The 59461-nt window shown below is 40.1% G+C and overlaps 2 protein-coding genes across 4 annotated transcripts; one reads left to right on the forward strand and one right to left on the reverse strand.

Annotated features, from left to right (window-relative positions):
- Window positions 1-5680: 5680 nt before the first annotated feature.
- DMAC1 (distal membrane arm assembly complex 1) lies at window positions 5681-7321 on the reverse strand. 3 transcript variants are annotated; one of them, XR_004971312.1, is made up of 3 exons: window positions 6974-7320; window positions 6500-6588; window positions 6004-6140 (listed from the first exon to the last, which is right to left on the reverse strand). XR_004971312.1 is itself a non-coding variant. In XM_036331131.1 (2 exons), exons 1-2 carry the CDS (start codon window positions 7245-7247, stop codon window positions 6082-6084), a joined length of 333 nt encoding a protein of 110 aa, XP_036187024.1. In that variant the 5' UTR covers window positions 7248-7313; the 3' UTR covers window positions 5681-6081. The 3 variants fall into 3 exon arrangements, 2 of the variants coding, with proteins under 2 accessions (XP_036187024.1, XP_036187025.1); XM_036331131.1 differs by lacking the exon at window positions 6500-6588 and having other exon boundaries at window positions 5681-6140; window positions 6974-7313; XM_036331132.1 differs by lacking the exon at window positions 6500-6588 and having other exon boundaries at window positions 6112-6233; window positions 6974-7321.
- Window positions 7322-18017: 10696 nt separating this feature from the next.
- On the forward strand, window positions 18018-18584 carry LOC118666799 (zinc finger CCHC domain-containing protein 10-like). The gene has a single exon (XM_036329116.1). It carries the CDS (start codon window positions 18018-18020, stop codon window positions 18486-18488), a length of 471 nt encoding a protein of 156 aa, XP_036185009.1. The 3' UTR covers window positions 18489-18584.
- Window positions 18585-59461: the final 40877 nt, after the last annotated feature.

Below are 59461 nucleotides of genomic sequence, written 5' to 3' on the forward strand. Positions count from 1 at the left end.
ATGTTAGAGGTGACATGCGAACTAATTTTTTGGTTGATTTTTCTTTGTTAAATGGCATTTAAATATATAAAATAAATATCAAAAATATAAATCTTTGTTTTACTATGGTTGCAAATATCAAAAAATTTCTATATGTGACACGGCACCAGAGTTAAGTTAGGGTTTTTCAAAATGCTGACACGCCGAGCTCAAAAGGTTCACCATCACTGGTCTAGGACATACTTGGTATCATACATAGTTATTACCATATTATTGATCACATTTCCTATGCTGTACTTTACATCCCCATGACTATTTTCGTAACTATCAATTTGTACTTCTTAATCCCTTCACTTTTTCACCCATCTCCCCAACACCCCTTCCATCTGGCAGCCATCAGTTTGTTTTCTGTATCTATGAGTCTGTTTCTGTTTTGTTAATTTTGTTCTTTAGATCCTACATATAAGTGAAATTATGTGATATTTGTCTTTGTTTGACTTATTTCACTTAGCATAATACCCTCTAGGTTCATCCATGTTGTTGCAAATGGTAAGACTTCTTTTTTTTTTATATATATGACGGAATCATATTCTATTGTATATATGTACCACATCTTCTTTATCCAATCAGCTATTGATGGGCACCTAGGTTGCTTCCATATCTTGGCTATTGTAAATAATGCTGCAATAAACATAGGGATGCATATATCTTTTTAAATTAGTGTTTTGGATTTGTTCAGATAAATACTTAGAAGTGGAATTGGTGGGTCATAAGGTAGTTCTGTTTTTATTTTATTTTTAAAAACCTCCATACTGTTTTCCATAGTTGCTGCTCCAGTCTGCATTCCCACAAAAAGTGCATGAGGGTTCTCTTTTCTTTACATCCTAACTCTTGTTGTTTGTTGATTTATTATTGATAGCCATTCTGGCAGGAGTAAGATGATATCTCCTTGTAGTTTTAATTTGCATTTCTCTGCTGATTAGTGATATTGAGCATCTTTTCATGTCCACTGGTCACCATCTTTAATGCTCTTTTTGGAGAAGTGTCTACTCAGGTTCTCTGCCCATTTTTTAAATTATAATGTTTATTTTTTTATGTTAAGTTGTATGAGTTTGTTACATGTTTTGGATATTAACACTTTATTGGTTATCTAAAGAGTTAAAATAGCAAGGACTTGTTAACAGATCACAAGTAAAGAATGAGAGTAAAGAAAGTCATAGATAATATCATAGTTCCTAGCTTGGCTAGCTGATGAGATAAAAATGCTATGAAGAGATAGGAAATAGAGGCGAGGTAGGTTGACAAAAGATAAGTTCATCTGGGACAAGTTGAGACTCTGCTTTGTGAAGACAGACAAGTGGGGGCCCCTGCTGTGGCTGGGAAATGGGGTCTGAGTTTCAGGAGAACAATTAGGGGAAAGTCATGGAAGGGTATGAGCCTGTTCAGGGAGAAGTTCTTGTTCTGGATTAATGTGTAATTTGCTGTCAGAGTGATAAATGATATAACCTCAATTATTAAAAAAGAAAAAGGAAACCGAGAGATTAATGATACCTGTTAAATTAAGGGGTAACCGAGGAAAATGGTAAATAATTCAAGATTTCTAATTTTGATACCTGGACTCTTTGAGAAGGGATGCTAAAAAAAGTGACTATAGAAAACAAATTCCCAGTTCCCAATTAATACTTTTCTCCAAGCCACTACCGGTTTATCACTTGAGGCCTTGGGAAATGTTTACCTGCTCCAGGCCTGTTATCTCATCTGTAAAGGGTTGCTGAGAGGATTAAACAATCCTGCAAAGCACTCAGCATAATGCAGGGAACAATTCTGCTAGAAAACAGACAATAAAAACTACCAAAGAAAACCACCATTGAAAGAATAAGTAAAGACAATAGCTGTAAAGACAAACGCTATTCAGATGGACCCTTACTGCTATTCCCAGGATACCCACAATGGGCGTGTGTATTTGGTCTGGCATGCCACCTATTATTACTATGATTCTGCAAAATATTTCTTGTATTATTTTTCTATTGCTGTGTAACAAATTACTACCAACTTGGCAACTTAACACAAACGCATTATCTCACAGTTTCACAGCATGGCGAGATACTCTACTTAAGGTCTCACTGGGCTAAAACCAAGTAGTTCTTGGCTGGGCCTGTCGTTCTTGGTTCTCATAGGGCCCTCTTCCAAGCTCACGGATTGTTGGCAGAGTTCATGTCCTTGCAGTTGTAGAACTGAAGTTGTTGTTTTCCCTTTCAGCAATTGGCTGGTGATGACTCAGCAACTCCAAGCTGCCTACAGTTCCTAAACAGTGGCTCCAATAGGCAGTTCACAACGTAGATGTTGGCTTTCTCCTAGGGCTGGGAAGGACTTCTCAGGCATTGATTTCCCCTCCTACTTTTAATCTCTGACTTCTCAAGTAGGTTTCTGACCTCTAAACCAAGATTTAATAGGCTCAGGTGATTAGCCAATCTGGATAATCTCCCTATTTTAAGATCAACTGACCCGGGACATTAATTACATCTGCAAATTCCTTCACAGCGGCACCTAAAATGGTGTTTGATTGAATAACTGAAAGTGTGTGTACAGTAGGGGTCTGGGAACCTTGGGGGCCATTTTAAGAATCCTGTCTACCACATTCCTGAAGCACATGCAAGTTCAGACACATGTTAGTGGCATTACTGCATTTAACATTTGCCCTTTGGGCTATTTCTCTACACTCAATTAACATTTGAATAACAAGTTGCTGAATATTTCTAAGGCAGAGACATGCATTTGGAAGCCTGGCATATTTTCTTGGGTGCTCTTAGGATTCCTCTGAGTGATGTGACATTATAGGTCTTTCACCTTTGACTGTGTGCCCCTAACACTTTTATAATCATTGGGTCAAGGCAAGGATTTATCTGTCATTAAAATTTTCTTTTTCAACTCAAAATTGCTTACTGTTCCTGACTTAAAAATTTGTGAAGTGTCTGGTTGATCAATGTAGTCCTAGCAGTAAATCAGTTGAGGACAAGGCTGGTTTGCGGGGGTGCTTAAACATATGCTTGCCCTGAACATATATTTAATTTAGGAGCAATATGTTTTATGTTGTCAAAGCAACTGGCTTCATTCAAGAGGCCCCTAATTCAGACAATCAGGCTGAGAAACTAGTAATAAAAAGCAGTGAGGCCCTAGCTGGATTGACTCAGTGGATAGAGTATCAACCTGCTGACTGAAAGGTCTTGGGTTCGATTCCGGTCAAGGGCACATGCCTGGGTTGCGGGCTCGATCACCAGTGAGGTTACATGCAGGAGGCAGCTGATTAATGATTCTCTCTCATCACTGATGTTTCTATCTCTCTCTCCTCCCTTGCTCTCTGAAATCAATAAAAAAAATATATTTTTTTTAAAATAAAGCAGTGAGGGCAGAATTGACATATAAATTATGGCTGAAATGCTTAACCTCTAGGCCACCAGAAACGGCTGTCTTTGCAATTGGTCTCAGCCAGGTGAAATTCCAGAACTTTTTAAATTGATCTGTATTTGGAACACTCCAGTGCTGACAACACAGCTATCTATCTCAGCAATTGGTCTCTAGGGAAAGTGAGATCCCTCACTTCTCCCCCAACACACTGCAAGATCTAATGGTCAATCTATACCTGATTCCTTTAATATGTTCAGACATATTGCTAGTTGATCACAGGATTCCAGACTAGTCAATGAAATACACAAAAGAAACAAGAGATCACATAATGATTTTCTTGATCATCTTGAGATTCCTATATTTATACTATGTAAAGGTTGAGCTAATAGGCATCTTGGACATCATGAAAAATGTCAATGTTCACACGTATGTGCACATTTTGGTATGTGTTACAAGGAAAACTAAGTACATTTTAAATTACCCATTTTTGTACTTTTTCTTTTCTCTCCTTCTTTACTAAAGGTAATTACAAGTCTTTATAAACTCTCATTTCCATGCTGTTTAGAGATTTCTAAAGCCCATAAATCATAATTAAGCTGGTGTTCTTATATTACTAAGTGAATAATCCATTGATTCTTGAGCCCGTTTATCCTGCTCACCCCACTTCATCCCCAACAAAGTGGAAGATAATAGGGGCAGTAAGTGCACTTTCTGCATTGCAGGACTAAGGCAATATCTTTTTTCTCTAAAGACAAGTCATCCCTAAAACAAATATGATCATTGACTTGGCACTGGCAGAAAGCAAATTTTGCAATACACTTCAAAAGAAAAGCAATTTTTAACTACAAATTCTAACTTATTTGGGGGATGTGGGAGGGGTTATTTCCACATAACTGCCTATAGACATGACAGAACAATACTTTGTTCTCACGTAATTAAATGGCCCCAAGCTGAGAAGAACCAAATATAGTTTGGCAATATATATGGTGGGCAGGCAAGTTTATTTGGAAAAACCTCTCATTTCCTTACAGTATAAATTCTGAAAAAGATGTTAAAGTTACAGGGGTCGGCAAAAGTAAGCTTACAATTGTAATACAAATAAATAATAATTAAAAATACTAGTACAAGAAAAAACTGTTACACATACAACTGTAAACCTACTTTGGCCCCACCCTGTACATGTAAGTTTGAATTATTTTATTTATCCAGTAGACCAAGTAAGTAAGTTGGATCTGTATTTTTTGTTTAACCTAAGAAAGTGTTCAGACGCTAGCTGTCCATTAGAATGGCTTGCCTGTTAAAGCAGGAATGACTTTTCATTGATATTTTAGGGGATGAATCATCATGTATCATGGGCCCTCAAGAAGGTATCCTGCTTTGGGTCCTGTATGGTCCCTTCCAACTTGTGCATTCCACACAAATAATGCCTTGCTCTCTCTGTTGACATATCTTTCTCAATTGCATAGGTAAAATAGAGCACCACCCATACCATGAGCTCTGATATAGACAATGCAAGAATATTACTGTCACTTGTGAAGCTTAACAGACGTAGGCACATCTATATAATACTAGAAAAAGTAACAGCCCTCAATGTGTCATTTAAAATTTACACTGTGATTGGCAGCTGAAGAGTATCTTTCTGCTCTGAAAAATAGCTGCATATAACTTTATAGAGAAGCCATGGTATAACAGACTTCTCTTAGATATGAACTGCCTAATTTTAAGTCCTTATTTCATAAGCATCTCAATTTCATCACAGAAACATTTCCAGTGCTTGGGGGGTGGCAGGGGAAGACAAAACTTTTTATTTTATTTTATTTAAAAAGGTATTGAATTCCTCTCAAATACTTTGGCATTTGAATCTATTATTCTATCTTTATTTGTATGATCATCTAGTTGTTTCATTGGTAATTCTTGCTTGCCTCTTTGGAACCATCCAAGTCCTGAAAGACTAGACAAGAACAAATTTTAAGTCCATCACTGACTTGCTGAATGACCCTGGGCCAGTCACTAGGACTCTTTTTTAAAGTTCACTTACCACCAATGAAATAACCATCTCAGAGTAGCTGTGAAACTCTTATAAGGTGACAGATTTGATAATGTTTGGTAAATATGAGAAGTATACAGATACAATTTTATATAATTCTGCATAGTGCATGCCTATCCAAGGTTGGGTTAATAAATAGGTACTGACCCATTATGGTTGAAGTAAAAAGAACTTATTTTAGTTCATTTTCCCATTTGGCTTATCATTTCCTCTTTTTTAATTTATTGGTTTCAGAGAGAGAGAGGAAGGGAGAAAGAAATATCAATTTGTTGTTCCACTTGATTATGCATTCATTAGTAGATTCTTGTATATGCCCTGACTGAAGATTGAACCCGTAACCTTGACCTATTGGGATGAAGCTTTAATGGACTGAGTTACCCGGCCAGGGTTTTTTTATTTTATTTTTATTATACTCTTCTTCCCCAGGTAAGACAAAGAACCGGTTCTGTTCTCTGAGGTATTTATTGGTCCTTGTGGAGCCCTAGAAGGCCACAAACAGTCATGGCCAAAGATTGCCAACTAATGTTGGTCTTTTCAGTCTTGTAGTATCTGCAGAACTGAAGTATGCCAATGTCCATGTTGTCTGTCCAGAACATCCATCAGCTCAATGCTTGCTCTGTGTGTCATGGAGACAGGGACAGATGACAAATTCACGGGTGGAACTTCCCCTTGGGGTCTGACAGGATGATTACACCCCAACAAGCAATGCCTAGGAAAAAAACAACAACAGTACCTTATGTGGATGTTGTATTTTAGTTTACCAGATGCTTTCATATATGCCATCTTATTTAACACAACACTCCTAGAAGATATAGAAGAGTGAGGTTCAGAAAAGGGAAAAAAAAAGTTAAGGGAAAAAAATCCTTTTGTCTCCACAAGCTAGATATGAACTTAAAGGGAACTGATGTGGACAATCTAGTTACAAAGAGATACTAAAGCCTAAAATTCTATTCACATAATTGGTTTGCAGAGCTAAGAGACTCACTACATTTTACTGGACATCTTGACCATCACTTAGTACAGATAGATACAGATAAGGACTGTGGGCCACAGGAACCGGTGGCATACCTAGTATGTGGGCGTTGAACCCATGTCTACAATCTGACTTCCAAGCCCAAGTTCTAAGTTAAGTGCCTTTTCTCAGGCTTCTCCAGGACCTGGAGGGAAAAACAAAAACAAAAACAAAAAAGACATGGGGTTTGGTGCCAGATAAGCCCAGGATGAAAGGCTAGCTGCAGCACATCATGGGTGTCTGACTTTGAACAGGATTCTTACTTCTGTGTGTCTTAGTGAACAAACTATCTCTAATAGCTATTGATAGGATTAAGACTGAGGTTCATTAAGAATTCTCAAGAAATACTGATTTTTTTAAAAAGCAGAGTCCCAACAACTTCCTCTCACCATCCCTGCATCTTGTTTGGAATGGCTCCCACGATTTCCAGCCGGAGCGCCCCGCCCGCCCCGCCCCCAGCCGCATGGCTGCGCCCATTCCTCCCTCCCTGCCCCCCACCCCCCGCCCCAAGGGCCCTGCCCGGCTCTCACTGATGCCGATGACCATCTGGGTAACAGTTCCTGGACCCGGGGGGTATCCCAGCTTCATTGGCTTCCGTGCAACCCAGTACACGTAACAGCCCGCACCTATCAACCCCGACCCGGAGAGCACGCGACAGCTCCAGCAGTTCCTAAGTGCGGGCGGCTGCTCGGGGGAGGTCTGGGCTCCGGGTGCATCGAGGGGCGCACGGCTAGCGGGAGAGGCGGCCTGAGGAGCCGAGGCGATCTTATCAATCTCGAAAGGCTGGGACAGGGAAGTACCCATGTTCAGGAACTCGACCTCAGTGCCAGGAGCCTTAGGGAAATAAACTGAAGTAAAATGTGTAGCCGGAAAGCAAGGCACCAGGCTTCGGCTGCACCCTGAGGCCGCTGGGAAATGTAGTTCCGCTTGCGTGGGCAGGAACAGGATGGAGGGAGGCGGGGCTGATGGTCAGCTCTTGGGACGTGCCAGACGCCGTCCTCCCCACCCCCCACGCCCAAAAAACCCTTTTAAGAATACTGATACAGCGCACTCCCTAAAAGTCTCAATTCTCAGTCTCCTTAGAGAAGTCTGGGTTCCTCATTTTGCTGCCTAGCACGAAAGGGGAGTGAGACCTTGGGCACTTCACCTGTGTGGAGTCGTGTGACAATTGAGTTTTATATGTGCTTACCTTTATGCTAGACACTTTGCTAAGCGATTATCTATATTATGACATTAATCTTTGCAATGCAAAGTGGCATCAGTTTCCCAATATGTGTCAGAATGGGTTAAGTGAAACCAAAACTGGTTAATCATTTTCCAAACCAATGTCCATGAAAACAGTAAAATTTCTTAAATGCTACTTGTACATATTGTGAGGGGGCTACACAAATATAATCAAGGTATTAAAAATGGGTTTGCCCTAACCGGTTTGGCTCAGTGGATAGAGCGTGGGCCTACGGACTTAAGGGTCCTAGGTTCGATTCCCGTCAAGGGCTTGTACCTTGGTTGTGGACACATCCCCAATAAGGGGTGTGCAGGAGGCAGCTGATCTATGTTTCTCTCTCATTGATGTTTCTAACTCTCTATCCCTCTCCCTTCCTCTCTGTAAAAAATCAATAAAATATATATTTTTTAAATGGTGTTGAATTACCTGGATAAGTACTTTAAATTTCTCTTTAGCCTTTTTTCTTAACGTCATGATCTCCGTTTTTTTTTCAGTTTCTGGTTTGAGATCACTGGAGAAAATTCAATTCGAAATTGGGCTAACCTTTTTGAGAAGTTAATAAAGGAACTGTTTTCACAGGCTTTCCTTATTATCATCCCATAAGCATGGACTTTTGATTCTGATTGCTTCTTTGCAATTCAACTTCTATGTCATCCACTCCCATCTTATTCATCTTTCATTTCATTTTGGTAGAATCAGGTATATATTTCTTGGGCTGGGTTGTTCACAGAGGACTGGTAAGAAAGAAAGGCATTTAGAGTTCAGAGGTTGTTTCAGTTAGAGGAGATAGATGAAAATAGGATTAATTTAAAGTTTGAACCTTTCTCCTTTAAAGTGGCTTAAAAAATTAACATGATAAAAAATAAATTCACTATTCCACTTTCTAAAATATGTGGTCTTAAGAAGGCAAAAAAAAAAAAAAAGACAAAAATAAAGATAGGGATAATAGGAAAGAATAAAGTATTAGAAGAAAATAATTTAGTGAGAAATCTGGGTTGGCCTGATGCTTAATTTAAAGTTCCTTCCCATTTCGTTGCACACACTATGTAACAATGTGTTGTATAGTAGAAAGACAAAGGTTTGGTAAATTTGGGTTCTTTACCTGGCTCTATCACTATGAGCCAACCATATGACATAGAGAACAAACTTTATTCTCTCTGGCTGTAGTTACCTCATGTTTGAAATAAGGAGATTTGGAATAAATGATATATCTAACATTCTTTCCTAACTTGGAAATTCTATTATGTATTAAGAATCTCACTTCAGATAGTATTGTGCTAAGTGTCATACCAAATAAATTCAATAGTGTTTCACTTAGAGATTCATAATTTATGGCTGCTTCTTGTTATGCCTCTTAAAACATTCTACAGTGGATGTGATTTCTCCTTATTTATGTGAAATCATATCATCATTTTGCAGTGTTACCAAACATTTTTATTATACGCTTCTATGAATAAAAACGATTGAACGCACAATAGCATTTCTGTATGCCTATTTATTATAAATTACGTATTATATACTACTTTATTATATAGACTAAGATAAAATAATAGAAATTGAAATTCCAACATTTTATTATATCCCACTACCTGGAATTGTGCATTTCCATGGATGCCAAAGTTATTTGGCATGTGACTTTACTAATTTATATTTCATGTAAAAGACTATCTTTTTTTAGTGTGCTTATCACAATTAAGAATGCCTGGAAAGGACATATTTAATTCTCCAAACAAATATTATTATTATTTTAATTTTAAAATCTTTATTGTTGAAAATATTACATTTGTCCCCTTTTTCCCCCATTGGCTCCTTCTAGCCCACCCCCTCCCCCACCCCAGGCCTTCACTATCCTACTGAGTTATGCATATATCCATATAAGTTCTTCCAAACAAATATTATTAAAATAGCCCATAATATATTTCCCAAGTAACAGGCAAGATTTTATTTTAACCACTGTTTTTTTTTAAGTAATTCCAAAAGATGTGCTTGTTCTCTTATGATTGCTTCCAATTAATGATTTTAATTTTTGTTTTGTTATTGTGATAGCCCTCCAAAACTCAACAGTGGTTTCTATGGAACCCATATTTTAGAACTACACATAGTACATATTGAAATAGAGGTGTGTTGTTTGGAAAATTATTAGAAAATTTATGATATCTCTTGAGATAAATAAAATCATAGGGTTTGAGACCAGTGAAAACAAGCAAAACTATAATTGGAGGAAGAAATGTGTATTATGCTGAAGTAAAAAGGAGCCAAGGTTGAAAGCTAACTTTACATCATTATCTCTGTTGTATTTATTTATTTGACTGTTTATTATCTCTATAGTTCATTTTGGCAGTTATGACTCACAAGGCCTTATGACCAATTAATTTTTAAATTTTAAAAATACAAAAGGCATAAATAGGTATATACTAAAAATTGTCCCTTACACTCCTCTCTCCCTCCCCTTCCCTAACACAGTTAGTCTTAGTGTCTTATGTGTGTTTTTAGAGATGTCTGTGTATATATGTGTATTTCTCCCTCCAATAATTTTGGAGATCATTCCATATGAGTCATATTAACTAGCCTCATATTGATAGATATTAATGGACATTTAGGCAGTTTCCACTCTTTTACTATTACAAATAGTGCCACAGTAAATAGCCTGGGCATAACATCATATAATAAGCATATGATTATATCTTAGAATATATTTCTAAAAGGGTAGGGTATTTTTACCTTGATGTACATTACCAATTGCTTTTCATGGAAGTCATACCAATTTATACTCTCACCAACAATTATGAGACCTGTTTTCTCACCCTATTTCTACATAGAATCAATTATTGAATCTCAGCCAATCTTAAGGAAGGTGAAAGTTGTTTAATTTTTTTCTTATTATGAGTGAGCTTCTTTTTTTTTTTTTTTTTTATATATATTTTATTGATTTTTTACAGAGAGGAAGGGAGAGAGACAGAGAGCCAGAAACATCGATGAGAGAGAAACATCGACCAGCTGCCTCCCGCACATCTCCCACTGGGGATGTGCCCGCAACCCAGGCACATGCCCCCGACCGGAATCGAACCCGGGACCCTCCAGTCCGCAGGCCGACGCTCTATCCACTGAGCCAAACCGGTTTCGGCTATGAGTGAGCTTCTTAATGTATGTCTAAGAGCAATTCATTTTTCCTTTTCTGTGAACTTCCAATATTTTTTGCCTATTTTTTGTTAGATTATCTTTTTCCATTGACTTCTAAAAACTCTTTATACATTAGTGAGATTAAACTTATGCCTGTGATATAAGTTCATGTTTTTTTCCCTCCCAATTTGATATTTGCTTGTTGATTTTGATTGTACTTTTTACCATGCACACTTTAAAAACATGTAATTGTATTTGTCAATCTTTTCTTTTATAGCTTAAGGTCTTCTACTTCCTATGGTTTCCTCTGGTATTTGGATTTTTTTGTCCCCATATTTCAAAGTTTAATACATTAGCAATTTATCTTATTATTTGGTGTCATGAAATGAGCCAGATCTTCTTTTCCTTTTCTTTTCTCTGACTCATTTTCAGTTCTCTCAATGCTATTTATTAAATAATCTACCATTTCCCCACATATTTGCAATGCCACTTTTTCTAAAATGCCATATATAGATGTATGTCTATTACTGGGTTTCATATTCTGTTCCATGAATTGTCTGTTTATTCAAGTGATGTTATTACACTATTTTAATTACTGAAGTCTTGTAATGTGTTAATACTTGAACACTGCCTTCCCCCTTATTACTCTTCTGTTACAGACCTTTCTTGGCTATTTTTATGTGTTTATTTTTCCACATGAACTTTTGACTCAGCTTGATTATTCTGACAAAATGATGCTGACATTTTTATTAGACCTGGGTGAATATTGTGGTTTTATTTAGGGAGAATTGACATCTTTATGATGTTGAGTCATCCTATCTGAGGACATGGGATGCTTTGTCTTTTGTTCATATTTTAGTTTGTATTTTAAAGTATTTTTAAATAATGACCTCATATATTTTCTCTCAGACATTTTATCTTTTGTGTTGTTATTGGAAATAAGGAATTTTTACTTTTGTGTGTCTTCTGACTGCTTGTGTTTGAATGCAAAAGGTCTCTTTCCACATATCCTAATATTGAATGATCAGTGCCTGATGGTGAACCTTTGATATATGGTTGATAGTTTTCTTTTTGGCAATCCTAACTGATTTAGAGTATAACCTTTAGGACTATTTCATAAAAAGAAGTTGGAAACATTACTTTTTCTCCCTGCCCTCTACAAATACAATTGGAATTATCTGCTCTTTCAAACTTCTACAACTCAAAGTTTTCTCTTCCTACGCTGCTACAATGATAGTGTGCTTCCTGTATACATGGCTTCTTGGTGGGTTTTCTTATTTAACTCTACCTTCTTTTGTTCACGGAACAAAACTAAATCAATGGAACCTAGAGGTTTGGGTTTTGCAACTCAAGGTGTGGCCTTCAACTTTAAGAATTTTACATTGCTGACTCATTTGGATATCAGCAGCTACAATGCCCTTGCTCTGCTATCTCTAATAAACACTTGTATGATCACCACTGTCATAGTGACTATGGACGTGCATATGAGATGGAGCTTCATCAGCCTTGTTCCCCCCTGGTCATTATAATAAACAGAATACTCTTCTTTCTCTGTTTTGGATAGGTTGGGTGAGGGAGAAATAAAGGATTTGAAGTACTTATTTATTATAGCATAATCTAGCCTATTTTGATTGATACAGTTGGTTCACTACTGAGAGTGCTACTCTAGAGAGCATTTAGAAATACAAGGAGATATTTTGTTTGCCACTGAGAGTGTCCAGAGGCCAGGGATCTGGGATCCTCAATCTCTGATAATGCTTACAGCAGTCCTACGCAATAAAGATGGCTTTGCTGTAATGCCAACAGTTCCCTCATTGAAAACCTCAGTAAATGCTTGAAAGTACAACCAAATTGCCTTCCTGGAATAAGTGTCCATTATTAAAACTTTTCCCAAATTAAATATTTTGGGTACTCTTTTACTTTTTAAAAAGTAATTCACATAATTTTAATTTTTATATATGTATTATTATTTCCTAAATAAAATATCCATGAGTCAACTGTCAGAGTTACCACATTTTTACATCATTCTCATACTGTTTTTGGTGCTCAGTAAATATCTGTGTTTTTTATTAGATTGAAATATCTTCTTGGGCTCGTGTTTGATAAAGTACTTTCCATATTGTGGATGCACGTTAGTAGAATGTGGGTTCCCCTTTGGTTTTCTGTAGTTTGAACTGACAAAAGACTTGGAAAATAAGCAATTGAAAAAGACATTCCCTAAAGGTAGCCATCAAGTGTAATAAGACTCAAGTCAAATGGCCCAGCTGTCACAGTAAAATACAGCCTATTGACTTCCTTCTCACTAGGGAAAAGCACGGCTTGCCACTTACCACAGACAGCTTGGAGAGAAAGTATCACCCTAAGAACTGCAGGAAGGAGTGTCCCATGTAGCTGAAAGGCACAAAATAAATCTGGTTGCATGTGTCCCTCGTAGATAACCACATGTTTTCATAAGAGGTGAGGGTGGGCTATGTAATTACCTTACCTAAAGGGTCAGGAAATAAGTAGTACAATAGTTAAAATACTAACGGAGGTGAGCAGCAACATTTTAAAAAACCATTTAAAAAAGATTATTAAGTACCACCTAGGTACAAATTCCTAGTAGAGAGGAGTGGGGAGGGACAGCGGCTTACACAAAGATGAACAGGATGGAGCCTGCTTTCCAGGCTTTTGGAATCTTATCTGGAAGCTAAGCATATACATATATAAATCTAGTAGTTATAGATTGTGGCGAATGTTGTAACTGAGGTAGTAAGGAAATTTAGGGTGAATGTAGAAAAAAAAGATTGTTTCTAATTGGATGCAGGCAAATGAGTTAAATTCAAAAGGAAGAATAAGTTGAACCTTAAAGCCTAATATGTGGACTGCTGACTAATATGTAAATATCACTGACTCCATCATGGTAGGGCAGGATTAAGAGTGCCGTGTTTGGCAGTTAAAGAGTGCTGTTACATATGTTATTCATATGGCTGTCTTAATATTAACAGATGGTTTAGGTAATTAGAATCTGAAAAATAGTGTTAATGAATTTAAAAATTAGGGTATGCTAAAAATTATTAAAATAATTTCCCACAGCTTCCTCACTATGATTGTGTGTATACATATTTTGGGATGACCATGTCATGTAAAATGGCAGCTAGTAGACTCTATGTGTCCACATTGCTTCAGTCTACTGACCTTGCCTCCTTGCCGTATCCTATTCAACCAGAACCCAAAATACAAATGTCATTCAAAATGATATTTAAGTAAAGTCTATTCTCATAGGATCAACCAGTACTAATGTTAATGTTCATTGAATTCAACGAGTTGTGTATGGACTGTTAAGCTGCATATTTCCTTTGGTGTGAATACTGGTATTGATTAGTTGAGGAATAAATAGCTTGGCTTCTCTCAAGAAATAGCACTTCATAATGTCTAGAATCTTCTTAACTTAGATATGTCTAATGTATATACACAACTGAGTAAGGAAAGCTATTTAAGTATGTGTCAGTGAGCCCAGACCTTTAGAGCTGGGAGCGAAAAATGATTTAATTATTTCAGTTCTTCCCATAATACTTATCCACTGTAATAGGATGCCTCTCAACTCCTTTGCTCCGTGTTACTACCATGAGGAAGTAACTCATATTGATCACTCTTGTAATCATTTGTATAGCATGGGTGGGCATGTGGGAATGCTGCTCTTTGCTGTGGATCAGCAGAAGAGGAGATGAGCCCTAGATGTCCTGCAGTCCACTTCCTCTCAAAGATTGCTGACACTAGTCCACACGGCATCGTGCTGCCAAGTTAGACAGCTCTGGGCTGCCACTGATGTGAAGCATACCTGGCCCAAGGGAGAGAACTGCTCTTGGTGATAAAATGTACAGTTTTCTTGGAATTTTAATTTGTTCCAGAATTTCCTTCCAGAAAGCATATCCTGGTAGTGTGCTGTGGTTAGTATGAAGAGTAAAATGGCAGGAGAGAAAGAATATGAGGTGATAATATGAATTAAAATGTCTATAGTGTTTTCCAGATTATATATTATTTAATTTAATGCTCACAATTGTGCAGTGATAAAAGTATTATTATCAGCCTTATGTTACAGGTAAGGAAATTGAAGTCTGGAGGTATTAGGTAGTTTGGCCAAGGTAATTTGCTAATAGGTGGAAGAGATGAAAAAAAAAAATACTAATCCCTAATATTGAACCAGACACTCTGCCTATGCTCTGCATGAATTAGCGAATTCAGTCCTCACAACAGCCCATGTGGCAGAGGCTAGCACTAGCCCCCCTTGTTTTTTAATGTATGAGAAACTAGGTAGCAGAGATCACTTAGTTTCAGGGATAAAGACTAGCCTGGAAACCAGACTCCTGCACCCATTCTACACTGTGTAACTCTAGTCACATGGCATCTTTTGACTGCAGTTTGAGATTTCTATCCATGTACTTTGCTAAGTAAGATATGTCTATAAAGTGCTTTGCACATAAAAAATTCTGTAATCAAGAGCTATTAATTAACGTGTGATTAATGAAGGTATTTTTGCCTATTATCTTTATTATAAAGATTTCTTGTGATTTTACAACTATTGTTAGGATTAGTGAATGCTGAATTTCACTGAGCCTTTTCTTGTGTAAGGTTTTTTTCCAGGTTGTCGTTGGTAAGACTGAAATTCAGGGACAAAATGCGACTTTTTTAAATTGTTAAGGTGTCAGTAGGAAGTCAGGCCAGCAAGGCATAGTGATAGTTACTACCCTTTACTGGTCATGAGCAGCCTGTGTGCTCACAATATCATTTTTTAAATGCTTTGCAGTTTTCCAAGTGCTTTCAAATGCATTCTTTCATTTGTTCCTCACAACAACATTGTCAGGTGGCTATTATTATCCATGTTTTACAAATATGGAAACTGAGACCCCGCATGAGAGGGTAAGACCCGGTTCACACAACTAGGAAATGGAGGAGCCAAATTCCAGAGAAGACTCCCTGACCTGAATCACAATGCTTTTCTCACTACACATTGCTTCCTCCTAGCTTTGTAGGTTCTGAGGGAAATTCCCCCATGTACAGACATTGGAACCCTGATCTAACTAAACTTAAAGCCCCCGTCAAATGGAGAGACCTGCTTACAGGAGCCTGGAAGGGACCTGATGTACTTTTAACCTGGGGGAGAGGACATGCTTGTATATTTCCACAGGACGCAGACTCACTGTGTGGATTCCAGACCGCTAGTCCGACCTTATGTCTCACCGCCCTCCATCTCTGCCTCACCCTAGCCCAACTGACCAGTGCCCATCTGCAACAGATGTGCAGCTCTGAGCTGGAACAACCTGTCCATTGGGAGGCTCACATGTGCCTCCTTTTTATCTGTCCATATGTCCCACCTTTGCCCCACATCTCCTTTCCTTTTTCTTTTTCTTTTTTTTAATCTGACTACTTGTTTGCTGGTTCTTTGGCCTTTCTCCTTCTCTCCTGAACACAGCCTTTTCTAGAATCTCCCTACCCTACTATTCCAGGAAGGGCACCTCGCTTTTCTGCCGTGACTAGGGCGTGTCTGGTATATGCCCCATACGTGGAGTTGTCTTGTGCCAAGAGTCTGACATCCTGGGCTGAGAAAGCCCTGTCCCGGGACTACATGATGACAGGCCGTTCCTCCTTTGTCCTGTATTGGCCCTTCTTGCCCTTGTGTCAAGAGGACCCTCTTCTCACAGTCCATTTGCCCACAGCTGTTGCCTGGGCTTTCTGTTTACGCTGAGGTTGAGGCCTCGTGGTGGCCGGTGCCATGGATCTGTCTCTCGCCCAATGGTGTGAGCTGGCCCTTCCTGGAGAAGAAACCTGTCTTCCCCAAGATATGTGACCAGAGCCGGGGCCCCGCCAGCAGGCGAGGGGATCCCAAGGCAGTTGCTGGGCGTGGAGGCCACAGGGGCATAGGCTACCAAGGAGACAGACTGAACCTCACATCACCCTGCTTGGCCTCGGAGGATGGCTGGTTAGCCAGAATCGGGTCAGATTCCTCAGGGAAGGAACAACCTAAGACAGGCACAGTCACAAAGGGGCCATCAGGAGACAACTTGGGGGTCAACAGAGGTGGGGCACAGACCCTCACGCCCCCCAACATTGCAGAGGCCTGAACCCTCACCCCTTCTGAGGGAGGTCTCCTGCCCCAATGACTGCTTCGCTTCCCACGCCCAGCTCAGATCAGGACCCAGGTAAAGACAGAAACTGGCTGACAGCAGCTGCCGTCTCACTGCAACAGGACTTGTTTCCCATTTCTACCTTGGACCACAGGGAAAGGGGCAGCTGAAGGAAAGGGCTGTGTCAGGATGCTGCCTTCTTCCCTTTCTTCTCCCTCTTTTTTCTAAACACTTCCATGCCTTGTAGTTCTTTTGCTTTCTCTTCTTTTTCTCTCTACTACCCTCCATCTCATCCTCCTCCTCCCCGGTACCATCCATATCGGCCGACCCAGAGGGCACAGCTGACTTCTACCTGGACACCGGCACCACCATCAAGCACGGCCCTGATGGACCCTTTGATCCACCCGTTCAACTCGCTGACACTTCGGGAAACCCGTCACCAATGACACCGCCTGCTAACCAGATCAACTAACCAGATCTGCTAACCAGATCAACAAGGACAACCAAACCCCTGACTTGAGGACAGCTGAAATCCCTTGACTGAAGAGGCCAGCAACCTTCTACAGGAACAAGGCTCCTTGTGCACTCCATCCACTATGTTTATTGCTATGCTCGCTATCATTACTTGTCAGTCTTCTTCCGAGTCTTAAACAACCCAATCCGAGAGGTGGCCGCTGATTTACATGCGCTATCATTTAAAAAAATAAAAAAGGGGGAATTTGCCAGAAGCCGGTCCATCCTTGCTGCTTGACACAGTCGCTACAGGGAAGAAACATCTGCACAGCATATGTTTCAAGAGACCTGGTGTATATGGCATACTGTTCTTAATATGTTTGCTCCCTTTCTTGGCGCTATGTGTTTTAACCAAGGTCACCTCTCCAAGAAAGGTTGTTTCCCAAGGTAGGGATTTTTCCCTGAAGTTAGGGAGGGAATAAAACCCCTTAACTAAGTGCCAGGCGGGTAGCTAATCACTTTAACTACGAACAATCAGCTTAAGCTACATAATCTTTACTCCCTGGAATCTCTATTCCTAACCTTTGGAATAGAAATTGATAGGATTAAAATCAACTGGTATAAGTAGAGATGTAATAAGAAAATAAAAAACAGAACTTGGAGTCAGCTAAGATGGCGACTCCCATGCATCGACTCATAGCCTGGAGACAAGCTGAAGCAAATAAGCAACATGTAAGATGTCAGAAATGCTTGGAATTTGGACATTGGACTTACGAATGCACAGGAAAAAGGAAATACCTACATAGGCCTTCAAGAACAGCAGAACTAAAGAAAGCTTTAAAAGAAAAAGAAAACAGATTATTATTACAACAAAGGTCTAAGAGTGTAACCAGCTCCAGTAGCAATAGCAGTGACAGTTCAGCCAGTGATTCTTCATCAGAGAGTGAAGAAACATCTACCTCATCCTCCTCTGAAGACAGTGATACTGATGAAAGCTCCTCCAGTTCATCATCTTCAGCCTCCTCCACGAGCTCTTCCTCATCCTCTGATTCAGACTCAGATTCCAGCTCTTCCAGTAGTAGCAGCACCAGCACGGATAGCAGCTCCGAAGATGAACCACCAAAAAAGAAGCAAAAGAAATAGAGTCACTTTACCTATATTGGACTGATGGACCATAAACTTTAATCTGATTCTCAAAAGGGAATTTAGAATATGTTAAAGCCAAATAGATTAACTGGCCCAAAACAAACAAACAAACAAAAAACAAACAAAAAAAACCAGAACTTGGCTGGAGATCCTGGCTAGGCTGCTGATCAACTGAACACTGTCTCCGTGTCATTCCTTCTTCGCCGACTCTGTCCACACCTTTGGGGGCCCCTGGGCCTGCTGGGATTTGACCCCAACAACTAAGATTTCTCATATTTCCCTTATATTCGTTATGAGCTATCATAATTTGAAAATGCAAACGTAATAAAGTATCACATGAACAAAAAAGGGAAATTTGATGGTCTTACCACTGAAATCTTAAAAAAAAAAAGTCATTTCAACAAATATTCATCCAACACATATTTATTTAGTCCCTACTTTGTCATTGACATTGTGTTAAATTATGTGAGGTATATAAAAAAGCAGGGATGGGAATGCTGGGAGAAGTTTTCAGCTCAAGTTAACACATAAATATATGTGTTATATATTTATATATAAATATACAAATATCAATGATGAGGGAGAATCATTAATCAGTTGCCTCACTGGGGAGAGAGCCTGCTACCCAAAGCATATGCCCTGACCTGTGGAACCATGACCTCCTGGTTCATAGATCAGTGCTCAACTACTGAGCCATATCGGCTGAGCAGGTCAACACATTTTTAGATGTAAAACAATTTATAGGAATCATGTCAAGATAACGATTTTCATGCATTAATTTATAGTTAAACTAAAATCAAAGATAAATTTGACATAGGTACAAACATGGTAGCTGTGTCTTATTTATCTTTATGTTGCACATAATACTTGGTTCAGTGTCTTTCCAGTTGAATGAATGAAGAAATGAATGAATAGAAGCATAGAGTTAGGGCCCCATCTCTTGGGAGCTTATGGACTAAATGAAAGATATGAAACCAAATGAAATAAAATACCAGCTGGATAGATGCCTATCGGGTATAGAGAAGAGAGGTATAATTTCTAGGTGAGATGATCAGGGAAAGCTTTGTGGAAGACACACTTATTGAAGGATGGATAAATAATAAGGATTTCACTTATCCTTTGAGCAACATATGGATAAAGTAGCGAAAATAAGAAGCAGGGGATTGAAATCTTCCAGCACCTTGTAGGTGGGCATAGCAGGCATTCAAAACACTTTTGTTGAATGAATGAACAAAAGTTTTAATATATTATCTTTTAAAAGTAAAATTCTGTTGCAATATCTTGGTGTTTCTCAGAATAAGTTAGATAAGAACTGTCAAAACACGGTGATCAAAGATCTTGCCATACTTAGTTCAGTCCTTGTTGAAATCACAGAAGTATCTTAGAGAGTGCTTTACTCTGTTAGAGATATTTAATAAGCCTATAGATTCAGAGAAGCATTTTGGGCGTATAATCAAAGAGTACAAAAAAATCTTTGAGAGTTTGCATCATTTCCTTGAGAGGGAGAAACACCAAGCCAAAAGTCTTCAGTTCTGTCCTCATTCCTGACTTATCCCATTTAATTTTAACATCTTTTGGCATCCTGGCCATAAAGCTAGGATATGAGAATGCCTGCTTGATTCTGACCTTCAGTGATACTCTGGTCTTCACATTGATCACTTACTTTTATTTCTTTTCATAGAAAACCACTTGCAGTGCCTCCTAGGTTACTCTCAGAGCTGGGAATTCTATACCAACAATAAACAGAAGCATTATTTACCATAAGGCATTTTCCCATTTGATGGCAATGACTCACAGTGCTTTCCTTTACTCAAGAGTAGAATAATAATGCTCCCACATGAAATTTAAGTTTTTTTTATGTTTCTAAATTTTACCCAGGGTAGTAATCATCAAAAGAATGAATAAGAGCATAAAGCATGAATTATGGAGGTGGAACTTCAGTTCGCTGTTATTACAACAACAAGTAATAAATGTACTCAATGGACTTTCCAGATGTACTTTTATCTGATTCCCTTTAGAAACATTTTGGAGAGTAGTAAAAAAAAAGTCAACAATGTTAATATACTAATGTAAATTATTTAATGTTTTTGGAGATCACATTTGATGCTTCATATGTATTTTCACTGAGAAGCCCCTTTTGAACTGGGTGCATGCATATGTTCAGTAAAGTTCAAATAATTGGAAATTTTGACTCCCAAAACCATGATGAACATTTTTTCACAAAATAACCTAAATTATTGAATCCTGACTCTTAAAAATGTGTGTGTGTGTGTGTGTGTGTGTATGTGTGTGTTGTTAAGGAGTTTGTTAACAGGAAACAGTAGCCCGAGGCCTCAGGCATTTTTTACTTATGTGTACAAGCAGGACCCAGAGAGAAGAGTTAGCCTTTCCTGCCCCTGGAGGCTCCATTCACTGTGGGTTTGCAGTTGTGAGGAGTACAGAGTCTTGCCTTTGACTTCTAGGCCCCTTTGGTGACTGACACCATACAGAAGTTACAGCTTCTTCCAGACTGCCCAAATTCTTTGGGTTTTAATGGCAACGGTGTGCAATAATGGTGGAGATCAAGCTCAGCAATGCTAGAGAACTTCTTGCAAAAGAGTCTCTGAGATTTCTAGGAAGTTGATCACATATGAATGAGGAAAATGACTGTTCATAAGCTTTATGACCATTTTTAAGTTGTTTAACAATAACTTGGGCTGAAAAACCCCAGGATAGGAGAAAATTGACTTTATCAAAAGTGACTTGGAGCACTTGAATATTAAAAGAGGTATGACCCAGCTGGATAGTAGGAAGTACATTTACTGAGAACAGATAGGGAGGAATTATCCAAGAGTTGCCTATTCTTGCTTTTTTATACATATGAGGAAGTGGAGCCGGTATTGATTGTGAGCTTTGCCCGAGGTCACACACACAGTGTGACTCTGAACTAGGGGGAAAAAACTAACTTTTTTACTTCTCAAGTATCTGCTCTTTCAACGCTCTTTCTACCAACTGTAGATTCCTTTCTTTACTCTAAAGAAATGAACTGAAAACTGGAAAAAATTGAACAAGCATAGTTAACGGGTATTTGAAGTTCAGCAAGATCAGTTGCAGGAGAGCACTTATGTGTGCTATAAATCAGTAAATTAACATATTAATTCAGAGTCATAAAAATTACATATTAGGATCCTGAAAGATATTGCAGATGTAAATTTAGAATCACAATCTTGGATAAGTCTTAATGAACAACAATTCTTTTTAAAAAGAAATTGGAAACAGATTGTTGAATCTCAGAGGGAAGGTGGGGGAGGGTGGATGGGTACAAAGAGATCAACCAAAGGACACAGACAATAGGGTGAAGACCTGGGGCAGGGGTGGCGGTGAGCTAATGGGGAAGGGAGGGGACATATGTAATACTTTTGACAATAAAGATTAAAAAATAAATAAGATTCTGGAAATTTGAGAAATCCGGTAACATACTCTAAAAACTGTCATGCTGTTCTCTCCCATCTATAAATGGACAGGGTTTAGTTAGATTAATCTTTTCAATTTTCAAATAAATATAATCCAACATTTTGGGGATAAGTAAATGTTGTAGGATTGATCAGACTAAGAAAGGTCCTAGTAGGCTGTTTTAAGAATGTAATTAAAAATTGAAAACATGCCCTGGAGCCTGGAGTCAAAACATTGGCTGTAAATAATTTAGTAAGAGTTTTCATATACTAGTATGTGTATATATATGAGAAAGAGAGGCGGGGGTGGTGGGGTGGGGGGGTTATGGATGAGTTATACATATTTTTTCTAAGGAAATACCTTAGGAAATAGGTATGACTCTGAATGAGCTTGGCAGGAGGATGAGTATTGCTAACGGTTGGAATATGTAAATAGATTTTAAAAGAGATAACATCTTATTTATATAAAATTCTAGGCCAAGTTTTAAATCTTCCAGGAAGATATTTTCTCTGATTTTCATAGGCTATATTTATTTGATCTTTCTCTAACTTCTGTTGCTCTTAGAATCAAGAGCATGCAGGCTATTCCATAATTAATTTTTACTTATATCAAATATGTGCAATGGCCAGGTTACATATTACAGGAGATACATATATGAAAAGGTAATTGGGTTTATCAGCTTCTTGAGGTCATCTGGAAAAGTCTTCATTGTTCTGAAAGTTCAGTTACAGTTTATGAGGGAGAGAAGGAATTTCCGTTAGAATTTAGGAATTCTAAATAGAGGGCCAGGAAGTAAGCCATGGCTAGACTACAGAGTTTCTGATGGTATAAGGTCAGAGATGAAGCTGGCACTATAGGGTGGGATCATATTATGGACAGCACACAGAATGGGAGAAAAAATGTGCAAACCTATATCTGATAAGGAACTTATATCTAAAATATACAAAGAATTCTTACCACTCAGTTATAAAAAGACAAATAATCCAGTTTAAAAAATGGTCAAAGGATCTGAACAGAATAGACTTTTATCCAGTGAAGATATACCAATCTCCATGAGGCACATGAAATGATGCTTAACATCATTAGTTGGTAGGGAAATATAAATACAAATGACAACGAAATACCATTTTATACCCATCAGAATGGCTAAAACATAAAAGTCAGATAGCAAATGTGAAGGATATGAAGTAATCAGAACCTCCTACACTTTTGGTAGGAATGTAAATTGATGTAGTCACTTAGAAAACGACCTGGTAATACTTCAAAAGTTAAACATAGTAATACCGTTTGACCTAGCAATTTCATTTCTAGGTATGTAGCCACCAAAATTAAGACTTATGTTCACATAATAACTTGTATATGAGTATCCATAGCAGCATTATTTATGATAGGTGAACAATAGAAACCCAAATATTAATCAACTGGTGAATAAGTAAACAAAATGTGGTATATCTCATACATGAATATTATTCGCTATAAAAAGGATTGAATACTAATACATACTGCAACATGGATGGACCTTGAAAACATTATATAAGTAACAAAACCTAGCTTCAAAAGGCTACATATTATATGACCCCATTTATATGAAATATTCACAATAGTCAAGTCTATAGAGACAGAAAGTAGATTAGTAGTTGCTTAGGGCTAGTGGTGGGAGGAAAAGTGTGCAGACTTTTGGAGGTGCAGGTTTTATTTTGGTCATAATGGTGGTGATGGAAATGGTGGTGGTGGTTGTACAACTCTGAATATACCAAGGAACATTGAATTTTACATTTTAAAAGAGTGGATTTTATGGTATGTGAATGAGATATTAATAGTGCTATTATCAAGAAAACCCTGAACTCTGTAAACATGAGTTTTAATTACCAATATGAATCAGTGGTGTATTTTTTCTTTAAAATCTTTTTCTACTTCCGTACACTGAAAATGCCTAAAAACAATGACCAGCCCAATAGTGAAGACTACCTGTAGGACGTAGGTTGTGATCTCTACCACTGACATTGAAAGGAACTTTTGTGCCCTGGCCTGCATTGCTAAATGGTTAGAGCACCTGCATGTGCACCAGAGGGTTGCAGGTTCAATCCCCTGCTCTGGTTGGGGTGCCTGCGGGAAGCAACCAATTGGTGTGTCTCCCTCACATGGGTGTTTCTCTCTCTCTCTTTCTCTCCCCCTCATTCCCTTCCACTCTCTAAAAAAATCAGTGGAGCCCCACCAGTGTGATTCAGTGATTGAGTGTCAGCCCATGAACCAAGAGATCAGGGGATCAATTCCTGGTCAGGGCACATGTCCAGGGTTTTAGGCTCAATCCCCAGTAGAGGCATGCAAGAGGCAACTGATCAATGATTCTCTCTCATCATTGATGTTTCTATCCCTCTATTTCTCCCCCCTCAAATCAATAAACATTTTAAAAATAAAAATAAAAACCAATTAATAAACAATGGAAAAAATATTCTCAGGTGAGGATTAACAAAAAAAAAGAGGAACTTTTTTTGTTTTTTGTTTTTGAGAAATGACTGTTTCTACTAGTACATATAGAGTAATTAAAAATAATGTACGAAGTGAGCCTGAAACATCCTCTAGTATGGAAAATCAAAGACTGTTGGATTATATCGATAGACTGAGGAGGCAATCTGAATAAGCTCTCACTGGTCAAAAATGAAATAATTTGATCATCAGTTAAGACAAAAACCACATTGTATTGGTGGGGAACAGTGGGAATCACTGCTGCCACCTTGAATATTTGTCATTCAAATCTACTCATTAGCAGGGGGGAAGGAGAGAATCAAGAGCTATGGGAGGATGAAGAAATGAGTTTATCTTTCTTGGAAAAGTTATGGAAGAATCACAATTAGTCTTAGAAACCATGGCACCCTTCTTCTCTATTGTAGGGATATTTGAGTCTTGGAAAAGATGCCATATTCCTAGGAAGAGCAGCTTATTCCCAGACTGTGTTTTCCCTGGAATATAGGCAAAGACATTTGGAGAAATATCAATGCAGCAAGCACTTTTATGCTGGGTTTTTCCAACACTCAGCCTCTTCGTGCCTCTCAACTATAGATCATTCCTGTAGCGCTGCCACCGCCAAATGAAACTGTGAGTGCTGGAGTGGTTGTGCTCAAGTTTGCCATGATAGCTGAAGGGATGGTTGGACAAGGCATGTTTCAACTTCATCCATAAATAGGAGCCAGATGGAGAGTTTACCATGCCAAGAAAACAACTAATATCTGAAGGACTCAACTTGGCTCTTTTAAATACTATAATCTGATTTATTTATTAAGCATCTATTTTATACTAGTAATTAAAGTTTTAAAGATAAATAAGACATGGACCTTTGTTTTAGGAGTATAAAGCCAAATAAGAGAAAGACATTTGTTTGGATAATAACTTTCAATAAATGTTATAATAGGATTTGAATAAATATTAGGGATATATAGATGAGGGAATAATTAAATTTGGGGATTAAGTTGAGATTAAGAGGTAGACAAAAATATAGAGGTGGTTGTCAAAACTAAAGTATTTGTAGTTTTATCCTACTGGCAACCAAATAAATTAGCCTGCTTCAGTTTCATGGATGCAAGCAGAAAACAAGACTTGAGATAAAGAACTTTATTATTGTGGCATTGCAAACAACATGACCTTCATTGGCATTGGTTCCCCTTTTCACCCCAGGCTCACAGGGGCCACACAGAATGGTCAAAGGAATGTCGTACATACAAAGGGTTTGGTTCACAGCCAAGGAACCCCAAGATTGGAAATCTACATCTTTTATAACAGGATGCAAATAGACTTACCCAACCTCTGTTCCAGCGGGATATGCTATCTGAATTATATTGGACAGTAAACAAACCTGCCTTCTGCCCCAGAAGGAGAAACTCTCTTTATCTTCCAAGGCTCTTGCTATGTAGATACTATTAAAAAGATAGTCTGGAACAAAAGCTGCAAGTGCCTGTTGTTTTTATACCATCTTGGCTTCTGATCAGTTTTTCAATGTGTACAGACACTTTGATTAATCTGATCAATCTGAGAAAAGCTACTTCTTTTTTTTTTTTAATATATTTTTTATTGATTAAGATATTACATATGTGTCCTTGTCCCCACGTTACCCTCTACCCCCCCCACCCCTACCCCCCCGCTCATGCCCTCACCCCCCCCGTTGTCCATGTCCATTGATTAGGCCTATATGCTTGCATATAAGTCCTTTGGTTGATCTTTCCCCCTTACCCCCACCCTCCCCTACCTTCCCTCCAAGTCCCGACAGTCCAATCAATGCCTCTCCGTCTCTGGATCAGTCCTTGTTCATCAGCTTATGTTGTTCATTATATTCCACAAATGAGTGAGATCATGTGGTATTTATCCACTCTCCAGTTCCATCCATGCTGTGGCAAATGGTAAGAGTTCCTTTTTCTTCTTCCTCTTCTTAAAGAATACCTTTCAGCATTTCATATAATGCTGGTTTGGTGGTGATGAACTCCTTTAGCTTTTTCTTATCCGTGAAGCTCTTTATCTGACCTTCTATTCTGAACGATAGCTTTGCTGGATAAAGTAATCTTGGTTGCAGGTTCTTGCTATTCATCACTTTGAATATTTCTTGCCACTCTCTTCTGGCCTGCATGGTTTCTGTTGAGAAATCAGCTGACAGTCGTATGGGTACTCCCTTGTAGGTAACTGACTGTCTTTCTCTTGCTGCTTTTAAGATTCTCTCTTTATCTTTTGCTCTTGGCATTTTAATTATGATGTGTCTTGGTGTGGTCCTCTTTGGATTCCTTTTGTTTGGGGTTCTCTGCGCTTCCTGGACTTGTAAGTCCATTTCTTTCACCAGGTAGGGGAAGTTTTCTGTCATTATTTCTTCAAAAAGGTTTTCAATATCTTGCCCTCTCTCTCCTTCTGGTACCCCTATAATTCTGATGTTGGTACGCTTGAAGTTGTCCCAGAGGTTCCTTACACTATCTTCATATTTTTGGAATCTCTTTTATTTTTTCTTTTTCGGTTGGGTATTTTTTGTTTCTTTGTATTTCAAATCTTTGACTTGATTCTTGGGATCCTCTTGTCTGCTGCTGGATCTCTGTAAATTATTCTTTATTTCAGTCAGTGTATGCTTAATTTCTAGTTGGTCCTTTTTCATGTCCTCCATGGTCTCACTATACTTATTGAGGGATTCATTAAATTTATCGGCGGTTTCCATAAAATTCTTGAAAAACCTTATAAACGTGGCCTTGAACTCTATATCCAATCGTTTGCTTTCCTCCATTTCTGCCATTTGTGACCTGTTTCTTTGTCTCCGCATTTTGGCAGCTTCCCTGTGTTGATAGAGTGGCCCTGCGCGCCAGGTGTCCTGTAGGGCCCAGTAGCTCAGCCTCCCCAGTTACCTGGGGTGGACACTCTTGGTGCACTCTTGGTGCCTTGGTTGTTATAGAATCACTGGGAGGAATTGACCTCCAGGCCAATTGGCTGTGAAAATCAGCTGTGTCTAAAGTGGGAGAACTTCTGTGCTGAAGACACCCTTCTGGGGCAAGACTTGCTTCAGTGGGGCTTTGGTGCTCACTGAGTCTGCTCCCTGAGTGTGTCCCTTATGGATCTGAGGAGTTGCAGTCTGGATGGTCCCCCTCTGACCACTGGGTACAGTGGCTCCTGGATCTACGGAGGTGCTAATTCAGCCTCTGCCTGAGGCCACACAGCAGGAGCCACGAAGAGGCTCAGCTGTGAAGCAATGCAAGCCGCTGCGGGGCCTTGGGCCTTCTCTTGGAAGTTCCGGGTCTGCCTGGCTGGGCTGCAGTTAGGTACATTCACATGCAAAAGCCTCTGCCGCAGCCTGGGTGGGGCGGGGTCTCAGGGAATCCAAGGGCGGATCAAGGAGCTATGGCTGATTCTCCACCCGGAGTCGCGGGTCTCAGTGACCCGCTAATTGCTGCAAGCACCTCTGAGGGAAAGCCGCCTTCAAGTTCGCCCGCTGCCGGACAGACCAGCTTCTCCCCATATGAGTCCTGGGTCCCCAGAGACTTCCCGGAACCGGAGTTCAGAGCAGTCGGGAGCTTGTGATTCAAAAAGACAGCCGCGTCCTCAGGTGCCACCCCCTTTCCTCGCGCGCGCGAGCCGCCGTACCTCTGCACTTCACCTCCGCAGCGCCTCTGGCTCTCAGAGTGCTTTTCTTTCCTTCTAGTTGTAGAATTTACACTCAGCCAGCCTTTCTGTTGTTCTGGATGATGTTTGCTCAGTCCTTTGCGGTAATTTTCAATTGTTGTGTGAGGCGACAATTTCCCGGTGTTTACCTATGCCGCCATCTTAGTTTCTCGAAAAGCTACTTCTTGACTAATGTTTTTCCTGCTCCCTAGAGTAGAGCCATAGCCTTAAAGGGAATATTGGGAAAAGAAAAGGCCAGGCTAGGCACCAACCTGCCAGGACACAGTGGAAGTGCATCATGGCTGTGAGGACATTTGGAGGACGCCGGCATGGAGGGGAGGACCACAGTGCAGGGTAGTGTCTGGCTTGTTGCTCTGGGGGCATCTGTGGAATATGGAGGGTGAGTTTGATGGTTATTTCACCTGAATTTTCCTAGGATTGCACATCGGCTTCATCTCCTTTTCGTTTGTTGGATTTTTTCAAATGATAAATGGCCAGATGTCAAGCTTTCTGTCACTTATCAGCCAATACCACCTCTCCTTCCTCAGTGAGATGGCAGGGTCTCTGCTGTTGTTTCACTGATGGGTATTTTGCAGCCATGGGTAAGGTTATGTGACAGTGCAGTGAGCCCAAGCTAATCGCTCCTTCCAGGGCTGAATGCAAGCTGCCTAGCAGATGTCATTCCCAAGCAGAAACGATGGGCTGTCTAGTAAAATCACCAGGTTCTGAACTCTCATCTTAAAGGACAACAACAAAAACCCCCAGCTATCTAAAATGGTTCTTTAGCTCTTTAGTATTTACTTTGGCATTGTTAAAGCTTCATAGTTATTGATGAAGCTTTCCTGCTTTCTTTACTCCAGTATGCCTTCCCTCAACCTTCCTTTTCTTTTTTCTCTTTATATTCACAATCATGCAGATATGCATGAGTTCCCTGCAGACAGTGGCCAATACTCTTCTGAAATAAAAAGCCACGGTGCCTGTCTTCATATTATGACTGGCAGGCAGCCCAAGATTCCCTGTGCGAGCTCCACATATCTGTTTGCTTTGTACATGGTGGCAGACATTTGAAATGTGGTGAATAGAAAAGGCTATAGAAATCAAAATGCACTTGTGAAACAAGGTGACAATAACAACAACTCCCAAGCTTTCTGATGTCACACAGCTCAGCAATAGTTTTCAACTTAGTGTTCACAGCAAGCTCTACCGTTACTGCAGTTTCTGTTGGCTCTGGCCAAATAACACTTTTTATTTAGAAACTACTTAATTATAATAACATTACCCCCAAATTACCCCAATAAAATGGGTAAAAAGACTTGAGGGGAACAGCTGTAGAGAAATGAATGGCTTTCTGTCCCTGGCTGTTGGGTGACAGATTATACTTTTTTGGCCTCTTGTCAAGAGTCACAACTTTTATAAACTTCTGTATACATCATTACTATCAACTCTAACATTAATAAAAAGAACTATCTTCCACACTCTACCCAATATTATAGCCAGTCATGTGTTTAGAGTGATGAAAGAGCAGTACTAATATGTCATTGTAGTTCCCTGTCACAGTGGCTACATTGCAGGCTGGAAGTCATGTGTGTTATGGTTTGAATTCCATTTCTTTTAGTCAGTGGCTTAATGTGACCTTGGACTAGTTGCTTAACTTCTCTAAGTTTCAGTCACATAATAGATAATGTGGAAATAAAAATAATGGTGTCATTGTATGGTTGTGATGATTAAGTGAAGTAAATCATGTGTTGTACTGGAGAAGAGACTGTTTGTTTTCATCCAAAACCCATTCTCCTGTCCTCTTGAGCCCAATACTAGACCTCATTTTCTGTCTTCCCTTGTAAGATGGTATAGCTGTATAACTGATTTCTTTCCACTGGAATATGAACAAAAGTAGTATGTGCCACTTTTGGGCCTAGGCCATAGGCATCGTGCCTATTGTCTCTATGTTTTCTTTCTCCATTTTTCCATGTAGAACCAGGACATAGTGTGGTACCTTTGCGTTTTGTCCATGCAGATACCATGTCCTAGAATAGATTCTAGATTCTGGCATGGTGGCAAATGTGACTCTTTAGCCCTGGGTCCCTTATTGATTCATGGAGCAGAGGCCATCTACTCACCCCGAACATCTTGTTTGAGCTACTGTGTTTTTTAATGTCCTTGTTAAAGTACTATAGCCTTGACCCTAACTAGGTGTGTAGAATGAGATCCAGCTAAAGCTATTCAAAACTATAGGTATTGAGTCAATTACCTTATCAGACTATTGTTTCTTTAAGGGAAGAGTCATGTTTTAATTTTCTTCGCATCCTCTGTAATGATTAGTACAGGCTCTTGTGCATAATAAATTGTTACAATTCTTTACTGAGTAAATGCAGGTTCTGAAATTATAGTTTATAATATTCAGAGTTTAAAATCCTAGTTTTCATGCATTCTTCTTTTTCTCTTCATATCTGACCTTTGTGGTTTCCCTTCCTCAACAACAGGCTATTTAGAGGCTAGAATTAATATATATTTTTTTATTATTCTGTTTCTGTAAGCAGACTGTGCCAGGATCCAACATGATAAATTTTTCTTTAAAATCAATAAACCTTTGAGGAGGCTAGGAATTACATCTTCTGGATGAACTGCTTATATTATGGGTAATAATGACTATGGTTTTCTGGAGAAATTAAACAAGTAGTAAAAATGCTCAGGAAAGTTGCCATGAATTTAAAAATAATCGCTCATAATTTAAAGTTCATCATCCTGGAGCATGATTTCATGAGATCAGTGTAGGTCATTATTAAGAACGTGCTGCTTCTTGCATTAGAAACTAGATAAAACTAGATGGTGGTTTATGACTACAATATAGTTGATGAGATATTAAAATTTCAAACTGCAGCAGGAGTTCAAAAGGGAATATCTGGAAGAAACATGTCCTTTTTAGGTGTTTCTATGGTCTGGGTTATAAATCGGCGTGAAACCATTACCATTTTAATAACCACATTATATACCTATATGTGCTTAGGATATAATTAACATGGATGATCTTGGGTAAATGGTAGTTAATTGATTTTTAAACTTTAAATCACATAGACCATGGATAATCCAATAGTGGGGAACCAGTTGGTTTCTGTTTTCCCTAGGCAGATGTCATCCTCCTGACTGCTTGCCTTGGAAAAGTTTACTTTAGGAGCCATTTGAGATCCAGTTCCAACCTTGACACTTGCTTATATGTGTTCTTACTTAGTCTTTTTGAAACATAGCTTTCTAAAACTTTAAAATGGAGAAAATGACCCGCCGTGTCCGTCCTGCCCTAGAGATTGTGGTGGTGGGCACCGGAGACCGCGCCGAGAGGCTGCCGTCGCGGGTGCTGCGCGCCATGAGGCAGCGGGGCATCGCCCTGGAGGTGCAGGACACGCCCAATGCTTGTGCCACTTTCAACTTCCTGTGTCATGAAGGCCGAGTGACAGGAGCTGCTCTCATCCCCCCACCTGGCGGGACTGTGCTCGCACCTCTGGCCCACGATGCCGAGTGAAGCTCCAGGGACCCACCTGACCTTCCCAGTAACGCCTGGCACGCGGAGCGCAGAGCCCCTCCCTGCAGCCTGTGACGCATGTCTGCTTATCCCCAATTAATAACTTAATCCACTGGTGAAAAAAAAAATGGAGAAAATAACAGCAACTACATACCTCCTAGCATTATTGTGAAGATTAAATGAGATAATGTATGTAAACCCTATAGCAGTGTCTAGAATTTATTAAGTACACAAAAGCGTTAACACTTTGAAGCTATTCAGAGCAAAGGTTCTTAAAGTGTAGTCCATTGGCCAGCATCAACATAATCTGGAAACTTGTTAGAAAGGCAAATTCTTACGACTTTCTCTAGATCTACTAAATCAGAAACTCTGAGGGTGAAGCCCAGTAAACTATATTTTAACAAGCCTTTATGATGTATCTAAAGTTTAAGAACTACTTCCATGCCCAAATTGTCTAACATTTCTGGATTTCCATTTTCCAATCTGAAATACATTTCTATAATCAACGATGATGCTCAAAAACTATTCCTCTTCTTTTGAAAAGAGCATCCTAATTTTCCACCATGGGAACCACTCTTCTCCATTCTCAGTTCATTTGGTAGAATGGGGTTGATTTCACCCCTAACTTCAGAGTGGAATTGTGTTCTAACACTAAGCTAATCAGTGTATCCCATCTGCAAGCCACAGTGATTACTTTAAGTATGGACGTGGGATCTGATTTAGGTCAGTGAACTTCATGTCTAGGATTTCCACTGGAGTTGTTGAGAGATAGACGCTCTCCACCATTGAAGTTGCTAAGAAGAGAATATAAACCTGCAGTTAACACAAAAACATAAGCTTTTATTGGACGGTGCCAAAAGAGAGCACTTTAGAGGCAAAAGATAGAAACTAATTCTTGATGATATTGATTAAATCCTTAGATACAGCCATGCCTGAGGGGCTTCCCCTAGACCAGTGGTCGGCAAACTCAACAGAGCCAAATATCAATAGTACAATGATTGAAATTTCTTTTGAGAGCCAAATTTTTTAAACTTAAACTATATAGGTAGGTACATTGTTATTAACTTAATTAGGGTACTCCTAAGGCTTAGGAAGAGCCACACTCAAGAGGCCAAAGAGCCGCATGTGGCTCGAGAGCTGCAGTTTGCCAACCATGCCCTAGATTATTAAGACCAAAAAAATAAATAAATAAATTTTACACCTCTTCCCATCTTCCCACATGTCCCCACTATTTGAACCTGTTTTCCTATTAAAATAATCAATTTTAAATTATCTAAAATGAGCTCTGATTAATAAACTATTTCATGAGACTTTTGTAAGAAGCAAAATAAATCAATGTATATAAAATTAATTGTAAGTTATGCAATTGTATCTGTCTGGGTCATCTGAGAAGTAGACACTAAAATGGAATTGGAGATACAAGACACTTAGAGGAATGCCTGTGAGGGAAAAAAGGGTAAGCAGTGAAGGGAAGCTGGGAGGGCCATAGAATTTAGTACCTGTCTGACCCTAGTAAAGGGGAGAGGGAAGGGAGGAAGGTTGCGTAGAAGAGTCTTCGACTGTGGCACAGTTCTAAGAAAGTCCTTGAGCCAATCACCTACCAAAGGAGTTCCCTGTCTCCTAAGAATGGACCCACCTCAATATCCAGCTATGCTCAGTTATTGGATAGGAGCAGCCCACGGGATAGCATGGCCTCTGTGAGAAGGTAGTGATAGATTTTAGAGTACAGCAATTGAGGCCTAGATCAATCATGCTCCGCATACACAGAGCTCTGAGGCTCATTTTCATGACGGTGATAAATGCCTAGGGCAGTGTCTAGAATTAACAAGCTTTCAATAAAAGAAATCCAACCACCCTCAAAAGCCATGTACACCTATTCTTTGTTCTAATTATGAGTGCATCCCGGGTTTCTTTCAGTAGTCACATGTTCAAAATATTGCAGATTAATAAAGCAAAACAAACTCTATTTTCCCAGCAGGGAGCAAGCTATTCAGCTAATCATTTATTGCAAATGCCACTCAGGTGCTGTCTTTAATGCTTAACTGCCAGGCATACATACTGATTTTGTCAATATTATACTTGGACTAAAATTATCATAGGTTAGCTGAAAGCATAGGCCACTTCAACTCTCTCTTATTCTAATGGAGTGTAATTTCCACATACCATAACCCCAATTTACCTTCCTATGATTTTGGAGTTAATAGTTGCGCATTAAGTTGAATGACTTTTAGAGTGAAAAAATGTAGTTTCAAATTCTTAGAAATTCACATGCAGCAAGATCCATTCAGGCTTTTTTTTTTTTTTTTTTTTTTTTTTTTTTTTTTTTTTTTTTTTTTTTTTTTTTGCCACCTCTTCTCAAAAGAGGCAGAATTGCAGAAAGAGATCTTGGGAATCCCTGGATCTGATCCACAGATGAGAAAACTGAGTCCCAAGAGGACCAGGGGGTTGCTTGAAGACACAAAAGTTTCTTAGGGGCCCATATTTTTTTTTGAAAGGGAACTTGACCAGTGCCCTACAGCCCCCAAACCAGCTCACAACTGAAGCTATATTTCTAGTTCACTGAATCACATGGCTATAGGTTACTTTTTACTATTTTGATAATTAAGGTGAAAGCCTGATGTTCACTCTCCAGTAAGTACCACAGAAATCAATAAACAGAACACAATGATTTTCTTTGCTTGTTTCATTCAGTGCCTCTCCCCTTGAGATAACTACTACCTTGACTTTTAGCATCATTGACTAAGATGATTTTTTTCAGAACTTCATATAAATGAAGTCATATAGTATGTAAAAAAATCGTAAAACTATCATTTCTTCTTTGGTTATCTTCATGGCATCCAACTAAATACTCTTGACAGTGGAGATAAATCTTACTTTTCCAAAGGCAGAAAAAGCTCACTCAATGCTCTCTTCTCCAGATTAGCTTTCCAAGTACCTAGGAAGTTTTTTCTGTGTCTGTGTGTCTTGGATTCTTTTCCGTTTACTGTCTTTATCTTTTTCTCAGACTCAGTCTGTCTCCCTTCCTTTCTCTGTTTCTCTGTTTCTACTTCACTCTTTTCTTTCTCTCTCAAGGTCTATTTTGCAATTTGTGCCTTATCTTGAAAGGGGTCAATACCCGATTATAATTTCTTCCTTCCTACAATGTCTGAAGTGGTGTCTGTATTTCATAATACACAATGCAATGGGCAGTGTCCCTATTGAAAATTAACTCATCAGTATGATAATAATTACCAAAATGTGCTTCTGATCTCTTTCTGAAGTCACTTCTAGGTCAGGAGAATCTAAAAAAAAGAAAACCCTATCTTTCAATGAATGTTGTTTGTACAAACAATAAAAAAATGTCCTAGATTCCTTGTTACTGGAGACAGAAGAGCAGTAGGGTTTTTTGTTGTTGTATTGATTTTGAGAGAGAGAGAGACAGAGAGAGAGAGAGAGAGAGACAGAGAGACAGAGACAGAGAAACATCAATTGGTTGCCTTCCATACATGCCCCAACTGGGGATTGAACCCATAAACTAGATATGTGCCCTGACCGGGAATCAAGCCCACAACCTTTTGGTGGATAGGAGGACGCTCCAACTAGTGAGCCACCAACCAGGGCAGAGCAGTATGTTTTACAAAAAAGATTTTTTGAGTAGTTAGCCTGGAAAATTTGAAAACTCAGAGCAAAGTATCTCTAGTGAAACACAGCTAACATCTTTTGTGATCTGATTTATCATCCCAAGCATTTGCTCAAATGTGACTTTGTTGGTAGGGAAATGGCACTAGGTGTTAGGCCTGTGAGTCAGACTGAACCTTGGTTCAGCAACCTTGGTACTTGAGTTCTGGTTAAGAAAGAATTCAGAGCCAAGCTCAAACTGTAAGACAAAGTTTATTTAGAAAGTCACAGAAGTAGATGTGAGCTGTAGAAGAAAAGAGGCCAGGAAACAAGTTATAGAGGCAAAAGAAGGGCCCTTGGAACTTAGGAGAAAGAGACAAGGAAAATACGCTTGCGGGGAGGAGGTGGGGAAAGGCCGGGTGTGCACCATAGAGAGAGCCACATCCAGGCCATTTTCTCTCATGTGTTTCTTTCTCTACTCGGGTGTGCACCATAGAGAGAGCCACATCCAGGCCATTTTCTCTCATGTGTTTCTCTACTCTGGTTAAAGAGTAGAGGATTAGTAGCAGCCAGTTGAATTGTAAATATCTGTATTGGACAGATACATGCAAAAAAATGATACTGGACCACTTTCCTACACCATACACAAGAATAAACTCAGAGTAGATTAAACACTTATATGTTGGATTCAGAACCACAAAAATTCTAGAAAAAAACATGGACTAGTAAAATCTTGGACATTTCTCATAGCATTATTTTTTATGATATATCTCCTTGGGTAAGAGAAACAAAAAAGAGAAACAAATGGGACTACATCAAACTAAAAAGTTTTTGCACGGCAAAAAAAAAACCATCAACAAAATGAAACCATCACTGCATGGGAGAACATATTTGCCAATGATACATCTGATAAGGGGTTAATATCTAAAATTTATAAAGAACTCAAGCACATACACACACACACACAAAACCCCCACAACAATACAATTTTTAAAAATGGGCAAGTGACCTGAATAGACTCTTTTCCAAGGAGGACATACAGATGGCCAATAGACCATGAAAAATGCTTAATATCAGTCATCGTCAGAGAAATACAAATTAAAAGTACAATGAGATATCACTTCATACCTGTCAGGATGGCTATCATTAATAAATCAACAAACAACAAATGTTGGCAAGGATGTGGAGAAAAGGGAACTCTCATGCACTGTTGGTGGGAATGCAGATTGGTACAGCCACTCTGGAAAGTAGCATGGAGTTACATCAAAAAATGGAAAATGGAGTGCAGGCCTAAGGCTATTCACCTAGTCCTAGACCTAGATTGATGCATGAATTTACTTGAAAAAGGCGAGGTGAAACAAAAATATGAGAGCTCAGTTGAGATGAAGCTGGAAAGAGAGATAGATTTGGAAGACATTGCGTTTGAATCCTGGCTCAAAATTTCAATGCTTCGCCCTAACCGGTTTGGCTTAGTGGATTGAGCATCAGCCTGCAGACTGAAGGGTCCCAGGTTCGATTCCTGTCAAAGGCATGTACCTTGGCTGCGGGCACATCCCCAGTAGGGGGTGTGCAGGATGCAGCTGATCGACGTTTCTCTCTTATCAACGTTTCTAACTCTCTATTCCTCTCCCTTCCTCTCTGTAAAAAAAATCAATAAAATATATTTAAAAAAAAAAAAAAATGGAAAATGGAACTATCTTATGACCCAGCGATTCCACTTCTGGGAATATATATAAAGAAACCCAAAACACAAATGCAAAAGAATATATGCACCCTTATGTTCACTGCGATGTTATTTACAATAACCAAGATTTGGAAGCAGCCCAAGTGTCCTTCAATGGAAGAGTGGATGAAACAGCTGTGGTACATTTACACAGTGGAATTCCCTTGGATGTAAAAAAGCAGGAAGTCTTACCTTTTGGGACAGCATGGATAGACCTGAAGGGTATTACGCTATGTGAAATAAGCCAAACAGAGAAAGACAAGTATAATGATTTCACTCACATGTGAACATGTGAAATCTAATGAACAAATAAACTAACAGCCAAAATAAAAACAGACTCATAGATACAGAGAATAGACTTGACAGCTGTCAGAGAGGAGTTGAGTGGAGTACTTGGTGGAAAAGGTGACAGGATTAAGCAAAAAACACCCCCGCAAAACCTCATAATCACACAATATTGTGGTGATTATCAGACCAAAAGGAGGGTGGAAGGAGACTTGACTTGGGCTGGTAAACACACACTACGAAATACAGAGATATATTATAGAATTGTACACCTGAAATCTATATAATTTTATTAATCAATGTTGCTCCAATAAATTTTCTTAAAAATGAATTACTCCAACAAATTTCTGAATTTCCTAAAGTGCTAAATGTATTACTATCTAGGGAAGGACTTCCTCCAGTGTCCCATTCCCCAGTGGTGAGAGCCTTTCCCGTAGCACATCTTCGGTTTCAGTTCTCTAACCCTTGGTTTAAAAACTCCTCTTTAAAAATTCTCCCCAGTTGTAGTAGATTGAGGCAACCCAATTACCTTTCCTTGTCTCTCTTTATAATCTTCTTACTTATTTTCTAGAGTCTCTGAAAGACTCGTTCAGTCTTACTTCATTATTACTCAAATGTTCTAATCATGTTACAGATGGCCCAGCTTTGGGTGTGGTGAATGCTAAATCTCCCGCATGGTAATCTGGAATAAACTAGAATTTAGAGGAGAGCAGTATTTATGACCCAGAGGAGAGAGGCGTGGGCATCCTGGACCAGGACAGTAGCTTGTGTGGTAAACACAGTCTGAAGGAGGTAATAAAGCTGGATTTCAATATGAGACAGTGCCTGGCTGAAAGAGCCAGAGAGGCAAGCCAAATCTGAGCCAAGAAGCAGCACCAAGGCCACAGGTCCTAGGTCAGTATGGAATAAGGGTTTCAGAGCCAAGAGTTCACAGCAGAATGGAGGTAGGGATTAGAGAGGCAGCAGGTGAGGTACAAACAAGCAGGATCTAGGAGGACTGCCATGATTGACTTAGGGTGTCTCTAGCTCATCACTGTTCATTGATAAATGTGTGACACCAGAGTATGTGAGTTGCCTTAAAAGGCCATAACCAATTAGGCAGTGTGACAGAGGTGCTGTTTCCATATTAGATTACACCTTTTAGCCCAAATGGTGTGGGGACAAATTCAAGTTCAATAGAAACTTATTAATTCCAAGCAATTGAATCTGGGGGAAATGAAGCAAGATGCAGTTTTTAAATTCCTGGGTAGATACAGCTTTTGCTTTAGTTCAAAAATCTTGTTGTCTATCCAAGAGGGTCCTGCAAAAGTTATTGGAGAAATTTTTCAGAAGCAAACCTGCTCGGAATCCAGCAGCAAATGCTTACTTTTGACTCTTTCTAGGTGGTATGGTTAACAGCATGACTTCTGGAGTTCATATGCTTCACTTTAAGTCTCAGTCTTGCCAGTTACTGGCTATGTATGACTTTGAGCAAGTTTTCTAACTTCTTTGTATCCCAGTTTCTGCATCTGAAAACTGAGAATAATAGGATGTTATGAGCATTAAATGAATGAATACATGTAATGTTCTTAGATCAAAGCCTAGCACACAGTAAGTGCTCTTTAGTGTTACATATTTTTTAATCACTTGTAGACACTTGGACATTTTGAATAGAACACTCAAGAGCTAGATCTGTACTTTTCAAACATTTCTTTTTAAAAAGTGAACAGTCTTCACGTTAAAAATTTTATGGGACACTCATATGGAGGTAAACATGAGATTCCAGTTACTGCAGGAGATGGGGAGCTCACAGCCCTGCCCACCTAGACCTCCATATGCCTTCATGCAATCTAAGGGCCATGAAGAGGACAATTTGAAAATGACTGAGTTAGAACTAGTCAGACCCTACTTTCTAGGAAAGACAGTTCTATAGTCTCTTTTGGTTCTCATTGGTTTCTGTAATGGAATGTGCAATGCCTGGGATAGTCTTCATGGACATTTTGGGGTGAATTGAGGACAAAATGGGACTCACTTGACACATGGCTGTGCCCTCACTCATATTATAGTTGTTTAGTACAAATAACGACCCACTGCACAGAATTGTTACAAAACATAGGTACTTTTGCCATAAGTTGCTAAATGGAAGAATGACCTAGACTTTCAGGTGAATGCGGATGCAAACACACACACACTCAGAAGCTTATTGATAAGACTGGTATGTGGACATAATGTCTATGCTTAGAACAGGGTTGGAGTGAATCTATAGAAATCTATATATATAAAAGTGAAGTGACTGGAATGCTAGAACAACTGGAACAACTGATCGCTATGACGCGCATTGCAGCAGCCAACCGGCCCAATCGGGGCCCTGATCTCCCCCCAACCACCGCAGCTCCTCCCCCATCTAGCCCCGCCCCCGATCGCCCTGACCCCAATTGGGGGTGGGGCAGGCTGGCCAACCTCCTGCATCCCCCACCCCCAGCTGGCTTGTCCCCAATTGGCCCCCCCTGTCCCCTCCCCCCACTGGCCTGGCCCGATCAACCCCATCGGGGTGGGCGGACCGGACCTCACCTGTGCAGAAATTCATGCACTGGACCTCTAGTATTTAATAAAAATCCTTTACTAGTATTTTTTCTTCACCTGTGTGGCTCAGTTGGTTGAGTGTAGTCCCAGGCACCAAAATGAAAAGTCACAGGTATGATTCCAGGTTAGGGCACATGCATGGGTTGCCTGCTGGATCCTCAATAGGGAGTGTGAAGGAGGCAGCAGATCAATGAAAAATTCCTTTATTTTACAAATGGAGAAATAAAAGCCAAGAGAATGCTTTTCCTAAAGTTCACACCAGTTGATGTAAACCAAATCCCAGATCACCTGTCAAGTATATGGACCAAAACTCAGCCATCACCCTTTATCTAGCCTCATTCCCAACTCCCCCAGCAGATCTGCCAACCCATCCATATTTTCTTTTCTCATGGGTGAATCTCAGGGTCAGGTTCAAAATTCAAGAGACACTTCTACTTGATGACAGGATGTAGGATGCTTAGATTAATCAAAACTTGAGTGCTACCCAGCATTTCATTCTCCCACAGGCTGTTTATCACTCCCTCAAATTATTATTTCAGCACTTACCTTATGGCCATTCACAAAATAAGCCAGGCTTATTTCACAGCCTGCTTCAATGCCATGTCAGCCTGTCTCTGGAGTGTCCAATACCTGGGAAGTACTTCTTACCACCATCTGGTATATTTTGGCTGATACATTTACTTGTTAACTCATTTATTCCATGAACACATACTGTCTAATGCATATTCCTCAAATATAGTTCATATTTTATAAAAATCTGTGCTTTGCCAATGAAATATCAATATTGGATCTATCCATTTTTTTTATAAAATATATATTAATAAAAAGTAGGTACTCTGTTGAACATTGGGAATCCTATATAATAAAAGCCTAATAAGCAAATTGACCAAACGGTGGAACAAACGGTTGCTATGACATGCACTGACCACCAGGGGGCAGACGTTCAATGCAGGAGCTGCCCCCTGGTAGTCAGTGCACTCCCACAGGAGGAGTACCATTCAGCCAGAAGCCCAGCTCATGGCTGGCGAGTGCAATGGCGGTGGTAGGAGTCTCTCCCACCTCTGCTGCAGGCGGGTGGTAAGGAGCAGGGGTCTCGGATTGTGAGAGCCCGACTGTGAGAGGGATGTCTGACTGCCGGCTTAAGACGATCCCCTCGGGGAGATCGGGCCTAAGCTGGTAGGTAGACATACCCTGAGGGCTCCTTGACTGTGAGAGGACACAGGCCGGGCTGAGCGCCCCCCCCCCCCCCCCGCACCCTGTCCCCAGTGCATGAATCTCGTGCACCAGGCCTCTAGTGCAAAGATAAAAATGATTACTCTGCTCTCAAAGAATTCACAGTCTGATAGGGAGAGACCCATACATATATATTAACTCTTGGATGTAATAAATGCTAAAGGAGCTATGGAAACACAGAGGGAAGAGAAATTGATGGTATAAGTAAGGGTTTGTGTAAGAAAAGTCACTGACTGTGGGATCTGGAGACTTAAAGATTATTCAAGTGGAGGAAAAAGAGCAGGGAGACTTTTCACTTAGAAGAGTATGTGCAATCACATATGTGTGCAAATGATATGGCATACTTGGGAAGCCGTGAATACTTGGGAGCTTTTTGAATATAGTTTCCTTGAACCCTGGGGAAGTAAGAGTTAAGACTATAGGTGGGACTAATGGAACTCACCAAATAATTTGACTGTATTTTAGACAACAGGACATTGCTTGTGGAATTTCAGCCAGTGAATGATGTGATTAGATCTGGAAGTAATGAAAAGGTGTGCAGGTGTGAGCAGTGAGGGGCTTGAAGATCTGCTGGGAAGCTGTTAGGTTGGAGTGAAGGGTATGTGTTAGATACAACAGAGCAGAGGTTGCTAATTGACCACCCATGGGCCACATAGAATCCAAAGTTGTATTTTATGTTGCTTGTACAATGGAAACTCATGTAATATTTTTTAAAATTTTAAATTAGCTGCCATATGTTCAGGTTTCATATAAAAATCTAGATTTCCATAATTTTTTGAAGAATTAGAAGTCTAGTATGCAAACAGTTTTCTGGAGTTGGTAAGAGTTGTTCCCTACAGATGAAGTGTGCATTCCTGGTCATCACAGTCTTCAGTTCTTCCCCTTGTGTCTGTAATTCTGGAGTGTAATATCCATAGCCATATACCAATGGACATTTATGTCACCTGAGGGCATCTCCACAGATGGAGTGTCTCCTGAACCTATAGCCAGTTGCTATTTTCACTGGAATTCACTTTCTAGTGGATTGGGATCTTGGGTCCATCTTCTGTTGAAAACCAGGCATCTTTGAATTCAGTTTTCTTAACCATGGCTTGACTCTCAGGCTAAAGTAGTTTGATGTTGGATATAAGGGACCCTCCTTAAAAATAAATTTTTGGGGTTTCCCATTGTGTAGCAAATTAAATAATAGAAGAGTTCTTGTATAGGCCAGTCACAGATCTAGGCACCATGAAAAATACCAAAGATATGTCTGATCTCCAGACCTCTCAGAAATTAACAATCTGATTAGAAGCCATTACCAATCTATTAGCTGAGTCTACCTTTCATTTATAAGTCCAGCCATCCTGAACACTTGATAAATGTATTCTAATCAGTGGAGCACCATTTAGTGCACTGAAGTAACTCCCTTCTCAGTGGCAACCTGAGGCCTGAAAGAATTTTTACAGCTTTCAGTGGAGCAGAAGCTGCAAGCAGAGAGCAGAATCTGAACTGGATCAGTGCAATCTAGTCACAGCTGCACCCTGACTCTGCTGCAGGTACCAGGGCATATATTGTAAATGGGGGGATTCTTCTGAGCCCCTGGAAAATTTGAGTTGCAAGCAGTCAGTATGTCCCTACGAGCAAGATGAAAAATTGCTAAATTAAACACACACGCACACACATATACACACCACACACACACACACACACACACACATACACACTTATATTTATTCTCCTTCTAAATTTATGCCTTTAGAAGATAATACAGAACAGTTGTTAGTGCCTTGTTTTCTTAATGTTCTGTAAATTTATACATCTTCTGAGACTACAAATACTCTCACTAGCTATAAGGATAAATTAAGGCAATAAACATATTATACAGTGACCTAATAGGAAAAATGATAATCTCTTTAAGTGTCACATGGTAGGGTTTAGTTTAAATTTAAAAGGCAGTTAGTATGAGTAATTATAAGGTAATTAAATATTGATTATTCTGAGAGTTCCATTGTAATTTAGGATCCATGTAGTGTAAAGTAAATCTGGCTGATTTGAAATAAACTTAAAATGACATTGGTAACTACTGTGTAATTACATTTTATGGTTATTAAATATGACTTAACAAGCTAAATATTTATGGTTAGCAAGTCAAATATTATGGAAAAACATCAACATTGATTTCTCATTACCTATTCTTATATATGTTGCCAAGCAGCTACTAAATGCTTAAATTTTTCTTTTTTTTAAAAACTATTAAGTTTTTGCTTTATTTTTTTGTGGGATATTGAAGTACTTATAAGAAAAATCTCCAGTTATTCTTACGTGCTTGTTGCACTGTGCCTGTCAATATTCTCAAATGCAATCAATAGTAAATTATTAACCAGCAAGAATCTTACACTTACCTTAGCTAAAGTGTTCCTTTGAAACACTTGGTCTTATTTCAAAGTTTATGTGTATGAACTACACAGTCAACTAATTTACATTACTTTTTTTCTCTTGACTCTTACTAAAAGAGTGTCATCAACCAAACAACAACTAAATCCAAATAAAACTTACTCTTCCTGTTCCTTTGGGTATCCATTTTAAAAGAGTAAATGCATTTTTTGGAGAAGGTTTCTAACCTTTGAGAGAAGACACAAATTTGGCCACTTATAGTAAGGTGATGTTTCAGAAATTTCTTTAATTAACTTTGACTTTGCCATTGTGACTTTTAATTCATCATTCACCTGTATTCATCCATCTACCCATTCATTCATTCACCTATTCATCCAAATGGCTATTAATTCAACAAGCTATCATGACCAATTTGGCATGATATTGTGTATACAATTAAATTGGGGTTTTTTTGTGTGTATTTTTTTGGCTTCTTTCCTAGAAACCAAACTATGTTGATGCTGGTGGCTAGATAGGTTTGTTGATGGAATTCAGAAAACTGAGGCAAAGTGCCTATCATAACAAAATGCCTAATTTAAAAGTTATATGATGTTTTATGGTAATTAATGGGCATTATAAAATGTGAAAAGAATTAGCACATCAAGTTGATAATTTTTGAGCACTATTTTTGATGGGCTAGTATTATGCTTGGCATTTTACATGTTGTTTTTTTTCCTGTCCTAATAATAGATTGTGAACTAGCAGTTATCAATTGCTGTTTTCTATATGTAGACACTGAAACTCAGAAAAACTAACTTGTCCCAAAGTCACTGGTTTATTAAGGGATATACCTGTGATTAATTATGATGTGTGTTTCAGCTGGACCAGAACTGTTCCTCTACACCAGGTCATTTCTATAATATAGTTTATAGGGGTTACTGAGAGAAACATATAAACTAATTTACTGTGGATTAATTAATACTAGGTACTCATAGTGTCTCATTAATTCTAAAATGTTTACATTTTCATATTTTTAAAATTGAAGTGCATCTTTTATTTTTTTAATCTTTATTGTTGAAAGTATTACATAAGTCCTCCTTTTTCTCCCATTAACCTCTTCTAGCCTGTTCTCATCGCTCCCCCTCCCCCAAGCCCTCACCACCCCATTGTCTGTGTCAGCAGATTATGCATATAGTATGTATACAAGTGCATTGTTTGATCTCTTCCCACCCACCCTCCCCTGCCTTCCCTCTAAGGGTCAACAGTCTGTTCATGCTTCTGTGTCTCTGGGCCTGTTTTTGTTCATCAGTTTATTTGGTTAATTAGATTCCACATATGAGTGAGATCATGTGATACTTATCTTTCTCTGACTGGCTTATTTTGCTTAGCATAGTACTCCCAGGTCCATCCATGCTGTTGCAAATGGTAAAGTTCTTTATTTTATTTTATTGCCACATAGTATTTCATTGTGTAAATAAATGTACCACAGTTTTTTTATCCACTCATCTGCTGATGGGCACTAAAGCTGTTTCCAAATCTTAGTTATTGAAGTGCATCATTTAATCAATAGCGTCTTAGCACTTATTTTAACTAGTAGTCATTTTTTCCTTAGTAATACATTAATGATAGTGCCTCTTAAAATAAACTAGAGGCTGGATGCATGAAATTTGTGCAAGGGGCTTGGCCCCCTGCCCACTGCGGTGGCCACCTTGGCCGTCGCAGCCCCGGCTTTGTCAGGAAGGACCTCTGGAAGGATGTCAGGTCTAATTAGCATATTATGCTTTTATTATTATAGATGACATCTTATCTTCCCTACCTCCCCATCTATCCTACCAGATACTTTTTTTATAGGATGGTGCTATACCTTATTGTGGTTGGATTTCTGAAAGAGAAGGCTTTGGACATTAAAATGTTAGATTGAAATAAAATATCAAATGTAAATATTGTTAGGATGCTTGGATGTTGTCAACTGTTGATGTTAAAATATGATATATGGGAAAAAAAACTGGATATTTACTTGCTGATCCATTGCCATAATCTGAAATTTAATTTGTCTATAATTAACCTCTTCCTGCTTTTCATCTTTCCAAATCAACTTCCCAAGTTGGTAGGACCGCCGTATGCTCAGAATTTTCTAATTTTTTCCCCTGAAACCTGAAATCTTAGCTATTCTTCCTGCTTCCAAAGCCCTTAATAAGGTTACCACATCCTACTTACCCACTTATATTTCTCACTACTCCCCAACACAGTCTCAATAACAACTCTCCCTTTCCTCTCTTCCTATCAAAATCTTTTAAGATTAGGAGTCTAATCTTGGCTCTGTAACTCACTAGCTGTCTAGAATATTTGTACAAATCACTTAATCTCTCTGAATCTCAGATTCTTAATCTATAAAATTGGGAGGGAGGATGCAGGGTGGGGAGGATCATGAGATATCACTAAATTCACTTCCAGTTCTGAGCCCCCCCTGCCCCCCCCCCGCTTTCAATTCTATGTTGAATGCCATATCCTTTATGATGCTTTCCCAGTCACACTAGCATACACTAACTTCACTTCTCTGAAGTCTTACAGCTCCTGTAGCCTGTCCCACACAATCAGTTACTGACATACAGATTCTCTTATATCATTTCTCTTTTGCTTTATAAAGTTTCATTATTAGCTCTCTATACGAACCATAAGCTTCTCTAGGGCAGGGACCATGATTTAGGTTTCTTTGATGTGCCTTTCATCTATGACAAAGAATCCAACATAGTGATGTGCTCATAGAAGAAGTTAATGACATATTTTTGATAGATTATTGACTGAGAAAAAATAGAATTAATGGTTCTGCTGACCAAGCTACGCGGGCTGAAACAATCTTGCTCTTTCATCTACACTCAGATCAGATACTACTGCCTCTGTAGGACTCTGCTTTGTTCCTTTTCCATTCTCATTCTCAGCACCTAGCACATAGCCAGGGTTTAATAAGGTTGGTTGAAAGAATGAGTGAATGAATATCCTTTTTGAGAGTTTTTTTTAGTCACTAGGTTTATTGAAAATAGTTTCATCTCACCAAGAAAATACCTTTCAAATGTGAGCTTTTTATCTGGGCAAGTAAACACTCCCTTTCAAAGTACATTAATCTCCATAAGCTTTTATTGTTATTAATATGCCATGAATTCCAGTGCTTTGTTTTCCCCCAGTAGAGTCTCTCCACTAAGAAGGCACTTGCCCTTGTCTAATCACATCTGCAAGTAAGTAAATATTGGCAAAAACTCATAAAATCTTATTATTCCCTTTGGGTAAATGATGTCAAACTAGGTGGCCACTGTTGCCACTTATAAGTATGAATCACAAATTTACATTGCCTCTGGATATAATAAATGGCCTGCCTCATAAAATGTGAGCAATATCCCTGATTCCACTTCTGTAAGAAGGGTCAGCATGAATAATCAACTCAAAACAAGCCTTTAAAAGCATTTTTATGTTAAAGGTTGCTTATCACAGCTTAAGTCCTAAGAGTAACATGTAATTTTTACTTACTTAGTTCTAATCCATAGGTTTTGATTGGAAAAGAGGAAGTAAAACTGTCCTTATTTGCAGATGACATGATATTATACATACAAAACCCTAGAGACTCCATCAAAAAACTACTAGACTTAATACATGAATGTGGCAATGTAGCAGGATAAAAAATTAACCCCAAGAAATCTGAGGCATTTCTATACACCAATAGTGAACTTTCAGAAAGAGAGATTATAAAAACAATCCTATTTACCATCGCACCAAAAAAATTAAGCTACCTAGGAATAAACTTAACTAAAGAGGTAAAAGACCTCTACTCAGAAAACTACAGGACGTTGAAAAAAGATATAGAGGAAGACATAAACAGATGGAAGAACATACCGTGTTCATGGATTGGTAGAATCAACATCATTAAAATGTCCATACTACCCAAAGCAATCTATAAATTCAACGCACTTCCCATTAAAATACCAACGGCATACTGCACAGATCTAGAACGAACTCTCCAAAAATTCATCTGGAATAAAAAAAGACCCGAATAGCTGCAGCAATCCTGAGAAAGAACAAAGTAGGTGGGATCTCAATACCAGATATCAAGCTGTATTACAAAGCCACTGTTCTCAAAATGCCTGGTACTGGCACAAGAACAGGCATATATATCAATGGAATAGAATAGAGAGCCCAGAAATTGGCCCGAACCAATATGCTCAATTAACATTTGACAAAGGAGGCAAGAACATACAATGGAGCCAAGATAGTCTCTTCAATAAATGGTGTTGGGAAAATTGGACAGATATATGCAAGAAAATGAAACTAGACCACCAACTTACACCATACACAAAAATAAACTCAAAATGGATAAAGGACTTAAATGTACGACAGGAAACCATAAAAATTCTAGAAGAATTCAAAGGCAACAAAATCTCAGACATATGCCGAAGCAATTTCTTCACTGATACAGCTCCTAGGGCACTTGAAACGAAAGAGAAAATGAACAAATAGGACTACTTCAAAATAAAAAGCTTCTGCACAGCAAAAGAAACCATCAACAAAACAACAAGAAAACCCACTGTGTGGGAAAACATATTTGCCAATGTCATAACTGATAAGGGCTTAATCCCCAAAATTTATAGGGAACTCATACGACTTAACAAAAAGAAGATAAACAATCCAATCAAAAAATAGACACCTTTCAAAAGAGGACATTCAGAAAGCCAAGAGACATATGAAAACATGCTCAAAGTCACTAATCATCTGAGAGATGCAAATCAAAACAACAATGAGGTACCATCGCACACCTGTCAGACTGGCTATCATCAACAAACAAACAAATGGCAAGTGCTGGAGAGGATGTGGAGAAAAAGGAACACTCGTGCACTGCTGGTGGGAATGCAGACTGGTGCAGCCACTATGGAAGACAGTATGGAGTTTCCTCAAAAAAACTAAAAATGGAACTCCCATTTCACCCTGTGATCCCACTTCTAGGAATATATCCCAAGAAACCAGAAACACCAATCAGAAAGGATATATGCACCCATATGTTCATAGCGGCACAATTCACGATAGTTAAGATCTGGAAACAGCCTAAGTGCCCATCAGTAGATGAGTGGATTAGAAAACTCTGGTACATCTACACGATGGAATACTATGCTGCTGTAAAAAAGAAGGAACTCTTCCCATTTGCAACGGCATGGATGGAACTGGAGAGCATTATGCTAAGTGAAATAAGCCAGTCAATGAAGGAAAAATACCACATGATCTCACTCATTCATGGATAATAGAGACCATTATAAACTTATGAACAATAATAGATACAGAGGCAGAGCTGCCTCAAACAGATTGTCAAACTGCAGCGGGAAGGCCGGGGAGGGTTGGGGGGCAGGAGGGAGGGGGGTAAGAGATCAACCGAAGGACTTGTATGCATGCATATAAGTATAACCAATGGACATAAGACACTGGGGGGTAGGGGAGTCCAGGGGGTTGTCAAGGGTGGGGGGAAAAAAAGGACACATATGTAATACCCTTTGTAATACTTTAAGCAAAAAAAAAAAATCATGCTATGTAGTAAGGAAAGCTAAAGTGGCTTCTCTGAAGAACAGACATATTATTTGTGATTCTTGACTACAAGCAACAGAGACTATCCTATATAATAAATGGCCAAAATACAAATCAACCAAAGGGTGGAATGACCAGTTCCTGTGATGCTCACTGACCACTAGGGGGCAGACGCTTAACACAGGAGCTGTGGTCAGTGCACTCCCACAGGGGGAGCGCTGCTCAGCCAGAAGCCCTGAGCTGGGCTCATGGCTGATGAGCGTAGCAGCAGTGTTGGGACCATCTCCTGCCTCTACAGCAGCACTACAGATGTGCAAGGAGTGGGCCTAAGCTGGCAGTCAGACATCCCCTGAAGGCTCCTGGACCGTGAGAGGGCACAGGCCAGGCTGAAGGACCTCCATCCCCAAGTGCATGAATTTCCTGCTCTGGACCTCTAGTTTCAAATAAAAGAGAATGTGTTGCCTAGGAATGAAGGATTCACAAGGACTCTAGGATACTGGGGGATGGGGCTTGAGGAGAGGTGGGAATCAGAGAAGCTCCAGATAGTAGGTATTCTTAATAACCCAACTTGTCTGGACAGGGTACTACTGTCACCCTTGCTAAAATGAATGAACTTACAGGAACTCCCTAATCCTTGAGCCCACTCAAGAGTTCTTCTTTTCCAGTTTTCTTTGTGTGAGAGTTTCCTAGAGTTGTGCTATCTAGAAAATTTCATACACTGGGGAAATGATAATATCCCTGTAGGATATCAGGAAGCTGTTATAAAGGAGAATGTGTACTACCTGGCCCCAAAGTGACAAACATCCAGCCACACTAAGTGCTGAAAAATTCAGGCTTGCATTTATTCAGAGCATCGTTCATTCAGCCAGTTGATTAACAATGCATGTCTACTATGTTTAGCTACTGTGCAGAGAGGTTGGCCTCTGACTTTGAAGAGAATGTCATCCAGTGAGTAAAGGAAGCCTATAAAGGATTAAGTATAATGCAATCTGATTAGGGTCACAGTGAATCATGAATAAAGTGATAAGGAAATTCAGGGAACAGGAATTATCAAAAATAGTAAAAAGGAGGGAAAAGAGTATTGATTGGATATAGATGGATTTGATTGGAGATGGATTTGATTCTCTCTTCTAGTGCCTAGCAGCTCTATAACTTTGGGGGAAACGTCACTTATGGTTTCTAACACTCAGTGTCTTCATCTGTAAAATGACAAGAGTAAGCAGTTCTTGTAGAATTAGAAGTAAATGAGATTGCATATTTTAGGCACTTAGCAGGTATTTGGTAAGTGGTGATTGATTTATTCATTCATTTATTCATTCCTAGCACAGAAAGTGACTGACTTGTGGCTGGACAAAGAGGGGAATATTGGAAATAGATCTTGAAGAAATAAGTTGGTATCCCTCAGGCAGAGGGAAAGGGCATTTCTGATCACAGCAAAGGTGAAGGAGTGATAAGGTCATGGGGATGGCAGGAGAGGTGGTAAGAAGGTTAACAAAGATGGACTGTGGGCATTTAGGGCAGTGTCAGGCAAAGAGAAGAGAATGATAGGTAATAGTTGATACAAGGTGTAGTGCAATGTTCGATTTTACCCAGTAGAAAGTGCTTTTAAAAATGTGATCCCTGTGTTTCTTCCATCACCCACTGGGATTACTTCTTAGAAATGCAGCTTCCAAGGCCCTGATTTCAACTTCCTGAGTCAGATTCTCTGAGAGTAGAGTGTAGGCAATCCACAGTTTTTATCATCCCTCTGGGGGATTTTAAAGCTCCTTATAGCATGAACATCCCTTATGTGGTAAAGAGAGCCCAGGGAAGTGTTTCCATGGAGGAAAGAAGAGATGAGGACTCCATGCAATGCTTTTTAAGACATTTTATTTTAGGTCTTTGGAGTATATTGTATTTATCAGGGTAGGATTTTGATACTGTTGAGCTAAACTTAACACGTATGGGACAGAATCCCAGCTCAAATAATAGTATTCTCTTTTTTATAGCCCAAATCAGACTAGACTATGGAATAATTCTGTGGCAAATAAAACAGAGCAAGATGGATGATAATAAAAATGAATGATTTCTAAAAGCATTTAAAACTCAAAATGATGGAGCCAGGAGAATATATGCTTTTGAAAATGGGATAGGGGTGGGAGAAGGGGGGAAAAACAACATAAATTTTCAGAGTTATGGTAACTGTCACAGAGAATTTAACAATTTTCTTTGCAGAATTTAGAAAATGAGTGCACATAATTCCAACTGGGTGATATCAGAGGGAATTTTAAAACTACCCTGAGGCGATTCAGAGAGCTGCTTTTACATTCAAGCTGAATGAAAGAAAAATCCATATTTTAACTGAGCATGCAAATACACAGACACACATACACACACACACACACACACACACACACACACACACACACACACATGCTGCATGCAAAGTAAACTACAAAAGCACTTAATCACAGAAATATGTTGTCAGGTTGAAGGTACAACAGGTAGGATTGCTTTCTGGATGCCCTCTATCTATTCACCCAGGCCCCAAAGTCAGGACTTGGATATTGAGCCAAAATGGTCAACCAGCTGCAATTCAACCTGGAACTTTTTTGTTGGGAGCTGAATAGATGAAAAAAAAATGTCTGTTTCATGTTGTTCTGACTTAAAGGCTTAAACTTACATAAGCATGTACCTTTGTTGTATTTAGATGCTTATTTGCAGAGGACTGCATTGAAGCACAGCCTGTAATTTCTGGCAGCCTTGTGAGTAATGCATTAGAGTCTGAACTTCTTTGAACCAATTCCTTGCCTTCATTCACTTGCTAAATGCAAATCAGAAAGCAAATAAAAGGAAAGAAAAGAAGGTCAGTGACTTATTTAAAAGACCACAGAGAATTCCATCTGGTAAACCAGTAGAAACAAAAACCTGTACATCATCTGGGAAGCAACGTCAACATAATAGCATGAAGAAAAAGTCTAATATTTCTGAAACAGATGTGTGCTCATGGCTTAGTGAGCTGGGCAAGAGAAATGAAGAATGTTATGGAGGACTCAAAATGGAGCTCTAAGGGGTCACTATCGGTCATGCTCATTCATCCACCTATCCACCTATCCCTTTATTCAATTAACATTTTTTAGCCATTTCTAGAGTCATGTATTTTGCTAGGTCAGTGATGGCGAACCTATGACACGCGTGTCAGAGATGACACGCAAACTCATTTTTTTGGTTGATTTTTCTTTGTTAAGTGGCATTTAAATATATAAAATAAATATCAAAAATATACATCTTTGTTTTACTATGGTTGAAAATTTCAAAAAATTTCTATATGTGACACGGCACCAGAGTTAAGTTAGGGTTTTTCAAAATGCTGACACGCCGAGCTCAAAAGGTTCGCCATTACGTGCTAGGTGGTGGAGATATAAAGATAAACACGACATAGTGACTTTCATCAAAATGCACACACTCCTGTGGGAGAGGCAGACAGAGAAATAAATATTTACAAAACAACATGTGTACATGTAGACTGTAAGCACATAAAGAATCATAAGAGCATAAAGAAAACTGGAGAAATATAGTACTTGAAATTTTACATGTATGTAACAGAAGAGGGAACAAGGAAAGTGCTTAAGAGGAAATTAGTTGGACATTTTGGCCAATTTTATTGGGATATCGGAAACTCACTTGATATGCTGCCATTTAATTATTATTCATATGATCATGCTATATTTGGCTGAAACATGAGTTCTGAAGTTGAAACAATTATACGGCAATGTAGCTAGAATGACATATCTTCTATCTGCCACTCTCAGGATGAAGTGGGGAATGAAGGAAGGAAAGTGGGTGGTCTAGACCTCTCTATCTTTCTGAGTCAGGAATTTTTAGAAATTCAGATCATTTGCTTAATTGGGATGAATTTACAGTGGTATCTTTTTGCTCACAGTCCAAGAGATAAAGAATGTTAAAGTAGAATGAGCTCAAATTATCCTTAAACTGTGGAATACATGATTTTTTTATGACTTTGAGAACAGTTAATGAGCAGAAGAAACTGGCATTCATTGAGCACCTACTTGTATGTGGTTCTATGTTCAGAGTTTAACATAACTTACCTCATATGTTAGTAGTATGTAGAAGGGTTATGGAACCAGTATTTCATATAGGTTCTAAACACAGAGATTCCTGGATTCAAATCTAGCTTCTCATTTATACATTGTGTGATCTGGACAAAATGGTTAATCTCTCCAAGCCTCAGGTTTTCATTGGCAAGAGGTAAATATTAACATAATCCACCTCAATGATTTTTATGACCTTTAAATTATTTAATATAAGTAAAATATTTGGACTAATACCTAACTCAAAATAAACACCAATAAATGTTAGCTACTTTTAGTGCTTTTTTTTACTACATGATATTTTCTTTTTAGTTAATCCTCTGAAATCATGCTGATTTCACTGATGTGCTGCCTCGCCATTGAGCTGTTGTGCTTGAAGAAAGTTTCCTTCTTTACTACACGCCAAGTAGGGAATTCCTGTTGGCATTGAATTGGCACCAATGCCATCAATTGACACCTTCCATCTATTTTTTTAAAATATATTTTACTGATTTTTTACAGAGAGGAAGGGAGAGGGATAGAGAGTTACAAACATCGATGAGAGAGAAACATCGATCAGCTGCCTCCTGCACACCCACTACTGGGAATGTGCCCGCAACCCAGGTACATGCCCTTGACCGGAATCGAATCTGGGACATTTCAGTCAGCAGGCCAGACGCTATAGCCACTGACCCAAACCGGTTGGGCCACCTTCCATCTTAATACGATGATATCAGGGAAAATTCACTCATCTATTATCTGGAGACCCGACACGAAGAATGCATTTAATGGTGGGTGTTGTTTTGTTTTATCTTATGCCAAAGGTGCTTTAAACTTTCTTTTTTGCTGTTCTGCTTGGGTGTTTTTTACTACTTTGTCTTCCAAATCACTGATTTAGTCTTCTGCTTCATCCAAACTACTATAAATACCTTCTAGTGTATTGTTCATTCCAGTTATTGTATTCTTTGTCTCTGATGGTTTTTATTATAATTTCTATGTCCATTTTCATGCTGTTGAAGTTCTCACTAAGTACTTTTCACTAAGTGCCTTGAGGATCTTTATCACCATACTTTTAAAACACTATATTTGGCAAATTGCTTGCCTTTATTTCATTTACCTCTTTTTCTAGAGCTTTTCCTATTCATCTATTTGGGGCAGGTTTCTTTGTCTCCCCATTTTGTGTTTGTTGCTATGTATTAGGTAGATCTGCTATGTCTACCAATCTCGGTAGTGTGAGCTTATGCAGTAGATGCCCTGTGGGATCCAGTAGCACAGTCTCCTTGACTACCTGAGCTGGTTGCTTCAGGAATGTTCCTGTGTGAACTATGTGAGCCCTCCTGTTGTAGTTGAGTCCTGATTGTTATTGGCCTGTTTGTATGTGAGTTCACCCCTCAGGCTGGCTGACTGTGGGGGTTGACCTGTACCACAGTTTAAGAGCCGCTGTGCATGTGCTGACCACACTACGCTGCATTTGCCTCGGCAGGGTTTGGTGGTGACACCAGGGATTGAATATGACCCTTGTTATCTTAACAGCCTATTCTCATGTAGTCTGAGCTAGACCCTGGGTGTGTTGGTTCTGGGGCCTCTTGGGAAGGACTCTGGTGCAGATCAATGTGTAGTGCTGCTCGTGACTGGGCTTGGGGCAACCTGTTTTAAGCTACAAAGTGATGCACAGATTGTGGCTGCCTCTGCTGGGCCTGAGTGTGTGTGGGGAGGACCAAGCTGTGCACCAAGGCCAGCTTCCCCCAAAACTGAGTCGTGAGGCAGGTGAGCAAAAGGCCAGAGGAAACCAGAGAGTTGTCTGGGTGCCTGTTATTCTGAGTCAGTGACAGAGCCTCTGGCAGTAGTTGAGTTGCAGGAGGAAGTTCCTCAGTGAATCACCAGTTAGGAGTGAGTAGTGTTCATCAGATGGATGCAGGTTCAATGTTGATGCCAGAGATGGGTCTGAGGCCACTCAACAAAATTCTCAGGATATACCAAGTCTGGCCGAGATCTGCCAGGTGCCCGCAGACCTTTGTCATGGGGCAGCGTCTCAGGAAGTCATCGGGGTGAGGCCAGCAGAGTTATCAGGCTAAATAGACCAAGACTTCCTGTGTGAAGGCAGGGCTTTGTATCTGTCAGGCATGTGAGGGGAAAATGATCCCCTCCCCCCCCCCCCCCGCATTCTGGACCCACACAACGCATTTTGTCCCAGATTCTGCCAGCAGCCCGAGCTCAGAAGTGGATCTCCCTTGAAGGGAAGCGCCAGTCAGGCTTGGTAGAAGGAGGGAGAATTGGCTAATTCTCAGAGCCACACAACTCAGTCACTGACACTCAGTAAGACTGCCTGGACATCTACACTCCTGACCGGGCAGCTGACTCCTTAACAAGGTGTGAGCACCACAGGGTGGAGTGACAGGGAGTCCAGGGGTGGGGCTATTGTATTCCCCCTGGTCCTGCCATAAAGAGGGGGGTGCTCCATCCAAGAAAGACAGGGTCTGTGGTGCAGGAGAGGGACTGAACACTTCCTGGTGGCTGTCTCTTCAGCTCACTCCCCAGAGCCACAAACCTCCATCTCTGCTTATGTGATGCGATAGCACTCCACCTTTTCTTGGCAGGGTGGTTGCCAACAAGAAATATGAACAAAAATATGAAAATATGAAACAATATGAAAATATGAACAATAATATTTAAAATGTAAACATTAGCTATTTAAAATATATTTATTCATTTAAAATATATTTATTACTTACAATGAATTACACAATGGAAAAATGAAGGCTAAATAGAGAAAAAAGAAAAAAGTAAAAGCAACCCTGTCATAAAACATCCAAATATAAAACATTACAAGATAAAGAAATGGAAAATACCAAGGAGTACATAAAAAGAAAATTAAAAAGGAAAAGAAAACGAAAAGATCAATGAGTGGGGACAAAACCTTTTTTTTCCTTGGGACATAGCAAGCATATTCGACCAGGGGCCCTGGAGCTGGGCCCTCCACAGGCAGCTCCTGCTCTGAGGCATGAATCAGCACCGGCTCCAGGGAGGGTTCTTCAGTCAGCGTTGGTGGGGCGTCAGTTTGGTCTGGGGCCGGCCCTGGCTCCTCAGCTGCACCTGGAGAGGCTGCTGGAGGTGGTGATGCCTCCAGCCCTGCAACCTGCTCCTCAGTTTGAACTTTACGTTTTACGGGAGCCGCCTCTGCCTCCTGGGCTGCTGCTGGAGTGGAGGAGGAGAAAAGATCACCCAGGTGCCTGCATTTCCATCTGTCCCCCAGCAACAGAACACAGCCACAGCCCAGGACGCACCACAGGACGTCCTCCCCACCCACAGTCCAGCAGGTGGGTGATGTGGGCTGGTTCTTGCTCCTGACCAGCTTCTGGGGGTGCTTCCCATGTGTCTGGCAATAATCCCTCCCCAGAAGCTCACAGGGACCTCTCCCACCCTTCCCTCCTCCACCCCTCCAAACCTTCTCACCCTTGTGCTCTGCCTCTTTGGGCTCTAGATGCCCGGGGCCAGTCTGTTTGTCATGGGCCCTGTACTCCAGGTCACTGGTGTACATTTGGAGCAGCCAGTGGATCCTCGGCGGCTTTGGTGGAGGAGACCCTTGCTGTCCATCCACGGGCCCTGGCTCCCCAGACCCGCAGTTGGCCACACTCAGTTCAGGCATCTTCTGGCCCTCAGTTTTGTGGCTCACCGAGCTCTCCAGGCTGGGCATGGAGTCTTCATCGATCTGCTGCTGCTCCACCGTCACTTGGGTTGAGCTCTGCAATGACAGTGACCATCAGCCAGTGGGGAATCCTCAAACCTTGCCCCACTGACTGCTGCTTCTGCCCACTGCACCTTCTGTGGTGTGATCAGGCCCAGCCCTGTCCCTGCTGTGGGCAGGCCCTCCACACTTGAAACCCCTTCTACACACACACACACACACACACACACACACACACACACACACACACACAGACATAGGGCTGCTAAGGTGGAATCAGAGTATCAGAGTGGATCCTCGGCAGCTTTGGTGGAGGAGTCCCTTGTTGTCCATCCACGGGCCCTGGCTCCCCAGACCCGCAGTTGGCCACACTCAGTTCAGGCGTCTTCTGGCCCTCAGTTTTGTGGCTCACCAAGGTCTCAAGGCTGGGCATGGAGTCTTCATCGATCTGCTGCTGCTCCACCGTCACGTGGGTTGAGCTCTGCAATGACAGTGACCATCAGCCAGTGGGGAATCCTCAAACCTTGCCCCACTGCCTGCTGCTTCTGCCCACTGCACCTTCTGTTGTGTGATCAGGCCCAGCCCTGTTCCTGCTGTGAGCAGGCCCTCCACACTTGAAACCCCTTCTACACACACACACACACACACACACAGACATAGGGCTGCTAAGGTGCAATCAGAGTATCAGAGTGGATCCTCGGCGGCTTTGGTGGAGGAGTCCCTTGTTGTCCATCCACGGGCCCTGGCTCCCCAGACCCGCAGTTGGCCACACTCAGTTCAGGCGTCTTCTGGCCCTCAGTTTTGTGGCTCACCAAGGTCTCAAGGCTGGGCATGGAGTCTTCATCGATCTGCTGCTGCTCCACCGTCACGTGGGTTGAGCTCTGCAATGACAGTGACCATCAGCCAGTGGGGAATCCTCAAACCTTGCCCCACTGCCTGCTGCTTCTGCCCACTGCACCTTCTGTTGTGTGATCAGGCCCAGCCCTGTTCCTGCTGTGAGCAGGCCCTCCACACTTGAAACCCCTTCTACACACACACACACACACACAGACATAGGGCTGCTAAGGTGCAATCAGAGTATCAGAGTGGATCCTCGGCGGCTTTGGTGGAGGAGTCCCTTGTTGTCCATCCACGGGCCCTGGCTCCCCAGACCCGCAGTTGGCCACACTCAGTTCAGGCATCTTCTGGCCCTCAGTTTTGTGGCTCACCAAGGTCTCAAGGCTGGGCATGGAGTCTTCATCGATCTGCTGCTGCTCCACCGTCACGTGGGTTGAGCTCTGCAATGACAGTGACCATCAGCCAGTGGGGAATCCTCAAACCTTGCCCCACTGCCTGCTGCTTCTGCCCACTGCACCTTCTGTTGTGTGATCAGGCCCAGCCCTGTCCCTGCTGTGGGCAGGCCCTCCACACTTGAAACCCCTTCTACACACACAGTAACACACACACAGACATAGGGCTGCTAAGGTGCAATCAGAGTATCAGAGTGGTGGCCTGGCCCCAACAAAACCTCCCTGTGTTACCTCTGGGTGCCGCTGTGCAAAGGGCCACAGGTGTCGTCTGGGCAGAGCCCGCATCCAGCGGCGGGCACGTCTAAACACACTCTCATCGCTGCCTCTCTTGAGGCCTCGGCGTCGGCACACTGGGAGACAACACGAAAACATGGTGTCCTCTCCAGTGTCTCAATCCGAGTGAGCCGGGAAGGGGCAGTTATAGAATGTGGCTGCCTGGTTACCAGGGTTTCAGGTTCTGTTGGGCTCCAGCGTCAGGAAGTGAGGTCACCTGTGGGTCCCCTACCCCGAGCATCTCCTCAGACATTTTGTAACTACAAAAGATACCAAATAGTCATAGCAACTTGAGAAAGAAGAACAAAGTTGGAGGTGTCACACTACCTGATATCAAACTATACCTTAAAGCCATAGTAAGCATATGGCATGAAAACAGACATAAATCAATGGACCAGAATAGAGGGCCCAGAAATAAACCCACACCTGTATGTTCAATTAATGTTTGACAAAGGAGGCAAAAACATATAGTAGGGTGAATACAGTCCATTCAATGAATGGTATTGAGACAATTGGACAGAAAACTGAAAAAAAAATATTGAAACTAGACCAACTTCTAATACCGTACACAAGGATAAACTCAAAGTGATAAAAAGACTTAAATGATAGACTCAAATCCCCCCAAAATCCTAGAAGAAAACAGGCAGTCAGGTCTTGGACATTTCTCATAGCAATATTTTTTTCTGATACATATCCTCAGGCATAGGAAACAAAAGGAAAAATAAGCAAATGGGACTACATCAAACTAGAAAGGTTTTGCACAGCAAAAGAAACCATCAACAAAATGAAAAGTCAACCCATGGCATGGGAGAACTCCGCCAATGATACATCTGATAAGTGCTTAAGATCCAAAATTGATAAAGTCAAACAACTCCAATAAAACAATCCATTTAAGAATAGGCAAAGGACCTGAGTAGACACTTCTCCAAAGAGGATATAGAGATGGCCAATAAACGTATGAAAAGATGCTCAATGTCACTAATCATTATCAGAAAAATACCAATAAAAACCACAATGGGATGTCACCTCACACCTGCCAGAATGGCTATCATCAATATATCCTCAAATGACAAGTGTTGATAGGGATTGGGAGGGAGAAAATAGAACCCCTGGGCACTGTTGTGGGGAATGCACACTGGTGCAGCCCCTGTGGAAAACAGTATGGAGTTTCCTCCAAAAATTGGTAGTGGAACTGCCTTATGACCCAGCGGTTCCACTTCTTGCAACATATGTGAAGCAACCATAATAGTCCTTTAGTAGCAAGATTTGACCTTGT

Source organism: Myotis myotis, unplaced genomic scaffold, assembly GCF_014108235.1.
Source record: "Myotis myotis isolate mMyoMyo1 unplaced genomic scaffold, mMyoMyo1.p scaffold_m19_p_12, whole genome shotgun sequence".
NCBI lineage: Eukaryota > Metazoa > Chordata > Mammalia > Chiroptera > Vespertilionidae > Myotis > Myotis myotis.

Coding starts and splice junctions, on each gene's coding strand:
- DMAC1 (XM_036331131.1), bottom strand. CDS start 7,247: ATGGGTACTTCCCTGTCCCAGCCTTTCGAGATTGATAAGATCGCCTCG. Junction 6,141..6,973: donor CCAGATGGTCATCGGCATCA/GTGAGAGCCGGG, acceptor TTTTTTTCCTAG/GCATTGCTTGTTGGGGTGTA.
- LOC118666799 (XM_036329116.1), top strand. CDS start 18,018: ATGGCGACTCCCATGCATCGACTCATAGCCTGGAGACAAGCTGAAGCA.